This window comes from Homarus americanus, unplaced genomic scaffold, assembly GCF_018991925.1.
Source record: "Homarus americanus isolate GMGI-L3 unplaced genomic scaffold, GMGI_Hamer_2.0 scaffold52806, whole genome shotgun sequence".
NCBI lineage: Eukaryota > Metazoa > Arthropoda > Malacostraca > Decapoda > Nephropidae > Homarus > Homarus americanus.
Window position 1 is genome coordinate 10645336 of NW_024720773.1, and position 72089 is coordinate 10717424.

Below are 72089 nucleotides of genomic sequence, written 5' to 3' on the forward strand. Positions count from 1 at the left end.
ACACCCACCATATGACCGGCCACGTGTCGATCTTGTCTCCAGCATCTCCTCCTTCTCCACGGGATGACTCCACGTGGACCTAATGTTTACACAGCACTAGTCAGACCAGTTTTTCCTAGGTGGTCGTTCCCTCTCACCCCCCCAGAAAGTGAGATGAAGCACCCGGATATTCTCAATTACTGTTTTATTATTTTTTTCCTCCATAGATTTATAAATTAATGATTGTATTTGTTAAAGATACTATGATATTTAACTCTCGTCTTCCTATAAGTTATGTGAGTAAGGTTAATGTTCTCTTAATTTCACAAACTCGCTCCGAGATATTTAAGCGCTTTATTGAACTCTTCCTCCGTTACTGAAGATTTAGTTATTTGTGTGGAATTGGCTTTTTTTTTAATTTGATTCTGTGTGTGTGTGTGTGTGTGTGTGTGTGTGTGTGTGTCTCTCTCTCTCTCCCAAAACTTAACCAAAATCAAACACATCGTTAAAATCCTCGACTGTTTAGATACACTGCCGCTCTTGGGTGGGGGACATGACGTAAAGGTGTTGACATTAATGGAGCAGAACAATACCGTAAGCAAAGTCTCCATCAACTGGTGACTTCTGACGTTATCTGGAGACCAACCTTTAACACGATAGCGGATAATATTGTGATGACTGAGGAGACTGACTGACTGACGTACGGTACATTAAGATATGATAAAATCGATGAAAAAACAATATCACTATAAGCCGCATGATCCCCCCCCTTGTTAGGTTAGGTTAGGTAAGGACACTAAGATGTTCAGTGTAATACCATAACAGGGTGCAGAGTGAGGCTTAATGCTCAAACATACACACCAAACATACAGGCACCAAACATACACACACCAAACATAGACACCAAACATACATACAAACCAAACATACACACACCAAACATACAAACATACACACACCAAACATACACATACCAAACATACACACACCAAACATACACAAACCAAACATACACATACCAAACATACACAACATACACACACCAAACATACAGACACCAAACATACACAAACCAAACATACACATACCAAACATACACAACATACACACACCAAACATACACACCAAACATACACACAAACATACAAACATACACACCAAACACACACACACATACCACACACAAACATACAGACACAAACATACACACCAAAACACACAACCAAACATACACACACATACACAACATACACACACCAAACATACACACACCAAACATACACAAACCAAACATACACATACCAAACATACACAACATACACACACCAAACATACAGACACCAAACATACACACACCAAACATACACAAACCAAACATACACATACCAAACATACACAACATACACACACCAAACATACACACACCAAACATACACAAACCAAACATACACATACCAAACATACACAACATACACACACCAAACATACAGACACCAAACATACAGACACCAAACATACACACACCAAACATACACAAAATACACAAACCAAACATACACAACATACACACACTATACATACACAAACCAAACATACACAACATACACACACTATACATACACAAACCAAACATACACAAACCAAACATACAGACATTCATACAAGAACCCAAAATCATTTGTGTAGTACTGCTATTACTCTAGATATGATAACTTACAGGTATATACAGTACTAGAACTCAGGTACACAAGGTTGATTACACAGGTACTCAGCGCACGTCTCTACACAACAAGCAAATTGTCTTGGGAGATAATGTATTCAGTACGAGCGTGTAACGAGGGTTGCATGAAATCACATTAAGAAACGTGCTTGCCAAACAAATCTGGACTTACCTAACCTACTGGCATTTGTGGACACCTTTGGTTGATGGTTGTTTGGTACCAAGTTAAATGACCAAACTACAAACCAAGAGTTGATTGATTCATTGTTTGATTTGGTTGATTGATTGTGGTAGTAACATCACTGGCGACACAACAGCCAATAGTCGAAGAGAAAGTACCAGTCTTTATTTTTAGTACCAGAAAGGTTATGGCTGTACGAGGACAAGGAATTAGAATATAACTGATCCAACTATCTCAATATGGCGGCACTGTCGTTCACCTCGTGGCTGGGTGATGATAACCAATACTGTATATATATATATATATATATATATATATATATATATATATATATATATATATATATATATATATATATATATATTCAAGCAGTTATATAGGTCAACACCTGTAATTATACCTGCTGACATTTTACCTGTTTAATCAGATCCAGCTGCCATGGACTGTGTTATCTTGGAATTTTCTTTACGGTCATATTGTAACTAGTTTCTAAAGTATCATGACTCTTATCGATATAATAATTGTTCTATCGGATATAAACATTCTCTAAATAACACTATAATTTGCATTAAACATTCTAATAGATTATAATCAGTATCGAGAAATATTAAAAAAAAATCCAGATTATCAACAAAGGTGTGAAATTATTATGCAATCATAAGTATAAACCTTTGTGATAACCCATAATTTAAATCGCTTCTGGAAACAAAATACATTTATATATATATATATATATATATATATATATATATATATATATATATATATATATATATATATATATATATATATATATATATATATATATATATATATATATATGCTGATATAATTCACATCTTCAGGGTGAGTACAGACTGTACTCACCCCTGAAGATGTGAATTAACGAAAGCGCTTGGGAACTTCTGTGATTTTATTTCTTGTATACACACACCTGATCACGCACCTACAGTGATTTACTTGCATATATATATATATATATATATATATATATATATATTATATATATATATATATATATATATATATATATATATATATATATATATATATATATATATATATATATATATATATATACTTCATTTTTAGTCCAAATATATATCTATAATGTATTTTGTTTCCAGAAGCGATTTAAATTATGGGTTATCACAAAGGTTTATACTTATGATTGCATATATATCAGTTTAAGATCATTTCCACACCCCGATACATGTTCCCATTATGCTCAGGTACAGGTAATTTTCCGATATGGATTAAGGTCACAAACAAGGTGGATTACGGCTTATTGCTTAGGTATTGCTTAGGTTAGGTTAGGTTAGGTTCATGGAAGGTATTGGCTTACATCCTATTGTGGCTCACTCTAGCTGTTCCAGGGCGAAGTGAGCCACGTGCCCCTTCCCAGCCTCCTGCAACCTTGAAGCACTGCGCCATTGTCGTTACCTGCATTCTTTCGTGCATAATTATCAGGTGTGATTGGCTTACAGCAATATCTCTCTGAAATGGCTCGTACAGTAGCACAGGTGAGTGTGTGGCCAGGCACGAGAAGACACTGTTTTTGGTTAATGGTGAATACCTTAGTCATTCTTAGTGGCTCCTCCCTTCTCCCCCTATACAAAGCATATTAGACACACCCTGTGCACGCGTGGTAGTGGACTAATACCTGAAGAAGAGGCTCCTGAGGCACTGAGAATATACAGCAGGTCTCCAAGCCAATGTTTATACCTGTAGGATTTGCCATGACCTCACGGAAGGAGGATCTCCATGACAGATGCTGATAAACTCTAAAACCTTGGAATGAGACACTCACCAACCAAGGCGTATAGAGGCTACACCATCCCCGACAAGTGGAAGGCGCCCTTCTGAGACACATGTACGTGTGAGAATGTCAGACATGAACTGGCTCTACTAAACATGTAAATAAGGCCGACCAAACATGTAGAAGGTGTATTAATCGCCTCCAAGATCAATTAAACACGTAAACGGTTGGGCAGACACGTATAAGATCTACTTGACACAAACCACAACTACTAGACACGTGGCTTGCAAGAAAACCTGTTGAACATGTAACCCGAAGGCAGAAACGAATGACACTTCACCACAGTCATCTCTAAAATAACTTGTAGGTCATCGTACGCTCGTAATTCTCTCCTACAGCCAGCTCTTCTACGGCTCAGTCATGTCAGCACTAACTCTGGCAGATCAGGTAGCATGAGAACTGCTTACACATCCTGACGGTATTCCTGATCGCACTTGACATCCGGTTACGGTGAGGGAGTGTGGACAGTGATAAAGGCAATGATCCAGCGACTAGCCAGCCTCTCCCAGACATCCACACCACGACCCCAGACTCCATCACAACGGAGCCCCCAATCTGAATCTCATACCAATTCGTCACAGCTGATCATTTTCTAGAGGTACAAAGATCACAAAAGTCTGCCAGAATCAACCAGTATTCAGATCAGTACGCAGGACCTGGAACAAACATATCTTCCTGGGGGCTATAGTTATTTTTTACCCATTTACATAGGTCGCAGTTCACCAAAATGGTTAATATTATCTCTGGCAAGTTAATGTTTTCTTTGGCCAGTTATTCCATTCACTTTAACTACTTCACCCAAGACCAACACCTGACCAACACCAATAAGAATAGTTTGAATCCGTATTTTTATAACCATTTTTTACAAGGGTGAACAACAAGTGGGTGTGGCTGGCATGTTGCATTGTCTTGCCATTGTTGTCGTCTTTAATTAGCTGAAGAAAAAAAATATTCAAATGAAACGCTGAAGGAATTTCTAATTATCTAAAACAGGAAACTGACATAAAGGAAAATATATAATTGTCTTTCCATAGGCCTGTAGATTTCTTTCCATTAGCCTGTAGATTGCTTCCCATTAGCCTGTAGATTTTTACCCATTAGCCTGTAGATTTCTTCCCATTAGCCTGTAGATTTCTTCCCATTAGCCTGTAGATTTCTTCCCATTATTCTGTAGATTTCTTCCCAATATTTATGAAGACTTAATGAAAATGCCACACCACCTTCAGAGCGGCCTTCGGTGTGTAACTTACAAAAGCACTTCAACACCACAACACCTTATCAGCATCTTGAAGCGCTGAGTACCTTGACGAACTGTATCAAAATGTTCCACTCGATTGGAAACAAGGCAATAGAGTTCACAAGCCCAAAGCCTAACCATGGCCTACAGACCCTTCCCACCGTCTCAGATACAGTTACAACGGCTCATCTATACACCCAGTTCGTATAGCTATGTGTACTTAAGCGACACCCACCTCTTACATTACAGGTATTCAGCACGCACAACACCCAGAGAATGGTTAATATATATATATATATATATATATATATATATATATATATATATATATATATATATATATATATATATATATATATATATATATATATATATAATACACCCGCACTGCACCTGTGTTGTTCAGAATGAGGTTTAAGGGGAATCTCTTGGAGGAAGATTAGGTTGGGTTAGGTTATAATAGGTTGGGTTAGATTAGGTTAGGTTATCTTGGGTTAGGTTTGATTAGTTAGGTCAACAATAGGGTGTTTAATCATCAGGTTAAATAAACAGGGAGTGCTTTACCATGTGATCCGTTAAGACAAGGGTTATAGGGAACAGCATCTTCATTCATAAGACTTTAAAAGCGTTTGAGTATCCAACAGACCCAAGTGCATTTTATAAGACCAGAAAATTCCAATCAAATAAAAACATCAAATTCATTCCTAGTATTAAAAGTAAACTAACAAACAATTTAATCCAACATATACATTTAATATCCTCAAGCTATAAGTTATATATATATAGAAACAAACTATAATACCATGCAGAATACAGAAGTAATACAAATATAGCTTTGAGTATGAACAAACACCACAATATGCTCACATCAAGCATTAACAAATAAATAAATACATAAAGGTAATTTTAATCTTATTCTATGTAAATTACTTGAAGCAAACTCTACGATAATGCAATAAATGTCACAAATAATAACATCATAAATACTACAAGTCAATGAGCAGTCTTCACATAAAACCACAAGACATTATTTTCCTTGTTGTTGTTGTTAAATAATAATAGGTCAACAGAACCCAGAAGAGGTTTTCCGTGAACTCAAAACAATACAAAACTACATTAATAAAACTACACTATTACCGTGCATGTATTTTGTTCTGTATTGTTGTGTATTTCTGTAAAGCTTAGCCATGGGTTATCCTGTAAAGACCCGTTTAGAAGTCCTTTACTGTATTATTCCCTGAGAAGAAGAAAAATTATATCCTTTGTTTTTTTGCTCGGAATTTTGCTAGTCACCATTACATTATGAAGAGGATCTAAAGGTTGTAATCAAATTTGACATTTATAGTACAGCTGTTATAAATTGCAAAGTCAATTGTGTAATAGGATTTTGGAAGTGCATTCTTTATTAACTTGAACACATTCTTAACTAGTTACTTGTCCTCTTAACCTGAAATGACTGTGAAGAAACATGTAGTGCAACCAAATGATACATTATTTAAATAGTAGCTTTGTTATTAAAATAGTATCTCCAGTATAACTACATGTTCTGTATGATATGATATCTCGCTCCAGTTTATATTACAGCCGGAATATGTTAATGTAATTATCTATGTAAAGTTTGGATTTAATTGTGGTTAGTCTGCCTTTTATAACCACATTAAAGTTAATATTTTCACTGAATGTTACAATTATTATAAACAAATATATTCCACTCATATTTCCTTTTAAAATTTGATTTTGAATGATATTTGAAACCTTCCACAAGATGAATTTAATTACTTGAGTTTAACCTTCATTATATATAGCCTATACTGTATAAATATAAAATGTATATATGAACCGTCTTTAAGTGCCCAGCAAGTGTTCCGCTCTAAAACACCTGCCTTTACCACAGCACACAGTAGGAAAGTTGGAGACATGTTGACGTACTTATTTCAAAGCATCAAAAGCCACACGAAGCATAAAAGAAGAATCAAAAGGATACACACACACATGGTCCATCCACCCCTTCACCACCTGCTCTAAGCTGATTGAGTGAGCATGCATGAGCACCGACGCCGACTGGTTGTTGCTCGCTACCACCAGATGGGGGGGAAATAATGCTTCTGCGAACTCAAATGTTAAGAATCAGGCCATCTAGCCTCATCAACTCTGATATCTGAGATATTTTTTTTAAAGCTATAAGTGAAGAAATAAAATCAGGCGATGCCTTGGTTCCTGTGTGTGGACGTGTACTGTACGGTGCTGCTGCATATCTCGAGGTATAATAGTTCTAACACGGGTAAACAATACTAACACTTTTATAGAACAACATTTAAACTTCCAGTGAATAGTTTTTAGACTGAAATGCAACACCAACACTCTTAGAGAAATAATTTAAAGTAATAAGCAACATTTAAACACCTTTAGAAATAGTTTTAAATTGATAAGCAACACTTAAAACAGTCTTAGAGAAACACGAATGTTTAAATAAATGTATTTTTAATCGAAGTGCAAAATTTACGCTTCCCATCTGCCTATGCCGAGCAATTTTTCGTCCGGGTTAGTAATTTTTCGCCTTGAAAACTCGGTGGTCTGGCATGATTTAATCCTGTGCTCTAATCCCAGTTGTCTTGTCACTGTGATGTGTCTCTGTGTTTTATGGAAGTTTTTCTTTCGTATACAATCGACATAATTTGTTTTAGTGCAATCTCTTTTTTTTTTTTACATTGAGGTATATATCATATTGATAGCCTGTGATAAGGCTTTTTTTACATACAAAATCGTAAAAAAATTATGAATTAAATCTGGATTACATGGCTCGTTATCTGTTCGTAAGTCTGTTTGTGGCTGAGTGTAAACGGGATTAAAAAAACGAACTTAGGAATTAGCCGAGGTTCACTACCATGTCTGATCTGTGAGTATACAAGTAGAACCAGCAGACATCAAAGACTGACCGCAAGTCAGTCATCTACTACGCTACCCAGGGGGTAGAGTGCTGACAGAACCGCTAGCATACCTGACCACAACAGATAATGGCGAGCTTGATTTAGCTTTTGAACTCGAGATATTGTCTGCAGTTCAGTTATCAGCTGCCGGTCCCAGTAACAGAATTTTTTAATGAGACAACATTTGAGAGATAACGAGTATGATTACGGTGGCCACGACAGTGACAAGGACTTGCTTGCAGTAAGTAGCAGGTTTGTAGGAGCTAATGTGATGCGGGAGAGCTTGTATCCCGAGTTGGCAACACAAGTCTTTGTTTACATGTATATTGTAGGTGCATTTTGCATTGCGTTTGATATGAATAAATATTGTTTACCATCCCGAACCTGTTACTTAAAGTTCATTAGACCTTAGCTATCTTAAGTACCAATAAACTGGTTATATAAGGTAGCGGGTACGTGAGTAATGTACATAATTTTCAGGTAATGCGGTGTGCTTGCTGTTTTCGTTGGCAGATGTTGGGTTCACCATGTGACACACATGTAAATATTATACCGGCCTCACTCTTGTTTCTTGATGATACGACCTATATTTCCGACATTTAATAAGTACTAAATAACGAACGGTTGTTTTGAAATATAAGAAGTGTGAGACGAACGACTGTTTTGATTTTTTAATGAAAATTACATGCATCTTAAACATTAATGTCCCGTTGAGTTCTACTGATGGTGGTTTGGAAGATATCAACTACTACAGCATACAGTATATAATAATGTACTATACGTGCCTTGCGTTGTAAGAGATAAATAAGAAAAAAGTTAATATTTCAAGTAGTATTTGCCAATTTAATCTCACCTAACATAATTTACGTAAAGTTTAGTTATATTATGGAAGGTGTCGTAAGAACATCTATGAAATGAAACTGAATACTAAAATAAATGCACTAATTTCCACGGAGTTATAACAATAAACAGACAGGTATCCTTATTTTACAAGCATGCTGTATTTTATAGAATATTCGGACGAAAATCCTCAAGACACGACATGCACAACAAATATTCATCGGAAATGTCTGCCAAATTCCAGAATCTTTCATGGGGAAAACTCAAGGAATTTATTTCTACATCCAACAAATAAAATTTGCATAGTTTCGGAATCTTTAATGGAAAGTTGTAGGAACTGATCTTGCATAGCTGTCACTGAAATCCCACATGAGACAGACAAACGGGCTCAAGGTCGAACGAACAAGTCAAACAACAATACCACAGGCTTTATGGCGGGTACATAAAATGGTCTAAATTAGATGTTGCTCTGGCCTCGTTTCTCAAAGGTTCGTACCTATAATTTCCCCTAACTGTAGATTTGAAAATTTACCAAACTATCCCTTAAGGCCACGAGACCAAGATGGTGGCCAAGACGACATCGAAAGAACAATTAATTTAGCGCAACTACTGTAGACGTGTTCTCTTATCCCAAGTTACCGGGAGAAAATGATGAACGAATTTGAGAATCAGATTCATGACCTGAATGGAGAAGAAACATTCTCAAGGTCAAGGTGTGGGTTACAAAGTTCAAAGACGCAGAAAACTGGTTCTGGACAGTATCCTGGACTGACAGAAAGATTCTATGCAAGGTCAAATTGGCAGTTGATTAATATTTTTTACTCTTAACATACAAACTGAAAATAAAACATAATTCATATATACCGGTACCCCCCAAAAATATTTCAAATAAAATAAGGAAACATCTGTAGTATCTGAATAAAAAAATATGAATTCTTTGCTTGTTAGGCAGCTAGAAGTTGTCCAGCAGGTCTATAAAGTAAATATTACGAGATGGAACGGCGTCATAAAGTTGTCTTGCATGGCTATCACAGCTTCAACGTTGACCTTGGCATCAAGGTGACAGGAGACTCTCCTAAATATATATTCAAAAGAAGTTTCCCAGTACCATAACGAAACAAAGTTTTTTTTTTTGCTCTATCTCCATATATAAATATCAATATAACGTTCCTTGATAGACAATTTCCGAATCTTAATCAAGTAAATAACTGAAACAACGTAAAATATCCAAACAAAGCAACTGATTTCATTCTCCGCCAGGTGGTACGCGCTTAAATCAAATATTCAGAGAAAAGTTTATGCTCATAGCTAACCTAATAAGCTAAATAACCCAACAGAACTTGAAACTATGCATGGCCGAGATGGCCTGGGCCATAAAAAATGAACAGGGACGGTTACAAACTGCAGTCGGGGTACAAATGAACCTCTAACAGAATTCTCCATCAATCCATTTTCGTATAAGCTAATTCAAACGTTGGTGGTGATTATCCCGTTTATTTTAATAGGCACTGCCAGGTAAGGTCTTTACCGATTATTTTACCAAGAGCAATAGCCTAGTCATAATGCAACCTCGGCACAGCATGCAAGCAACCATTCCTCAGTAACACTCGCTTGCAAGGTGGCGTGTAATGCTGGCCACTGGATATTTTGTAATATTTTTTACTATTTTGACAGTTGATTATGAAAACGCCTAGGAATGCTGTATATTTTAAACGAATCTGTGTAAATGCCTGGCCTTTGGGATATAAATCCCTTGCCAGCCTAATCAGGATCTGATAAAAAGAACCGTCGCTGCGACGAGGCAGAAGCAACCTTCTCACCTCCGTCTAACCCTCAAGTGGGGCAGCGAACAAGCAAACGAAAGGCGGACAACCATCCCGCTAGTTTCAGCCCTTACAATCTGTAATGGCAGACTATCGCACAGTAATACACATTATTCCATGCATGGAATTTTTGACAAAAGCGCACGTTAACCTGCAACTAAGGGAAATATGGAAAATTAATGTTGTCTTACCTCAAAACACAAGATGAATTTCGTTCCCTCCGTTCGACTTATCAACTACTGCTACATTATAATTTATCAGACACAAAATTAGAGAGGTTAGGTGGTGAGGCAGGTTGGAAGCGTCTCGAATGTAAACACTGGATACGCCATCTTGCAAGCGGGTGTTTGAGATGGAAAAGATCCTATAACTATTAAGATAAATTTATTCTCTCATTTTCCAGGGGTTTTCATGAAGTAAAAAAACATTTACCCAATATTGAAAAATTCTTTCAAGTTACTGGTTTACGGATGCAACAGTTATCAAATGCTACGGTGCTAACTTAAAACTGAAGAATGCAAGTGATAAAAACAAAACAGACCCTAACATAACTACTGTATAAACGGCCGATCCGCAAGGTGGACTCCCATATTTAACAACACACACACACATTACACTATACATCAAACCGTTTAAAGTTATGTTAGGGTCTGTTTTGTTTTTATCACTTGCATTCTTCAGTTTTAAGTTAGCACCGTAGCATTTGATAACTGTTGCATCCGTAAACCAGTAACTTGAAAGAATTTTTCAATATTGGGTAAATGTTTTTTTACTTCATGAAAACCCCTGGAAAATGAGAGAATAAATTTATCTTAATAGTTATAGGATTTTTTCCATCTCAAACACCCGCTTGCAAGATGGCGTATCCAGTGTTTACATTCGAGACGGGGAAGAGTAACCTAGAGAGCAAGCTGCTGACATTTACTCTTCTCCCAATATAAACTGAAGCATTTTACTTACCTGCTTTGTAGTAAATACTGCAGATATCGATACCGTAACTATAAATTCAGCCAATTATCACCTGAATGCACTCACAGTTTATATTTCTGAACTGTTTGTTAAGAGTCACCGCTGTGTACACTCCGCTGAGGCTTTAATAACTAAATTTAGGCGGGAATTCGAGTTTGCAGTTTCACTCTATTTACTAAAAACATATTTAAAAAAAAATGAGTATTCTTAGAGTTTGTTAGAATATACAAGGAATGATTCACAAATATATTTGATGTAACATAAATTTCTTTCAGCTTTCAGTAGTTTTGAATTAAGAGTTTCTAACCTGTCGCGGACCATTAATTAAATGACTAAGTTTTTTGTTGTTATTATAATTATGAGAGATAAAATTTTGTGTTTACTCCAGGGAAAGCCCAATAACCTTGTCATTTATTTTGATATACAAAAGTAGATTTGCATTTATAAAGAAATATATCGGTACCAATATCAGTCATAAATAATGAAAATAAATAGAAACCTGAACATTCGAAATTTTCAGTGTAGGCTACGAGTCTAACTGGTATTATTATATTTTCAATTTACATATTGTCGAGAACTTATTTATAGAGGAAAGATGACGTTCTTGTTAACTTTCAAGGTATGTCGGTATGTAAAACAATATGAATATGTAATTATAGAGGAACGTTTTCTTAGGTTAGACTTAATCTGCCGTAATCTGATCCAAATTTAACCTAAATTTAATTTTCCTATCCTAGATTTGACCCAACTTAACCCTAACCTAACCTTAATTTAACTAACCGTATATAGCCGACAATGTAGTTATGTGGCATGAAACCATTAGCTGGAAACAACTACAAAATGTGGTAAACAAAACATAGAGAAGGGGCTATGTTGATGACGCTTCGTCCTATCAAAATATTACAACAATTACTATGACTAGTTAATTCACCCACTTTGTACAGAACAAGCCCACTTGATTTTTATACTATTCGTACATTGATTTTTTGGAAGAATGAAAGAGGATTTTTCTATATTTCAGTTTTTCATACATGCTCGAAAGCGATCATAGTACGTAGATTCCCCTACAGATGGCTGCAGCGGCCGATAAACAGCCGCCGGTGAAGCCAAAGATACTCTATTAAAGATAGGAAAGTTTCAGCTAAAATATATATGAAATGTGTGTACGGGATAGTTACCAGATACCTCAATAATAGCGCCATCTATTGGCTGCATTCAAAAGCTATTGGTGACGTCATAGACGTTGATGTGACGTCATGAGTGATGTTTTTTGCGTATTCCATTCATTTTAGACATATCAATCTTCATTTATGTATGCATGTATGTATGCATGCATGCATACTCCATTACTTCAAGATCTTAGATGAGTTTAGAAATTATAAGACAAAATCTTTTCTCTTGCACAATTATCATACAATTACTGCAAAGTGATGAGTCACCTGCCATGTTGTTACATAAATTTGGGGAATAAATGACCTTGTTTTCAGTAGAGTTCTTGGCCATGAAAATGCATTCTTTTTGTTTATATTTATTGAAATAAACAAGCACAATAATTTTACTGATTATAAAATGGCTATTCTTAGCTGTAGTCCAAGATTTTGAAATCATACAGACGACAAATTGACGTCACTTAAGTACGACTGCAGCGCCATCTTAACTCTGGACTACATAAAATGACGTCACTGTGCCTTGAGGTTCCAGCTAGTATTATTACTGACTATTTTACACTCATTCCTGTCTTGAGTATATAGTCTTTGTTGTCTAGACTTGGCTTTGCTACACCAGCTCGCCAAAATTTTTGGGGTAAACCCCCCTGTCTGTTGTGCGCTGAATAACATGTAATTCTGTTAATGTTATATCGTTATTGTGAAATATTGTACGTTTTATTGACTGTTTATATAAGAGAGACACCAGTGAAAGTGTTACTGTGAATTACCGGTGGATATTGGCGCTTCCTGGGACGGACAACAACAAACATGGCTGTGAACCTACGTCAGGGTGATGTTAACTCCACCAACAGAGAATTTGTTGCATCATTTTATTACTGGTAAGTGACGAGGAAGACAATTTTGTTTTCATTAAATGACACCCAGGGACAAGTGTTAGGGAGAGATAGAGAAGAGGTGCACTGTAGTATATCATAATTCTTGTTTGAGCAGTGACACAAATAGCGTTGAAATAAAGAAGACGCCCATCAGGGAACAACAATGTAACAAGTTAACAATATCCTTCGCTATACAGTAGGATTTTAATACGAATTATATCTAGGAAATCTTTTATTCTGATAGTTTGCAAGTAAGTGGGTCATATCGAGTTATTATTGAAGCCTTTTAAAAATAGACGCCTGTAATTTAGATTGTTGTTTTATTAAGGTATATACTAGTTTATTAACATATGGTATGAGATCAGTGAATTTGTCTTAAGATAAAAATATCTTTTGTAAGTGTTAAATGTAATATTAATTAAATAACGATGAATAATGAGAAACGCCAGAAAACTTTGTGTATTATCCGCCAAGTACTACACACACTGCTCGATCCAGCCAATATGATACCAAAGGAAAGTAGGCTTTAGGGAATAACACAGTCCTTTCCTAATGATGATAGGCTATGAGTTTACTCCAATAATGTCTGTAATTATAACCTTAAGGAAATATATAATGTAGGTTTATAATTTTCAAAAGTTAATGGTTGATGGCTAAATAATTGGCATTTCTCACCCTGAGCCGTGTTTTGCTTTTTTAGTTTACTTGAAAAAAGAAATGAGTTTGGGTGTATAGTGATTGTGTGTATCACTGAAAAGAAGTCAGTGTTAGGATCCGTCCAATATATAAATGACGTACAGAAGGGGTTAAGTCGTCGTATTGAGTGGGTTGTCATCGTACTGAATGAGTTAAGTCATCGTACTGAATGGGTTAGACATAATTATTATTGAAGGGGTAATAATAATAACCCCTTCACTTGCCGGCCCTAGGTGGCCCTCGGGCCGGCCATCCTCGTTACACGAGAGGCAACCAATATTATTTATTATAGGCCGTAGGGGAAAATATAGTTTGTATAGGCTGTAGGAGGAAAACACAGTTAGATCAGCAATAGTAAAGGAAAATACTGTTAGATTAGCAATAGTGAAGAAAATACAGGTGTGTTACAGTTTATATGTACCTGTGCTATATAAACTTTCCCTATCATTTTTTTTGCTTATATACAGTTTATGTAGATGATAAAAATGGTAGAAACATATTTATAAATTACTATTACAATAAATGCACAGCAATATAGATAAACCTGCGGCCAGTGTAGACTGTAAACTGTATCCTGGACAGAATTCATCTCATTTTTGTGTTAATTATCTTAAAAGGTCAATTTCGGTTTCCCAATTTTTAGTATTTTACTTCAGCAATCAACAAAACTCATTTAGGATTGTCGGTGTTGAAATGTGTACACTAAACCACAGTCATTAACTGTTGCCAGATTCATTCCTCGCCGTCACTGTTTGTCAAGGGCAGATCACTATAAGGTTTACTTGGTGCCCCTAACCTAACTTAACGCGTTATATGTATTTATCAGTTTAAATCTTCGTTAACCAAAATCATATATCGTACCATCAGTTAACAAGCATCGATATTATATTAAGTTGTCATAATTTGGTACAGTAACACATCTTCCAAAAAATAAAAAAAATAAACTAATCCTCCACCAGTTTCCCCAATTGTGACTCTCCGTAACTCACACTAATACTGCATCAGAAAGTAAGTAACTTTTAGAAACTTAAGGATTATCTAGACTCCAGATTCAGAAATAAAGCAGTGATGCCCTTCTTTACGTTGACTCCATTTACCACTTAAAAAAAAAAAACTAGCGTGGACGTCTGGACCAACCATAGAGTATGACAGAGCTTCTTGACGTGAATGCCTCCCTTTGCTAGAACATCAGCTTTTCCCCCCACTAAGAGAGCATCGGCGTCACTGTGCTCTCCCCCTTTAATAAAAATAAATTTACAGTAATGGATCACGGCAATAATCTATACGACTTGAAAGGATTTAAGTCAATTTATACATTAAAACAAACCAGACCTGAATAATAGTGATTTTCGTGCTCTTTGTCTCTCTTCACAAACACGCCTAGTAACCGTGTATTCTTACTGTACACCCACCAGCCCAGATTCATGTAAGGTATTAAGTAATCTGTAATCTTATATAGTTTTGTCTTTATTTTTGTGATTGGGTTGTGTTGAGTGGGGAACTGTCTGCTGGGATATTAATCAAGGAGTGGGAGGCACAGTGGTGTGTGTGTGTGGTGAAGCAGAATTTATCAGTGTTCAGGTGTGCTCGGCCCACCAGGTGTCCTCTTGACGTTGGTATGATATCAAGAGTTAAACCCGTAACTTACAGCCCAATACATTATGTTGGGACGACAAATAGCAGACAGATGAACTGAAGCTATTTACAGGTACAAACGCTCATTAGGAGTGAATACCTGAAGACGTTTTAGAAACACTGATAAAAGGTGTAACTTAACATCAGTATAACCAGCGGGCAGGTTATGTATGAACGTCAAGTACAACAAACGCCAAACTGGTTCACATTATGCAACCTTTGGTAAATAAATAAAAGATCATCACAAGCGAGATATATTCCGAGGGCCACAACTTGTCACTTTAGACCAGCTCTTTGTGACTCCTCCTATCTTTACAGTGTATAAGGATTTGCTGTACAATTCAGAAGACTAATTTTTATTATATATTATTTTGCCTTTTAATTCAGTAACTTTGACTTAACCAAAACATTGTAAAATCAGTAGCACTTCCCCATTCTCCTTAAGTAGCTACTTGTGAGGGACAACTCAAGGTATCAGACTAAAGCACAGGGATATTAGTGACCTTGCCAACACTGCACACTTTGTTGTTATTTTTTTCACCTTTGACCTTGCAAGTGTTGGCTGCTAATTTGGATGCACCTGACCTCCAACTAACTAATCTTGAAGTTAGATTTTTTGCAAGAGACGAATTATAAACATAACTGGAAAACTGGTTACTGAAGAGTTTTTTTTAGGACAAATGACTGGGTCTTTTAACTGTGTTAATTAATGAGATGGTGCTTCACAGGTGGGGGCTGGGGGGGGGGGGGTCCGCCTCCTTGTGAGATATGCCCCTTTTGGTCAGCAGAGACAGTCAATCGGTCAGGGTTACATTGCCATATACAGCCAGGGACTCAGACTCCATTTTAGACCTTATTCCTAATGTGTCATGTAGTTCACATTTGTTTGAACTGGTGTGTTTTGTTATACCCTTATTGTTTGTTTGCTTGTGCTTTAAATACGACGACATCGAATTGTTATTTTTTTTGTACTCCGTGGTGCTACATTTGGCTCAGGCTGTAAGAGGTGTAACACAGCAACCCACACACACACACACGACTGCCATATTATCTTCTAACGCAATGTACTGAAATCGACAAAGCATTTTGTATAAGTAAGATGAAATGACATATCGTGTTTATTGCCAATTTTATTCACTCAGGTGTTCGATAATTATATATCTGTGACGAATAAATAAAAGCTTACACATTATCAGCTGACTCGTGAAAACAAAACCAGAAAATATAGGGTTTCCTCTTTTGCTGTGATCATTATTCACGTCAGATCTAGGCTTTGATGTCCTCCAGCCCTGTCAGTCTCTCGGCGCTGCCATCCGACCCGTCAGTTCACCAATCATGATTTGGTTTTTTATTATGCTGTGTGTCAGTTGGTTTATATCTTCTTGCCAACTCCTTTATCCTAGTTTCTCTGGTGCACTGGTTTTATTGTCCTCATTCTCCACGCACATACACCCTTTCCTCTCTCCCTCCTTCCCCATTTCCCTCCCTCCCTCCCTCCCTCATGCACCACAAAGGGCATATCCCACACCTCTCCCTCCCCTCACACCTGCGAATCAGTCAACAACAATCTCTTTATAGAATTAACAAAGCGATATTAGCGACTTAGTGGATGTATACGTGTGGGTTTAATATAGTTATCCTGCTGATGTTTACATTGAGCCGTAGATTATTACAGTGGATTAGGTGTATGAGAGAAAAGGTCAAAGGAGAAGGAGATAATAGGGAAGGGTTAGGAAAGGGATGGAAAAGGGCTAACACACACACACACACACACACACACACACACACACACACACACACACACACACACTCATACATTTTCACTTTCTCACTCTGGCATTTATTTCGTGATTGGATGACGTTAAGATAGTTTAATGGGATCCTATACTCATTCTCTCTCGGTAACCCTGGCACTTGACATCCTTAAGGACTTGTAGGGAGAATCCTGAATCCTCCTCCTCCTCCTTGTGTAAGTGTATCCTTCCTTCATTATCTAACTTGCTAACAATGCCAATGACCCGTCAGGCACTTGGCGTCGCTTAATTATATAAGTCAAGGAAGGCGTACATGACCCCCCCCTCCCCTTCCCCCCTATTGGATGGTGTGAGGAATACTGCTTTATGTTCGCGTCGTCGTCTCTGTTTAGCTTGTTTAAGATGTAAAGGTGGATGTAGTTAATCGGGTAATATAAATCTGAAGTGATTGTCTGTCTCAACCTTTAGAGAACTAATTCAAGGGTAGATGTTTGTTTGTGTGTAGAAGAGAACAGTACAGGGAACGTTAATAATTAATATAAATAATAATAAAAGAATAAACCATTTAGCCTCTCTCTCTCTGACCCCCAGCCTTCAGTTAAGTAATATCCGTGAGGTGTATTCGTGTTATCTTGTGAAGCTAAGCTGTGGTAGTTAGTCAAGGCAGCAATATAACACCCGCAACTGTTGGCAATATTAACTTGTTGGACCGCGTTGTCTATCAAGGGCGACGGAACGAGGAGGGAGGGAATAGAGTGGGGAGAGGGAGGGAGGAAGGGGTGGGGAGAGGGAGGAGGAAGGAGTTGGGGAGAGGGGAGGGAGGAAGGAGGTGGGGAGAGGGAGGGAGGGAAGGGGTGGGGAGAGGGAAGGAGGGAAGGAGTTGGGGAGAGGGGGAGGAGGGAAGGAGGTGGGGAGAGGGAGGGGGGAGTTGGGGAGAGGAGGGAGGAAGGGGATGGAGGAGAGGGAGTGGGGGAGAGGGGGGGAGGGTAAATGTTTCCCTGAGTTTAAACAAGGGAGTGGTGGGTCTTGAGGGAGTGTGGGTGGGTCTTGAGGGAGTGGTGGGTCTTGTTGGAGTGGTGGGTCTTGTTGGAGTGGTGGGTCTTGCACTCTCGCCTCCTTGATTCAGAAGGACCGCGGACTGCCTCTTAAGGATATTCAAGGATTATTCACCATATCCTGCCGTGTGGTGTCCCCCCCGACTCAGATGGTCCCTTGGTTTAAGCCGACTCTTAACACAAGTGTACGTCAAGGCTTTGTCGTACTGTACGTATTACCCGTGTACGTACAGAAGGTAACTCGTGTAGCTGAGGTATTTTTTTGTCGTACAGTATTTTGTTTTATTTTTCATAGTATGACCTGAGACATATTGGTCTTTGTACGAATATATTGTTTTTATTATTTTGGTTTATTGTTGTTGTAGCTGTTATTTTTGTTCTTTTTCTCTTATTATTGTTTCATTGTTATTATTACATGAAGGCTGTGTATACATAAAACTGTGCTCAAAATCATGTTCATCATCAAGTTCATATGTACCTTAAATCGTGTACACCTGGAATCATGTACAGTCACCAAAAAAGTCCTGTCGCGAACCATGAACCCCGAGATTCAGACTCTTGATTCAGAAGCATTTATGGAAAGAATAATGTATCGGTGTCTACTGCTTCGGGTTCACGAGTCTGAATCTCGGGGTTCGCGACAGGACTTTTTTGGGTGACTGTACACTATATATCGTAGGGGCCGTTGACATGAGCATCACATATGTATACAATAAGTGCAGACGTGTACAAATGGAGGGATCGCGTGCACCGACCCGTCACTAAATTGAGGAGAGCAATAAAACGCGTTGTACAATACATATGTTTATTCTCTCTAGCTCTAACACGAGAAATGGCGTACAGCAAACTGGACTGCTAATAATAATGACGCCAAGTCCTCTACTACACCAGGTTGGGTTTCAGTCTCTGGCAGCATGAGAACTTAACTAATACAAAGTAAATAACTGTTAAAAGTGTATTAAGGACATGGTAGAAACTATCAAATATCACATGTATGTAAATCTACTGGAGTAACTAGAACACAGTGGCGATGAGGCATGAAATTTATCCTTTCAACTCTCTCATATGCTACTGAGACTTAGCATGTATTGTATGTTGGGAAATTTATGGCATAATAAAACTGCATGATCAAGTGAGGCTTCATAATGCTGTCACATGGATACAGGCAGCCTGAATCTCCTATTGTATATTTGGACAATATTTTTCAACAACACAGATGCGACACAAGTAACAAGCAACAACTTTCAGTCCGCCAACCACTTGATGACGTCGTTCGTGTGCTTGTTAAGGGATGATGGACCAGACAACCGTATAGTCTGTGTCATTTATCTCAGGACAAGCAGAGGATCATAAGACACAAGAGTCTCAAAGGCTCTTAAGATGAATAGTTCTCATAGCTAAAGGTTTAAGATCGTTCCTTGCTAATTGACTTCAGTTAAAAATACAAATTAACTCATTGAATCCTTCCGAATATTCTGTACAATAATTTGGTATCCCGTTTGTTGCAGAATGAACCTAGTGTCTTAGTATAATTTTTGTGCTATTTTTTTTATTTTTTTAGCGTTTGAAGCTTTGGTCAATGAGTCTGTTTACATTCTTGAATACGTTTAGTCATGAGAAATATTCATAGTACGATTTTCTTTTCCCTTGAGAATCTCGATGATCCAGGAACTTGGTAAATGGTTCGCGAGCACAATACTATAGCTTTGAAAAATGTCAATTGAATGTAAATGTGGTACTAAATAATAATAATAAAAAAAAGAAAACTCTGAATTATGGTGAGACAGTGCAGGAAAGCGGCCGTCCCTCACACCTTCATGTTCAGGGATTGACGCCGCCGAAAACTAAACAAAAAATAAAAGAAATATTGGCTCCATTTCACAATATATCTCTTAATACAGTTATTGATACACACAGCCTGTAAAGACGAGTAGTACGGGAGTGACACACATACACACACGTACACACACACACACACTCACACACACACTCTGTACTACTTGTCTTTGTTCATCGTAGATTATCATTCTGCATAGACAATCTCGCGTCCATATTTGGCAGGAGATTACTTAAATATGAATGCATATTGGGGGATGACAACAGTGTGGCTGGACCTGGTGGTGATGACGTGCGCTGGAAGTAGCCACACCCTGTAGAGGACACAGGAAGAGGTTTATATATATATATCTATACCTATCTATCTATCTATCTTGGACGTAGCAAAGTGGCCCCCAACTTCTCATGAGATACAGAAAAGTGGTTCAGTGTTCACTTAGGGACACCACAATGAAGAGGGAAGAATTCACAGAGGACCATAACAGACAGAGGGAGATAGGGGTAAAGTGGTTGTCACTTGGGGTAAGATATAACGGTCCATCCTACACTTGGGACACAGTAAGTTGGTCCACACACATCACTTGAGGTGTGATGGAGTGACCTTACTTTCGTTTGGGACAACAACACAATTATGACCTTATCTGACACACACCTGACACAGTGGTGTACATCTGACACACACCTGACACAGTGGTGTACATCTGACACACCTGACACAGTGGTGTACATCTGACACACCTGACAGTGATTTACATCTGACACACCTGACACGGTGGTTTACATCTGACACGCCTGACACTAGTTTAAATCTCTACAGTGTGGTTAAGGGTGAATGGTCGAACTCCACTTTGAACACATAGGGAAACTAATAATAAAAGATGATGATGATGATGAGAGGTTCCTAACTTACTAAGAAAACACATACAGTAGCTACCAACAAGCACTGCAGCATAGGCTAAACACGACCATGGTTGGACCTCAAGAATTACTACCAACCTAACCTAACCAACACCGCATTTAACTTAAAGATCTCAAAAAGGGGCATTTTGGACAAGGTTTGGCTGGGTTGGTTCGAGTCCCCCCCCCCCCCCTCCCCCAGTCACTAATACGTGAATGAGCCGAAACAATACATCACTGCTAAAAAAAGGTGGAAATTCTGTATTAATTTACACTGCATATATAAACATTAAGGCTTATATTAGACTGCACCAAGGTATCACAGAACTCGCCTCACACTTGCTAGTTAAAGCCAACTCTTTCTTACTTTTATTTTTAAGATATAAATTTTTACCGGGATCAGGGAATATTTTTTTGCGGATCAGATTCATAGAGTTCCAAAGCGTTGAATTTTTGCCCTTTACTGCTTATGTGAGAACGCGTGTGTGTGTGTGTCTTTATTTTTTTTGGGGGGGGGGGTCATTTTGGACGTTATGTGCTTCAGTTTGTGCATCCAGATAGAAACGTTCTTACATCTCCAGTGACCGAGGAAATTTAACGTAGGAACCTATGAGAATCCGACCCTTATGGTGTGTGTTTGATAGTAACATATAAGTGTATGCTAGTCCTAAGTTACGCAGATGCTTATAATAGAAGGCATTGAAGTTCACTAGATACAGTTTATAACAGAGGCAGATCACACTGCGTCTATTGAAACACCAATGACAAACGGAGATGCAACAAGATAGCGTTTTGCTGCAGCCACGGAGAGTAGCTTCGGCTAAAGTAACTTACGGGGTTTCCTTGTAGTAAGATAGGAATAGCTGCAGCATTGTTAGCTTTGATGATGAGATATTACAGTGCTAACACTTCAGTAAATAAGAGTTTAGCTGTAATCATATAGGAGTTTGGTCACGTTGCTCTTAAGCCCAATTTAGAGTTGCCTAATGAACCGAACTAAAGATTCCAGAGCAGTCAAAAAACGCATTATAATTCATTCCTCGATAGTGTTTACATTATCTTCCCACTCGTCTGCTTTAAGATTTAGACCTAGACACACGTAAACCATCCAACAAGTTGTCGTCGTAACATAGTGCTCTCACGTGAAGTCTTTTTTTTTCCTTTCCAAACTTAAGTTGACTTTGAGTTAGACCAAGGTAGACCTAGGGTTGGGGAGTAAATGTGTTATTTCCCGAGACAGAGGCGAGGTGAGGAAGGGGGTGGAACAGGAGAGGGAAGGGAGGGAGGAAGGGAAGGGGAGTGGGAAGGAGCCGCGAGATAGAGTGAGACGTTTACCCATTCCAGGTCTTTTTACTGTTCTGGATCCTCTGTCCTAAACCGCTGTACTTGGGGACTGTTTCTCTATACCGGTCATGTGTGTGTCGTAATGATTTGTGTAAGAAAACGTTCATGTATACCCGCCCTCTATTGCCTATATTTACATACATACATACATACACACATACATACATACATACATACATACATACATACATACATACATACACACATACATACACACACACACTTATTTAATAAATGTGTGTGTGTGTGTGTGTGTGTGTGTGTGTGTGTGTGTACAGTACATCCAGACACACAAACCTACAATATTTGAATAAAGGAAACGAGTGTCTTTCAATCTGTATTTTTCCAAAGCATATATATAGTGTCATTTCCCTCTTATATTATTGAGAATGTCCCAGTGTATCGGTGGCTTCAGACCTCGGCTTTATTGTGTCGGGTTTTCTGTGCATATTGTCTGTGTTTGATGATAGTTCTTTACAACCAGAGTATATTGGGTGAGAAAGATTTATTAGTACACGATATCGAATGTTAGTTAGTTAGGGAGGGTGTAACACGGTCTCTTTTAGGTGGGGAAAGTAGTTTTTTTTCCCCATTGAGGATGACATGAAAAAAAAAGAGTTTGAAGGTGTCAGTTTATACATCATAGTCCTGACTCGCCAAAGTTTATCTCTGTAAGTTGGTTGATACTGTTTCCTAACGAGTACTAAATGAAAATGCCCACTTAACCTCTTGAGTACGATGTCTTAAGATGTATTTAAAGGGTTAAAGCATCTTGCTCAAGGGGTTAAGTCATCGCAGTGAAAGGGGTTATGACATCTTACTCAAAGGGTTAAGTCATCGTACTGAAGAGGTAAAATCATCTCACTCAAAGTGGTCAAGGTACAGTAGAGTCTCCAGGTAACTAACTAACCAATCACTCTTCCTCCTCATCTCATATCAACAAAAATCCTTTCACTATAACCTCCTGTTCAAAACTTCTTATACATGATATTTAAAGTAACTCATAATCTTTGGCTGATAATCACTCCCACTGTTGAGCTAATCGGTGTAAATAACTCCCTATACATTATATATCTCACGGTGAAGATAATAGAATGGTTGGTGTTACTGGCACTGTGTTTACGTAAAGCTCATCATTCCTTTAGTGTTATAAAAAAAACACACATAGTTAGCCATCTGTTCAAAGTCCACCACGTTATGTAATTTGCCTCAGTATAGTAGTTGGAGGGTCGTGTGTGTGTGTGTGTGTGTGTGTGTGTGTGTGTGTGTGTGTCACACCCATACCTTGTACTCGGAGGTGGGTTGACAATTGATGTAGAGTATATAAGGGTTCAGTTCAGGGGTTCAGAGTTAGTATATAAGGGTTCAGTTCAGGGGTTCAGAGTAAGTATAACACGTCCTCTGCACACACACACACACACAAGCAAGCAAGCACATACACACAGTAAATGATATCGTGCTAACTTTGAACCCCTGATAACAAGCACTTAAACTGACCCAGATAGCCAACCTACTTAAGATAACACTGGTTGACTCACTGACCAACATGTGGTACAGTTATTAAGTTAACAGTCTATAATAATAACCTTACAGCGTCAAATGATTATCTGTACTAACTAAATAAATTTCCCTTTCTTTTACATCTTCCCCTAAAACTTTCCCTACTTCCCCTAAAACTTTCCCTACTTCCCCTAAAACTTTCCCTACTTCCCCTAAAACTTTCCCTACTTCCCCTAAAACTTTCCCTACTTCCCCTAAAACTTTCCCTACTTCCCCTAAAACTTTCCCTACTTCCTCCAATATGGTACCCTATTTCCCCCAGTCCCTCCACTAATCTCCTCTACAGCTTCCTTTACTTCCCTTAACTTTCCCCACCCAATCGTCTTCCCTTCCTCCTCCCAATTGTCCCTCTGTGTCTTACCCCGCCCTCTGTGTCCCTAACCAACAATACTCCCCTCTCCCTTTCCATCTCTTTTCCACACCATTCCCTGTTTTATTCCCTTCCACTGCCCGAGGACTCTCTAGCCCCTTCCTTTGTTGTTTGTTTACATGCATCGCAACCTCCGTGAAGGCTCTCCTACTAGCCAATACTAAAACAAGTTGGATAAGTTAACAAACCATGTCTGTGTTGCGAGTTTTACAGCACCACTCGCGGCCGTCATTTACGATAGCAGGTCAGTCAGGTCAGTTTACGAAGACTCTTAACTGGTATCCCTACGTGCCTGGTGTGTGTGTGTCTGTGTGTGTGTGTGACTGGTATATGTATTGGTGAGAGACAAAAGCACGTAAGGATAGCTAGAGTTTTTTTGTTTTGTTTTATCATTACGGGAGTTTGATACAGCGTATATACGAGTTACTTAATGCAGAGCTCACCACACAGAGATGGTCTGACAGTCAAGACAAAAAGCAACAAGTGAAAGACTAGTTAGAAGCTTAAGAGTAAACACAACAACACGTATAGTACCCAACCACGTTTGTACCAGCACACAGCCACATGCACGTCGTTAAGTACACACACTTGTTCACTGTCAGCTAACAATAAATAGAGGAGATAAATGTAAAGATTAATTCTAATTGTATAAATTTGCACGATTAAAAATTTGGCCACATAAGAGGCACTCACTTCGACACAGCTACAGACGACGGCAGTCAAGACACATTGGGAAATGAGACCAAACGAGACCTTGCTTAGGGTAAATGTCTGGGAAAGCCAAGATAATGGTCAGGAATTATCGAGTAGTGCCAGAAGTTGCCAAATAAAAAGTTTAAGACCTAAATATCTGCCGAAACTTGCCTAAGAAACAACCTCAATATTGGATAGTTTTCTGGGTTTGTAATTAAGAACTCGTCACTGAACAATAGGAAAGCTCTACTTTACTACACAAGACAATATCAAAATAAAAATGATCACAATATGCTAAATAAATAGACAACTCAGAAGCTGCGAATAAAGATCCAGAATGTACTAGCTTATTAAGGGTTAAAATTTAGTGTTGAAAATAATAGAAGAGTTGATTGGTGACCGAGGCGCTGTGGTCAGGGAGCGACTTATGGTAACGTATCACGAGGCTTCATCACAGTCTCCAGCAGGTACTGATTACTTCATCACTATCACACACTCCCCCTTGGAGCTCACACACTTGATTCTTGGAATAACTTGATCATCTCAAGCCGATTGGGTATTAGAAATGGCTGGTTTGTGGGCGTTTTACACTTGAAAACAATTCGCTTCGGTGCATTTCTTCCAAGTAAAAACGAGTCAATTTCTGTATTCTACACTTGTAAATAATTCGGTTCGCTTATTTTTACACTTAAATATAATTCGGTTCACTTATTCTCCAAGTAAAAATAAATAGTTCACGTATTTCTAACTGGCTTTAAGTCTTTTGACACAAAATGACGATCACTTGCATGTTACACACTCCACCTCAGTTCACAGGTCGGCCACTAGGTGGGGAAGGTGTCAGTGTTGAGCTTTGGGCCGCACCACCTTGTCGATCATCGCAAAAAAGTCCTCGTTGATGATGTTGGAGGTCTCTCTCACCAGCTCTGCTAGGCGGGGGAAGTCGGTGGGCGCACCTGTCTGTCTCGGCGCTTGTGTCGTCTCCATGGGAACTCCGCTGGGTATGTTGCAGGGTGCCTCGCTCGCTCCTCCACCAACAACACCACCACCACTACCACCACCACTACCACCAACGATGCCGCAGCCTCCAAGGGTGCCGCCTCGCTGGGCCGTCTGTTGCTGTTCTCGCGTTAATTTCTGCTGTTCCGCCATGTAGAATTGGCGCTTCTTAGTAATTGTGCATTTTTCACAGGTGTGGTTTTCGCGGTACGGGCAGTACCACTTGTGGCCCTTCACCTGCACATAAGCGCCGTGGTTAGCACACAGACGACACCTGAAAGGAAAGTAAATGATATAGAGTTTTAAATACTAAACACAAACAGGTATTGGTTTACTATGGCATCACAGAGCATAAAGTAGGCCATGAATATTTACTACTAGCGTAAGTTGAACAACACCTGATGGTCAGTTTGTATTTCAATAAATTATTATAACAGAGAGAGACAGATGATATTACTGTTGTTTTCGCTTTTTCTTCCTGGAATCATTATCGGCGGGAGAAGAGGGTCCAGCTGTACCATCGACTCCGCTCGACCCTCCGAAGTCTGACGGGCTATTGGGGGGGTAGCCGCCGGAGGAGGTGTACCCCTCTTGCCCGATGTCGTATGCCGTGGGGCTCTGACTACGAGAGGTGGTGGGGTGGTGGAAGTCGCTGTGGTACTGCTGTCCAGTGGGGCTGCTGGGGTGGGGGTAGTCGCTGTGGTACTGGTGTACACTGGGGCTGTTGGGGGGCATGTAACCCCCTGGAGAGCTGGGGGGGTAGCGGCCACAGTCCCCGCCGTAGCCATAAGATTCAGGCACTACCTCGGGTCTTGCCAGCTGGCGGCGAGGATCCTGCTCACAGAAGGGCTCGTTCCGGTCAACTCCCCGACCACCGTTGAAAAAGTCAATCTTCTTCTTAGGAGCCATAGCCATGATGCACCAGTTCTGTAATGATACCACCAACCTTGTTAATACTGTACCTTAGGTGGTCACACACACACACACACACAAAGATTACAGCAGCATCTCCGTGTTGTGGTGAGGTGCAGCCCCATCCGCCTTACACCAGCTGGGCCAACACCTTGACCTTGACGTTGAGGCACTGAACCCTGCTGATGGATGCAACCGCTTCCACTCCCTCTACACAAAAACAAAACACCTACACACACACACCTACACACACACACACCTACACACACACACACCTACACACACACAAAGCTTACCGACACATTATATCATCCAAACAAAGGCCACCTCACACGTCGATAAATCACTGGTACCATAAGATTCTACACACGAGTCATCAGTCATCACCATCCGGATTATCAACCTTAATTCGCCCATTAGAGAAGTAAACAGTGAATGAATGAATGAATGAATGAAGCGAGTGTCAGTGATCATTCTTGGCGCCAGCTGCCCTCTCCAGTCGATCGGTAAAGGAGATTGGATGAATGAAATACAAAACTAAGACTTGAACACGAGCCAACGCCTCTGTCAGTGTGTCCATGGCGAGGTTTAATTTCCCCCCTGGTGGACGGGAATTGGGATCACCTGAAGATTAGGCACCCCCCACCTTCTGCCGTGTGATTAAACACCTTAACGCCAACCTGACCTGACCTAATCAAATCTAATCAAACCTGACCTAACCTAACCAAACCTAACCCAACCCAACCTAATCTAACCTGACCTAACCAAACCTAACCTAACCTGAACTAACCAAACCTAACAATCAAACCTAATCTAACCTCACCTAATCTGGCCTGACGAGTAAAAATTGAGTGCAAGAGGTCAAGTACGAGTAAATATTGAGTGTAAGAGGTCAAGGACGAGTAAATATTGAGTGCAAGAGGTCAAGGACGAGTAAATATGGAGTGCAGGAGGTCAAGGACGAGTAAATATTGAGTGCAAGAGGTCAAGGACGAGTAAATATGGAGTGCAAGAGGTCAAGGACGAGTAAATATTGAGTGCAAGAGGTCAAGGACGAGTAAATATTGAGTGCAAGAGGTCAAGGACGAGTAAATATGGAGTGCAAGAGGTCAAGGACGAGTAAATATGGAGTGCAAGAAGTCAAGGACGAGTAAATATTGAGTGCAAGAAGTCAAGGACGAGTAAATATTGAGTGCAAGAGGTCAAGGACGAGTAAATATGGAGTGCAAGAGGTCAAGGACGAGTAAACATGGAGTGCAAGAGGTCAAGGACGAGTAAATATTGAGTGCAAGAGGTCAAGGACGAGCGGGAAGGTGCGGGGACAACACAAATCATAGACCTAAAAATCAATAACGCCAGGTCGCCGTTCACGATAACAAGGTCAAGCTGGAGGGGGGGGAGGAGACCTTAATTGAGAATGAGGAAGACTTGAGTCGAGTACGAGGTCTTTTGATGTGTGTAGGTCGAATTATAGGAGTCTTTGACGTGTACAGGTCGAATTATAGGAGTCTTTGACGTGTACAGGTCGAATTATAGGAGTCTTTGACGTGTACAGGTCGAATTATAGGAGTCTTTGACGTGTACAGGTCGAATTATAGGAGTCTTTGACGTGTACAGGTCGAATTATAGGAGTCTTTGACGTGTACAGGTCGAATCATACGGTAATTCGGAAAAAAAAAGTCGAAATTGAGTAAAATTCGTCACACACAAGTCGAGACGAGGTGAAACTCGACCTGAACCTCTTAGTGATACTGGTATTCGACAACCACAAGCATAATCCAACCCTCAGTTTTATACAAATGCATTTCGACACTCTGAAGACAATGATAAGTGGCATTAGACGCAGCGAAACCCAAATCCAAGTGATATTCGACATACGGAAGTCGACGACCTACAAAAGTTTGAGTTAAAGAGGTCGAAGCTGCCACGTTTGGTTCTTGCCTCTATCTTACGCGTCTGAGGTCGAAATTTATTTGTCTGGCTGTCTGGTATCTGAGCAGATGGGTGTAATGGCCTCGGTGTGGGTGTGGTGGTGTTAGTGGGGGTGTGGTGAGGGTGTGGTGAGGGTGTAAGGGTGTCTGAGAGGTTCCTAATCATCATGAGGTCCTGTTAATGAAGGTAAATATGGTTAATGGCGACTCAGAATCCGTCGACTTTTAGAACTATGTCAGGTGTTGAAAGGTGAGCGCCCTCTTTCTTTACTTCTGACTATTCCTTTCTTCCTTCCTTCTCTCCTTACTCTCCTTCCCTCTGCCCGTTCACTCTTCTCTCTTTCCTTATCTTCCTCTCTCCTCCATCTCTTTTTTTTTCTCTTTCCTGCCTCCTCCAACCTTTCCTCCCTTCTCCAACACTTTCCCATCCCTCCTCCCTCTCCACTCCATCTCTTTTCCTCTTTCCTCCCTTCTAAACCCTCTTTCTCTCCTCCTCCTCCACACGTGCCTGTCGTTATTCTTACCTCTCTCTCTCACTTCTTCCTTTATCTCCCTCTCCTCCCCTGCTCCCCCCACCCCCCTGCTCCCCACCCTCCCCGCCACCCTCCCCCTCTCCCCTGTACACCCACCCCTCCACGACTCTTCACTTCACATATGCCCCTCACACACCGCTTCTTCTCATGTTATTGTTTTAAAAGCATTCAGGACTCTTGAAGCACCAGTGTTCAGTATCTCTCTTATTTACTACACACACTTTAGACAACAAATTTTAAAAACGTTAGGTGAGGTATCTCTCTCTCTCTCTCTCTCTCTCTCTCTCTCTCTCTCTCTCTCTTCTTCTTCTTCTTCTTCCACGTTCTCTGTCTTTCATTCTTCCTCATTTCCTCACTCTTTTCTCCTACCTTGTCTCTCACCCCTTTCTTCTACCATTACCCTCCCTAAGTCTCTCACACTCCCTCACCCTTCCTCTTACCCCTACCAAACCCAAACCCATGAACACAAACCCATGATCCCATAAACCTAAACCCAAACCCAAACCCATGAACCCAAACCCTTGAACCCAAACCCATAAACCCAAACCCATAAACACAAACCCATGAACCCATAAACCTAAACCCATGAACCCAAACCCAAACACTCGACACGTTACGGGAATATTAAACCCAAACATCGTCAGTGAGGAGCAAGGCGTGAAATAGGTAATACGATGCGGCCCAATTAATACCTCCAACCATTCACAAGCTTCGGGAGAGAGAGAGAGAGAGAGAGAGAGAGAGAGAGAGAAAAACTTGATAATATTTACAAGCGAGGGAGGGAGGGAGGGAGCCGGTGTACGGGTGTCTTTATGCCCAAGTCTCTGTTTATCATCTTAACGACCGTCTGTGGTTAATCAACTCGACCGACCTCTTCACCTCACTTAACCTAACCTACACATCATAGGTGAAGGCGACGTGTACAGCTCTTAACCGCGTGAGTAATTAATCTTTATACGTTGAGTTTAATTCTTGCCTTTAAATACCAAATGTTAACTTAGGCTAACTTAAGATACCTGAGACTAACTTAACCCTTATGTTTCAGACCACAAATTAAATTACCTTCCAAGGCTAACTTTTTTACACACACACGCGCGCACACACACACACACACACACACACACACACACACACACACTAGATAACCATCGCTAGTGGGTGTTGTCCCCTATACACCTGAACAGTACAATAAGTGATAATATTTCTGGATCAATATCATCACTGTACTTTTAGAACTTGTTAAAAGCACTGACGTTTTAAAGTCTTGATTCTCAAAAGTTCTGTATAGCGTTGAATTTCGCTCATGGTTGGAGGGTTGGGGAAGGAGGATATGGGGAGGGAGTGGAAGGGGGCGGGGAGAAGGAGGAGAGAGTGGGGCTGGGAGTGATGGGGAGGGGGCGTTGAAGGAGACGGAGGGGGGGGAGGGGGGAGGTACTCGAACACATCCAATTGGCTCGGTTAATCTCAAAGGAACATCAATATTGCATTAAAACGATACCTTGATTATATACGTCGGGTTTAGCATCAGATGCAGCTAAGTGGTAATATTAACGTGTACAGTATAATCTTTTCCAACCCGGATCCAGAGAGAGCGAGAGAGAGAGAACTTGTGAGGTTCCTGGACTTGCTTGAGCCTTGCCCGGGAGACTCCAAGGGAAGGTTTAGGATTATACAAAGACGTGAACATTCTTCTGTGTGTGTGTGAACTTTTTATGAGGACCTGTTAGACATTAAGTGGTTTTTAACCCCTTTACTATACGGGGGACACCACTGTTGTTTTTAATGCTTTATTTCCCTATTACCAGACGATTTTATTCAGCTCAGAGGTGGGGCACTGTACTGTAAGAAGTAAAATAATAATAGTAATAATAATATTAATATTGATAATTTTATGTGTGTACAGTATTATGTAGATGTGATGTTTCATACGAGCACAGATGTGTAACTACAGTAATCTGGTGGTAGTGGTGTTAAAATAAGTCGAGTGTAAATTGGGTTTGGTTGGTGTGGTAAACCTCCTCGCAAAAAACAACTAAGGACAAGACAAGCACACGTCATCAAGCTTTGGATTATACAGTATTAGGCAAAAGTTTAGTGTTTGTTTCTTTCATTTTCGTTCGAGTTTGGCGAGATTTTCAAGTCACTATTGTCAAGCCTGAAGCAACGTCGAATACTCCCCCCTCACTCCCCTGTCTGTCCGACCGCCCCCCCGTTTAGTTATACATTATCGAACATAGTTGTTACTTATATTTAAATTGTGACCAGCGTGTAATTTCGACGGACATGAATTCGCTTTCTGTGATCAAATCTATGAAATTGTTGAACAAATAGGATAAAAGGTATACAAAAAATGTAAAGCGACTCAATAACTAACCTATGATTTGGACATGGACATTGCACGAACGCTTACTCACTCACTCGCTTATTCACTCGTTCACTCACAAACATTCAGAGAAACACACACACATTCGTAGGTGCGTCAGTCAGCTCTCTGAATGCCAAGGCTGATTAACTGACTGCCATGATGAAGATAACTTTTGAACGAATCCTTAATGTCGCGGCTTATTATTCTTTTTTTTATATAATCGTAATTTTTCAGTCGTAAATTCCACATTTATCATTTTTTAATCATATTTTTATCGTTATTTCCTCATTTGTTTCTCTTGTGTTTTCTAGGTCCAGGATTCTAAATAAATGTTCGTAAGTTGAAAGTTTCTCGTAAAATGGAATAACGAGGGACATTAACTCTCTATACTGACTTAGGGTAAATTATTAAAAAAAATACATGGCAGCCAACCTCAACCTTAAGAAGATACGTAAACACTTTAATAATAATAATAATAATAATATTAATAATAATGATAATAATAATAATAATAATAATAATGATAATGATAATAATAATAATAATAATAATAATGATAATAATAATAATAATAATAATAATAATAATGATAATAATAATAATAATAATAATAATAATAATAATAATAATAATAAACAAACTCAGTATCTCAAGATGGTTTATACAACTTGCCGTGTGAAATGATTCTTGGCCGATCTAAAGGTTACTCAAGTGGCCGGACCCTGAACTATTCCCTGATTTTTACAAGTTATTATCAAGTGTGATAATCCTGGGCCAGAAATATCATCAATATAATTATTAACCTGCAGTATTGTTTCACCTGTGGAAGCCGTGAACTAGCGCGATTGTTACAACTTATCACGTACAATGATGACTGTTTGGTTATAAAAATTGGTTATAAAAAGAAGTAGTTAACATTGTCTGATGAAACGGGACAGTTGGAAATAATTCAGAGGCGCCAGTAAAGGGGGGTGGGGGGTTATGTGACCACACTGTCTGAGTCTGCTGGCTGTTACATCATGCTGTTTGTCGAGGGTCTACACAGTGGTGGTGGCTGTGTAATAATAATAAAAAAAAAAATAAAAAAAAATAGATTAATAATAATAATAATAATAATAATAATAATAATAATAATAATAGAGTAATAATAATAAATAAATAAATTAATAATAATAATAAAAAACAGATTAATAATAATAATAATTTACGGGTTATCGAGATAAAATAGCAGGTAAGGGTTGACAGTGTCGACAGACTGTACATTACACATGGTGAAGATGGGGAAAGAGTCAATTACCAGAAGCTTACAGTACAATGAGAGAGGAGGAAACACGGGGGGAAACATACAAGTTACAGTGTGTGTGTGTGTGTGTGTGTGTGTGTGTGTGTGTGTGTGGTAGTATTACACAGTGAAGAAACCACTTTGTGTATGTGTGTGTTAGGTATTATAAGTGTTACATAGGGGTGGAGGATGCGTGCGCGGGCATGTGTGTGTGTGTGTGTAGAATGCACCACCATGATGGAGGCTGTGTGTGTGTGTGTGTGTGTGTGTGTGTGTGTGTGTGTGTGTGTGTGTGTGTGTGTGTGTGTGTGTGTGTTTCCCAGGCTACACGTGTCAGCCAGGCCACTAGTGTCCTTGACAAGAATGCGGAGGCCGGCGCCCCTCCCCCCCCACCCCCCCCTCCGACATCCCTCACCCCCACTGGAAGACAAAATCCCACTTAACTGAACCGAAACTTCAAAGCGTGATGAAACTTAGATAAACAATATCAGGTGGGATTTTGTCCACTTACAGAAATTTGGTGGTGATTGTGTCCACATAGTTTTAGGGTAAAGGTATTTTGTCCACATAGTTTTAGGGTAAAGGTATTTTGTCCACATAGTTTTAGGGTAAAGGTATTTTGTCCACATAGTTTGGGGGTTTTAGGGGTATTTTGTCCACAAACCGTATATTTATTTTTGCGATTTTATTCATTAATTATAAATTAGGATTTTGTTCACGGTGATAAGCATTTTTCTCAATAATTTATTTGGTGGTATTTCGTCACTTATAAATGTTGGGATTTTCTCCATTACAATTTTGGTTACTGGATAGAGTCGACTTTTGTACTATTCTCTTGGGATTTTATTAAGTCTATATTTGGTTTTGTGGGATTTTTTGTCCATTGAATTTTATGATTTGTTTTGTCCTTTTGTCATTTTTGTGGGATTTTTCTCTCACAAAATTTACTGGGATTTTGTTTGCTTGTTATGAGGCCCCCGTAATCCCCTTAACACCTGTACCTGCTCCGTAATTCCTTCAACACCTGTAACTGTCCCGGAAGCCTCTTTAACACCTGTAACTGTCCCGTAGCCCCCTTTAACACCTGTAACGGCCCCGTAATCCCCTTAACACCTGTAACTTCCCCATAATCCCTTAACACCTGTACCTGCCCCGCAATTCCTTCAACACCTGTAACTGCCCCGGAAGCCTCTTTAACACCTATAACTGTCCCGTAGCCCCCTTTAACACCTGTAACGGCCCCGTAATCCCCTTAACACCTGTAACTGCCCCGTAATCCCCTTAACACCTGTAACTTCCCCATAATCCCTTAACACCTGTAACTGCCCAGTAACCCTTTATTACCTGTAACTGCCCCATAGCCCCCCTTTAACTGCCCCGTAACCCCCTTTAACACCTGTAGCTGCCCCGTAACCCCTCAACACCTGTAACTTCCCCGTAGCTCCCCTTTAACACCAGTAACTGCCCCGTAACCCCTCAACACCTGTAACTGTCCAGTAATCCCCTCAACACCTGTAACTGCCCCGTAGCCCCCTTTAGCACCTGTAACTGCCCCGTAGCCCCTTTAGCACCTGTAACTGCCCCGTAGACACCTATAACACTCGTAACTGCCCAGTAACCCTTTCAACACCTTACCTGGGGCCTGGCCACCGCCGGCACCCACCCACCAAGAGGTCCTCCCTTCGTCAGTAGTAGCGGCAGAGGAGGGGAGGAAGGGGCGTGGCACAGGCCTCCTCTTCTACCTTACAGACACCAACACATCGTCAGGAAGGGCTCAAGACACACAAGGTGGCGACAGACTGACTGACAGACAGACACACTCACACGCAGACAGATTTTAACATGCGAAGGACTCCTGTTGACGATGTCCTCACGCCAGAACTCAAGAGTTTTCAAGTTCAGGATGTTTCTTTATATGTTGACGGTATCCTCTCACACCCAACACTCCTCCGTGGGACGCTTTTAACCGACGTAGGGTATCACATAGTTATTACATCATGTCAGAACTTACAAACGTCTTACTACTTACACATCTTTTAAAGGTTAATAAACATTGCCAAGACACAGGTTTCTACAATGGCGTCTTGGAAGGTTTGAAACTGGTGACAGAGTATTGGTGATATTGGCTGTCAGTCGCGGAGTGATCGCGTGCGAGTGATCGTGGGATATGAGGCACTATAACGGTTCGTCCGCTCTCGATGCTACACATAGCAACAGTGATACATTTCAACAGGAGAGCAACAAGGCCAAACTTTGCCAGAAGAAATTGTTGTACAGTCTGTCTCGTCCAATCTCTCTTGATCGACTTTTTTAATTATATTAAAGTATAATATAATGATACTTGGGATTTAATAATGTTATCTGCATGTCAATGATGACATTTTAAAAAACACAGAAATGTTTGTAGGTGAATTAGCTTTTGCGTCTGGCAGCGGAGATGAGCAAGACGGCTGCTCGAATTATGCTCAGTGCGGGGCCCTCGGCTCTGGTCAATGACGAAATGTCTGGCTGAATTTTTAGGCAATTAGATATATATGTATATACCTCTCTGTTTTGCTAATCAGCTCGAATGCATATTTACAACGCATTTTCATTTACCCCTCATTCATGGCTCACCGTGATGAGTTTCACTTTGGCCACACCAACTGACATTTACTAAGGTGTACCAATGTAAACACCTTATAAGACATGATGGACGTGAGGAGTGTGACGCCGGCAGCATGACAGGTATAAGTGTGTGTGTCCCCTGAAATGAGTGACCACCTGGGCTGTGTGTAATTAAACTTGTGTTCTAGTGATGTTTTCTCCACCTTCCCTGAATTACACGTGAGTGTATGTTATGTAAGTGTGTATGCTAACCCCCACCCCCCCCAACTGTGTTATAAAATGAAAACAAAACAAAATCAGAATCAAAACAAGTTCTATTATGCAACATATAAGAAATCACTTCAGGATGATGGTCCCGTCTTCCTCTGTCCACCCCTCCCTCCCTCCCACAACCCTCTTACCCCCACTCAACTGTTCATTTCCCCGCCAAATCCCCCCTTTCCTCCTCCTCCTCCTCCTCCTCCCACCATCACCTCCCACGGTTCCCTCCCTCATGACCGTCTCCCCTTCCCTCCCTCCTCACCCCCCCCTCACCCACCTCTCCCCTCACCCACCCTTTGGCAGACAGTCAACGCGTGTGCTGGGGTGAGAGAGGCGGGGAAGGGAGAGGGTCTAGCGAGTGGGAGGGGAGAGAGAGGGAGAGAATTATACAATGACCTTCTCACTGTCGTATTAGTAAGCTAGTTAATTGCGTCTTTGTGCAATCTTTCATCATTATCATTGTATCACATGATGTGCATTATATACTGTTGAAGAGACAGTGTTGGTTGTTACAATATACTGTTGAGTTTTAGTTACATTGTAGAATTGACTTTGAGTTACATTATGCAGTAGACTTTACATTATACAGGTGGTCGTATTAAAAGGTGACATTAGGGCAGGGAGGAGAGCAACCAATAAAGTGTCGTGTTAATGCTGTTCAGTGTAATACATATGGCTGAACTTGGCGCTGGGGGAAGTATAGATATGTTATTATTATTATTATTATTATTATTATTATTATTATTATTATTATTAGTAGTAGTAGTAGTAGTAGTAGTAGTAGTAGTAGTAGTAGTAGTTGTTGGTGGTGTCATTTTTATTGTTATTATTTTATTATTATTATTATCATTATTATTATTATTATTATTATTATTATTGTCATAAAATTGTGTTGATTTTATATCTTTAAGAAAGTACAATTACAAGTTTACGGTCGAGTTAAAAGGAGAAGGCTAATTACCTTTGCGGTGATCAATATATGAACAAAGTCCTCAGGTGTGTACTAGCATCCAGGTGTGTGCGAGTCTTCAGGTGTGTGCGAATCTTCAGGTGTGTGCGAATCTTCAGGTGTGTACCAGTCTTCAGGTGTGTACGAGTCTTCAGGTGTGTACGAATCTAAACAGGTTGCGGTGATCCCTGTAAACTGGCCTCCATCCTCATCCTTCCTCTCTCCTCCCTCTTCTTCCACCATTTTATCCACTCCCCTCCCCTATCTCCATTCTTTATCTCTCTCCTCCCTACCCCCTACCTCCCTTTCCCCCCCTATTCCCCCTTCCTCTTTCACCCTACTCCCCCTCCTACTCCCGCCCCCTCAGTGTTATCCCTGACCTTTTGTGGACAGAGAGCTAATTGGTGAAAATATACATAATTGATTCACACTGTTTACCGCCCTCTCCCCTCTCTCCCTCCCTCTGGTGTCTGTTTGATGAGGTCGTGAGGGCGTGTTAATCTCTCTCTCTCTCTCTCTCTCTCTCTCTCTCTCTCTCTCTCTCTCTCTCTCTGAATATTGCTCTCTCTCTCTCTTTCTTCATTTGTCTTCATCTGTCTGTCTGCTTCTATCTCTGTGCCTTATCCTCTGTGTGTGTGTGTGTGTGTGTGTCACCTTCCGTACCTACCTGGCTGACTGTCTACCTGTCGTCGGCATGTGAGCGGACCTGCTCCCATAACTCTACGGGTTTTGCTCGCCAGGACTGACTACTTAACCCAGAGAACGTGAATAACTCTACGGATTTGACCCTCCAGAGTTGAATGACCATCGGAGCCTCACTGGTTAGGCCCGTTAGGGGGTAGGAGGTTAGAGGGAGGGAGGGAGGGGTAGGGGGTAGGGGAGGGGTGAGGGGAGGGGAGGGGTGAGGGTTGTTCTCAATTTTGGAGATACAATAGTGTGTTGGAGGAGAAAATCCCGAGGAATGAAGGTGGACACACACACACACACACACACACACTCTCTCTCTCTCTCTCTCTCTCTCTCTCTCTCTCTGAAGGTTGTCGGGGGGCGCGACTTGATGTTTTAACCAGTATTATTATTATTATTATTATTATTATTATTATTATTATTATTATTATTATTATTATTATTATTATTATCTTTATTATTATTATTATTATTATTATTATTACTATTATTATTATCATTATTATTAATATTATTATCTTTATTATTACTATAATTATTATCATTATTATTATTATTACCATCATCATTGTAATTATGTATTACTTTACTATCATTATCACCGAGGACTCTGGCTACATCACCTGGGAAGTTTCACACAATGATTACACTGTTTAATACTTCCTATCTCAAAAAAAAAATAATTACGATAACTAACTTTTTTTTTATAATCTTTTTCTTGCAACAAATTTAAACACAACGTCCAGAAATAAGACCAGCATTACAGTTGAGAGTCTGCCTTAACGAGATACTTTCAGACAGCACCAGGGAGAATTAAACTAGGTGGTGGTGGTGGTAAGTGAAGGTTGAGTCTCTCATTGTTGTAATTTTCTGAGGGGGAATAGTTTCGGACTTTTTTTCTTTTTTTTTACTGTAATTTTGGACTTTTTTCTTCTTTTTTACTGTAATTTTGGACTTTTTTCTTTTTTTACTGTAATTTTGGACTTTTTTTTTACTGTAATTCTGGTGATAATTTTGTATTTTTTTGTATTAACTTAAGACAAATATATTCGTGAATTTCTGTATCTTTACCTACAAGGACTTGTCACCTGTCAGACCTCTGTGAATTACGGTGTCAGATTGGAGTAGTTAATTATAAATGTACCTGTAGGAACACTTGTCAGGTGTATAGCATCTCCGGGAAGCACATTGAAACACCTTACACCCTACTACACCTTATACTTTACACCTTACACTTCACACCCTACACCCTACTACACCTTACACCTTACACCACGACAGTTTACATTGGAAGTACAGAATAATTTAATTAGTCGCAGTGTGTCCGGGTTGTTCTCGACTCACTCTGTTGAATGTGTGATGAAACTTACGGCAAGGAATTGGTGTTTGGTTCTTAAACTTTGTTATTTGTCACTGGCCGGGGATCGAACACGGGACGATTGGCTTGAGAGGTAACTAATAATAATAATAATAAGAATAATAATAATAATAATAATAATGGGTCAAACTTGTCCAATATACATCCTGAAGGAATTTTGTTTTTACGGTGTTAGTGGTGGTGGGGATGGAGAGTGGTTGATGGAGAGTGGTTGGTGGAGAGTGGTTGATGGAGAGTGGTTGGTGGAGAGTGGTTGGTGGAGAGTGGTTGGTGGAGAGGTTGATGGAGAGTGGTTGATGGTGGTAGTGGCGTCAGCAGGGTAGGTGTGATAAGTTATAATTGTTTTGAGGTGTGGCCACTACAACACACCCTGGAGCCGTGCACAAGAAATATGGCGCGTCTGCATAACAACACCTTGGCGAGAGAGAGAGAGAGAGTTCGAAAATAGAGAAAAAAATAGAAAAAACAGAGAGAGCGCAACTTCCTCTCCTCACCACCACCTGCCATGTGTGTGTGTGTGTGTGTGCGCGCCGTTCCCTGGTTACACATCGTCAGTGACCGACATGACCTACATACTCCCGCTGTGTTGTGCTTCACCTCCTCTGGTCCACATTATTATTAAGGCACTTGGGGCTCATGTCTCAGGCCCAGGTGCTTGAAGGGACCACCAAACACTGCGTCTCCCTCCCCCAAACACTGCGTCTCCCTCCCCCAAACACTGCGTCTCCCTCCCCAAACACACAAACACTGCGTCTCCCTCCCCCCAAACACTGCGTCTCCCTCCCCAAACACTGCGTCTCTCCCTCCCCCAAACACTGCGTCTCCCTCCCCCAAACACTGCGTCTCCCTCCCCCTAACACTGCGTCTCCCTGAAGGCGATGTCACCAGGTCAGGGCTGAGGAAGGGTGCTGTGGTGACCCTTGACCAGAGAAGGTTCCTACACCTGTAACTGTCATTAGTCGTAATTACTTATATACCTTGTTGTTCGTCTCACCTTGTAAATGACAGGATATTTACCGGTTTACACACGCACATTATTCACTACAAATGTTAATATTAGGAAAGCGTTTGTTGGATCTTGTCGTTTTTGTCGCGGTTACCTGAAGAAATCTGTATACACCTGTAATATTTTCTCCTCATATACGTTTACCTGTTATAAAAGTCTCAGGTAGCGTAAATTAGTGTTAATCTTCTCCACGTGGTGTGTTTGTCCGGAAGGGGGAAGTGTTATTGGTCGAGATTATCGCACGTGGGCTGTGATTGGCTGTGTGTGACTTGCCCGTGAGGACGTTGGCATTGGTTGAGAAAGAGAGAAATAAAAACACACCCCCACCTACATCCTTGGATTTGATTGGCTGATATTTGTCTCCTCTTTGTTGATACTACGTTTAAAGAAAAATCCCAATAGGTGAACTTTATTCCCGAAAAAAAAAATATAAATAAGAACATATTAGCTTGTCTGTTCAATGAAAATTTGTCACTGAAATAGACTCACTGAAGACTGAACAGTGTGTGTGTGTGTGTGTGTGTGTGTGTGTGTGAAATCAAGGCGTAGGTGGGCAAGACGTCACCCCAGATGTTAGGAGAATCTCTCTCTCTCTCTCTCTCTCTCTCTCTCTCTCTCTCTCTCTCATGAAGGTCAGGTTCGGGTCTCCCCTCCTTCGTGGTGTGAGATGGATGGATAGATGACACACTGATAGATAGATAGATGTTTTAATAAATATAATACCCATGGCCGCCTGCTGTACGGTGCTGCGGGGTGAGGAGGTAGAGGAAGAGAGAGGAAGAGAAGGAGGAAGAGAGGGGGGGGGGAGGAGGTAGCCACAGCGGGTTTATATTCAAATACAAGAATAAATCACATCACTTTTATTAAACACCTGATGTAATACTGGGTACTACCAGGTAAGTTGTTTATGTTACGTAAGATTTACACCTGGAGGCCTTAATCACCGTTTACCTGTGTTTAGATAATCTTGCAGTGGACTCCTTCAAGGTTATGTACGACTGCGTGTGTAAATGTGAATAACAGTTGACGATTTAAAGTTCTCTGTCCCGTATTTCATCCAAGTGTCCGTCAAGTGCCTAAAATGTCCATCAAATGTCAACTAAATGTCTGTCAAATATCCGTCAAATGTCTGTCTGATGTCCGTCAAATGTCTGTCAAATGTCTATCAAGTATCCGTCATATGTCCGTCAGATGTCCGTCAAATGTCTGTCAAGTATCCGTCAAATGTTCGTCAGATATCCGTCAAATGTCTGTCAAGCGTCCGTGAAGTATCCGTCAAGCATCCGTCCAGTGTCCGTCAACGCGTGATTTGGTCAACTCGTGGTGGGATACTCGATGATATCTCGACTATAGGAGATGTTTCAGCAGTACCAATACCACGACAAAGGTCATATGGGGACAAAATAAAGCAGTAATTTGACCTCTTTCTTGTGACCTTGACATTGAACTTTGACACAAGAATGGTGACTCGCCAACAGACCCACACACACACACACACACACACACACACACACACACACACACACACACGAAATCAGATAACAAATTCAACGAAGCTGTTTTATTCTTGTGTATAGTAAAACAAACACGAGAGTCTTATTATTATATACCACGAGCCTCCGAGACTAATACAGTGTTGCCTTGAGTTGGGACGAGTTTGTTATTGAGAAACACCAAGAGCCAGAGCCAGGGTGAGTGAGTCCTTTGCCTGACTTTCGCAGTCTATTGTCCCGGTCTGTGTACGTGTTGGTGCATCCAGGTACTGTCCATTACTGAGGCTGTGGGGGGTGGGGGGGACACAGTAATGTATTCTTGGCGACATGACATGTGTTGACCAAGAGTGCTTTCGACCGGATATAGCAATCGGGGTGTTTGTTTGTCTGTATTTTAGCCTCAGTGTGAAGTTGTGAAACAGTTTGGTACATGTGTGGCGTATGGGTGGGTGAGGGGCACGGACGTTATGGTGGCCGCCTGGATTCTCAAAAAGTGTTACGTTAACTCCTACGTTAAATTTCCCCAGACTGTGAGTGGGAGCTCGACTGTATCTTGCTCTTGTGAGACCACACCTGGATTACGCAGTTCAGTTCTGGTCATCGTATTACAGAATGGATATAGAATCCTTGGAAAGAATTCAGAGGAGAATGACAAGACTAATCCCGGGCATTAGGAACCTTGAGTATAGAGACAGGTTAAAGCATCTTAATTTGCACTCCCTTGAGAGACGTAGAGCGAGGGGCGACCTGATAGAGGTGTATAAGTGGAAGGCAGGGCTAAACAAAGGGGACATTACAAAGGTACTCAAACTATCCAACCAGGAGCGAACTCGTAACAATGGTTTTAAATTAGACAAATTTAGATTTAGGCGTGAAATAGGTAAACACTGGTTTGGAAACAGAGTAGTGGATGAGTGGAACAAGTTACCAAATATCATCATTAACTCGAATACGCTGAATTGCTTCAAACATAGGTTGGATGCTCATATGAGCAATAGGGGTTGGGTGTTAACGGGACTGCCCAGTATGGGCCAATAGGCCCGCTGCAGTTTCCTCCATTCTTATGTTCTTATGTGAGCTACAACACAGATGGTTCCAAAGTGTTTTCTGAATCCCAGTAAAGTGGAAAAGTATTAAACGAAACTTTTAGAATCTAAACTTTCTGTTGCAACAAAGCCGCGTGCATGGCCTGCAACTTGGTGAGTGGGGGAGGTAGGAGGTGGACAGTGTGATATGGATGTATTACCTTAGTCAGTGATGGAAGGCGTAGCAGTAGCCCAGTGTACTGTAGGTGCGTTTCACGGAAGAGATCTCGTTGGGAGACACTTGACACTATCACCAGAGTGAACTTTGGCTTCTTACTGAGTGTTTTGTTGAGGACAAGCTATACCAATACCTCCTGTGCACTGATCTCACGGCCAACTGCTGACTCAACTGCCCTGCCAAGAATACACAGGTAGTTGAACGCTGCTGGTGCTCTACATTGGGGTGACGCACATGTTAACATTTATTCTCGTATTTTATTGTGAGTATTTTTCTTGTTCCTTGATAATACAAAAAGCACCGTAGAGGATATTATATACAAGAAAGGTCTCAGAAAGAGTTCCCAGGGTTCTAGCTATTGCTGCGTCCTGAATACATAAATAACTACTTATAAAATGATTAACAGTAAAAATGTCCATATATTAACGTTACCAACAACATGTTTATTTATATCTAGGGCGTGAACTTGACCTCTGTCACCATACATGTGACCTTAATGTAATACTTCAACCATATAGAAATATTTCCATTACCGTTTGAGATTTTCTTAAGGCTTTCTATCTCCCCGACTGGAAGGTGCGGGGGATAAAACCATGATGCACGTCGATCTGTCTATCTGTAACAAATCTGCTTTCAACTCGATAACTTCTATTCCTGATAGACTGTAGTTTTGGTGTGGCAGATTATCCTGACAGGTGAAGTAGGGACGCGCTGTTACCTGTTGCTATAGAATCTTATAGTCGTGGAGAGATAGTATACTAACCCCCTTATGTACGGGGCCCTTATGTACGGGGCCCTCTCTTAAGCTGACTAAAATCGTCTTGTGCTAGTCCTAAGTGGCGTTCCTGTACTGAAGAGGTAACGGGGTATAGTGATCGCAGTGTCGTTAAGATGTTTATAGTCACGATAAGTTTAATGCTACAACAGTGACGCTGATTCAGGAGGATATTTTATCACACAGAGCTCCCTAGTACACCTACCAACACCTTCATTCATGATATAGTGTCGGGTTAACTCATGGATACTGTTCAGAGACCTTATCAATACTCTCGTTATACAAAAACTCCTGTACTTGCCCCTATCTTGAGCACTCTGCACTCTGAGATACCATACTAAGAAAACTGTCTAGGCCCTGTATCAACACCCTGACAACACAGATTCTCATGTCAACATCTGAGTGAATGTGTACGTCTGTCTGTTTATCTGTCTTTGTGTACATCTAGAGCCCCCTTGATATCTGGGGTTCCTCAGGGTCAAGGATTGGTTTTCACTCAGTTTGAAACAATTGAAATCACGAACACCGCTCCAATTAAGGTACCTCAGGTGTCTTATACATACACGTGGCCCTATACGTACACAGACAGACTTACATACACGTCCCCACGCACACACACACATGAACAATATACGGCTACTTACATGAACACGTCCCTCCAAAAAAAATCAACTATTCAGACAAAATTACAACATATAGAGTTTTTCTCCCTCTGGATTGAAAAAAAAAAATATTCATAGTTCACGGTAATATAGGATAGACCCATATAGTGATATAATTAACGCTGTCGTATAACAAACGTATATTTTTCCTCGATAAAAGGAAAGCGGGACTTGATTGAATCCTCCTATATGTGACTTAGTTGCTGCCCCATCCTCACTGTCCGCACCTCGTAACAACAAAGAAACTTTTTGTCAATATATAAACCGTATAGATTTTACTAACGTGATATAAACCAATAACAAAAGCCGAGTTTTATCCCGTGTGTGTGGTAATACTATATTGTTCCGTAGGCAGACAACAAAAGCTACTTGTCAATATATAGATTTTTTTATTACGTGGTATCGGTTAGAAAAGAACACGGGTTGTTGAATGTGTAGTTCTCTCACGTTGTTGTAGATATCTCGGTGTTGGTAGCTGTGTTCCCCGGCCACACCACCACACGGCTCACCACCACACGGCTCACCACTCGAACACTCTCTGACAGCCACAAATGTATAACATTAAAATTACAAACAGTTTCAGAGAGGAAAACCAATGTCACTCACTGCTATTGGCCACAGACTCTAGGCTCCAGTGTATCCTGCCAGGGGGCCCACCACACATACACACACACACACACACACTCACTCGCGTATTACCACTGATCTCCGTGTGTGTGTGAGTGTATGTCCTCGTGTTTTCTTCTGCATGGAGTTTTATCACGTTCAAATTATCCTCGCTGAGTGGCTGCCAAGCTCAAAAGAGAGACTATGCACCTTCAAGGGCCCCGCCTCATTAAGTTACGGTACCATGTGTTGGGGGCGGGCTGCGGGGTCACGACCATTACGCCAAAAATCACGACCCACAGACAGCCTGCCGCCGCCTGCCTCTAGTCTCCTTCACCTAGCGACAGCACATCAGGGGGGGAGGGAGGAGGTGGGATAGGGGTGAGAGACTGGGAGGGATTGGGGTGAGTGAAGGGGAGGAAGAGGAGGGGGGATAGGGGTGAGAGAGGGGGGGATTGGGGTGAGAGGAGGGGGGGGAGTAGGTTGAGAGAGGGGGGGATTGGGGTGAGTGAAGATGGAGGAGGAGGAGGAGGAGAGGGCAGAGCTGGTTGGGAGAACGAGGAGGAAGAGGAGGTTGGGAGAGGTACTTACCTGACTGGAAAAGACAGGTAGTCGTTGATGCGAGGAGGGAGGGAGAGGGCGAGGGAGAGGGGGGAGAGGGCGAGGAGGGAGAGGGGTAGGTGGTGGTGGTAGTGCTGACGGTGAAGCATGAAGGAAGAAGAGAGGAGAGAATAACTGAAATAATAACGAAAGACAGTGATAGAGAAAGGTATTAAAGATGGAGAAGAAGATAAAGGAATGGGGAGGGAAAAATGAACCGCGAAAAATGTAGAATATGAAAATGGTTTTATCGAGAATTACAAGAATAAATGAAGCATATGAAGAAAAATGAATAATGACAGGAATTGGAAGACAAAAAAAAGGTGGAAAGAATAGGAGAAAGATGAAGAGGAATTAGGGGAACTAGGAGAAAACAAAGAAGAAGGAAAAGGATTAGAAGAACGTGAAGGGGGAGGGGAAGAAGAAGAAGAAGAAGAAGAATTTCAATTTCAATTTCAATTTCAATTTCTTATACCATGTCTGGGCCAACACAACCGCTATCACCGTTATGCATAAGCTGTTGCAAACCTAATTCTCGTAGTTCCAGATTCTCAGCGGTTCCTACGATGAAGTATTTGTCGTAAGTGAGGTTTAATAATACACTTATCTGTCTAACTTAAGGTAAAATAATACACATGGACAGACTGAGACTCTTTGTACACTTTTATTTATTCTTTGTGAATCTTGTCTGTCTTTGTCTGTCTATTTGTCGATCTCTGTCTTATTTGTTGGTCTGTCTGTCTGTCTGTATGTGTGGTTATAGGTGACGGTATACCTTGACCTTGTGAGAGAGAGGCGCCCTGCAGAGAGACGGGAAAGAGGAAGAGAAGGAAGGAGGGAGTGAAGGAAGGGTGAAGGGAGGGAGGAAGAGGGCTGAAAGGAAGGAGAGAGAGAGAGAGGAATAAGTGTCTCTCTCTCTCACTGGACACTGGCTGGGGCTCCTCAAGGGTGTGACCAGCAAGTGTGATCGGAATCGCTTCAAAACCTAACATAAACCTAACCTAACATAAACCTAACCTAACATAAACCTAACCTAACATAAACCTAACCTAACATAAACCTAACCTAACATTAACCTAACCTAACATAAACCTAACCTAACATAAACCTAACCTAACATAAACCTAACCTAACATAAACCTAACCCATAAACCTAACCTAACATAAACCTAACCTAACACCTAAAACCTAACCTAACATAAACCTAACCTAACATAAACCTAACCTAACATAAACCTAACCTAACATAAACCTAACCTAACATAAACCTAACCTAACATTAACCTAACCTAACATAAACCTAACCTAACATAAACCTAACCTAACATAAACCTAACCTAACATAAACCTAACCTAACATAAACCTAACCTAACATAAACTAACTAACCTAACATTAACCTAACCTAACATAAACCTAAACCTAACATAAACCTAACCTAACATAAACCTAACCTAACATAAACCTAACCTAACATAAACCTAACCTAACCTAACATAAAACCTAACTAGCTAACATAAACTAACATAAACCTAACCTAACATAAACCAAGCCTAACATAAACCTAACCTAACATAAACCTAACCTAACATAAACCTAACCTAACATAAACCTAACCTAACATAAACCTAACCTAACATAAACCTAACCTAACATAAACCTAACCTAACATAAACCTAACCTAACATAGCCAGCATCCAGTCAGATAAAAAAAAATGCAAAAAGGAGATTATGACAAGATTCACGTTGGACCAGAAGCGTGTGTCGTATACCTCTTAGAAGAATCAGTTGGTGGTTGGTGATTTGGTCATATGTGTGTGTGTGTGTGTGTGTGTGTGTGTGTGTGTGTGTGTGTGTGTGTGTGTGTGTGTGTGTGTGTGTGTGTGTGTGTGTGTGTGTGTGTGTGTGTGTGTGTGTGTGTGAAAGCTCCCAGACCTTTCTCTCGCCATCATTTAACGAAGTCATGCGGAAAATTAGACCTAGTGAAAACCTGACAGTGGGTGATGAGGCGTAGGAGTGCTTCGTCATGTTCCTCCGTCAGTACAGCTAGTGAGTGTTAGCAGCGTCGAGAGAACCCTTTGACCATCACCCACCCACACGTCTCACCCCCAACGTTAAACAATTTAGTATTACTTCACTGTGAGTCTACTGAAGTACAGGTAGTATCTTACCTGTGTAGTTCACTTGTAATGAAACCAGGACAACGGCTACTGTCACTAGGAGGGAGGTGGGGGAGGTGGCCAGGGAGGGAGTGGAGGGGGTGTGGGGAGGGAGGGAGGGAGGTGGCCAAGGGAGGAGGGAGTGGAGGTGGCCAAGGAGGGAGTGGAGGGAGAGGTTATCAAGTACTGAACAACAACAACAACAGAGTGACGATACAGAGGTCCTGCCTGACATTGCCCCTCACGCCTCTGTCTGTGTGCGTGTGTTATTCTTCTACCTGTCCTGAATACCTTCCTTATACGTGTTCAGGGTGGGGGATGGGATCTCTTCTATGACCCCTTGAGACCCTTACCTTGAGACCCTTCACCCTTACCTTGAGACCCTTACCTCGAGACCCTTACCTTCAGACCCTTACCTTGTGGCGAAGAAATTAAATATTAAATTAAATGAAAATTGACTCGCTATTAGAAGCGATAATAATTACAGGAGACAAATAAAGTAAAACAAGGAGAGAGAGTTGAGTAATATATGTCATTAGTGTGAGATTGTTCGCTACTAAATGTCTGAAAGTTTGTTAGTAAATTGCCTCGTGGATGTGTACAGTAGTTTAACTATTTTACAGGAGAGGGAGAAACTGCCTCACTTGAGTATAATCCCGACAGCTGTTGAAATTATGCCGTCACATTAGGTGCTTGGGATGATACATTTTTGTGGATGATGGATTAACAGTTAGAGGATGGTGGTTTAACTCTGTGTGGATGGTGGTTTAATTCTCCGTGGATGATGGTTTAACATTTGGATGGTGGTTTAATTCTCCGTGGATGATGGTTTAACATTTACAGGATGGTGGTTTAACTCTGTGTGGATGGTGGTTTAATTCTCCGTGGATGATGGTTTAACATTTACAGGATGGTGGTTAATCTCTGTGTGGATGGTGGTTTAATTCTCCGTGGATGATGGTTTAACATTTACAGGATGGTGGTTTATCTCTGTGTGGATGGTGGTTTAATTCTCCGTGGATGATGGTTTAACATTTACAGGATGGTGGTTAATCTCTGTGTGGATGGTGGTTTAATTCTCCGTGGATGATGGTTTAACATTTACAGGATGGTGGTTTATCTCTGTGTGGATGGTGGTTTAATTCTCCGTGGATGATGGTTTAACATTTACAGGATGGTGGTTTAACTCTGTGTGGATGGTGGTTTAATTCTCCGTGGATGATGGTTTAACATTTACAGGATGGTGGTTAATCTCTGTGTGGATGGTGGTTTAATTCTCCGTGGATGATGGTTTAACATTTACAGGATGGTGGTTTATCTCTGTGTGGATGGTGGTTTAATTCTCCGTGGATGATGGTTTAACATTTACAGGATGGTGGTTAATCTCTGTGTGGATGGTGGTTTAATTCTCCGTGGATGATGGTTTAACATTTACAGGATGGTGGTTTATCTCTGTGTGGATGGTGGTTTAATTCTCCGTGGATGATGGTTTAACATTTAGACATTAGAGGATTGTGGTTTATCTCTGTGTGGATGGTGGTTTAACCCTTTGAGAATATTTTAGTCCTTTGATGATGTTTCTGTAACCCATTGAAGTTGATGTTTTAACTCTCAGAATAATGGTTTAACCCTTAAGAAGAATAATTTTAACCAACTATTTGTCGATTGATTTTTTGGTCTTTTTATAAGTGGTAATTATTTTTTCTTGGGAGTAATTTAGACATTTGAATCACTATCATTATTTAACTCCCTTCACGTCTTTTTTTTTGTATTAAAACATTATAATCTCTCGCAACAAATGTGAACAAATTCTAGTTTAATTTTGCTCCAGTGACTTGGGTTTGTTGCTCAGTGTTCGTGTACTTATTTCGTCATCTTTACCCCCCGGTTGAATCTGAGGTCAGCTGTTGTGAAGGGCGTTTATATATTGTTTTGGTGAACGATCTTTAACCTCTTGGAAACACTACTGGGGTCCTGAAACCAAGAAATGAGCAAAGAATTCTGGGAATCACACACACACACACACACACACACACACACACACACACACACACACACACACACACACACACACACACACACACACACACACACACACACACCCGTCATGACGAGAGTGAAGGGCAAAAACAACACAGCCGGCAGCACCAGAATTCGAATCCACACCTCTCAGATGGCAGCAGGCCAGACCCACAACCCCTTGAACCACGAAAGCGTAAAAGTCACTATTTTTCCACCAGAGTCGCCGCCACATCTCACAAAACGCGCCAGTCACTGTACCAGGTGTAATTGTAGCCGACTGTACTGTTCATATGTGGTAACTTTAGTTGATATAAACGACATGATAGATATTCACAGTAAATAATGTGTGAGGGTGTGTGAGTAATGCCGTGTATTGTGAGTCTTATATGAGTGTGTGAGTCCTGCCGTGTTGCGAGTCTTATGAGAGGCTGTGAGTCCTAAAGAGTCTCACACAAGTCTGTAGTCATAAAACCAGTATTTATCATTTACATTTATATCAGGATGAGTAAAAATATTTGCTTTTACTGTGACGCTTTACCATTATCTTAACCTCTCTTGCGAGACGTGACTATCCTGTGAGACATGATAGGGTGGGTGTAATAATATCATGTTCGTTCAGAGGCTGGGTGGTTTTGCGAGGGAGAGTCTTGCTTGAAGTATGTGTAGCCTTGTGTGTGTGTAATAATAATAATAATAATAATAATAATAATAATAATAATAATAATAATAATAATAATTATAATAATTAACGGTTTATTGAAAGAGCATAGCAGCCAGAAGGCTGAAAAATATACAGTTACATATTTGGGGAATGGGTTTCGATTTACAAATAATATACAAATAACATAAGTGATACAAATAAGATATATAATAACTAGATGGGGAAAAGCTCAAACTACAGTTCATTTCAACATAGTGACAGTGTAAGGAGCAGTGTTTGCTGGGAGTGAATACACTGGTTTATTACTAGTTATTGATAATTTTTACAATGGTTGGGACTGGGCTGTTCTTATAGCGATCAGTTCGTGCACGTATGGGCTGGATGCGGTTGTGGTGTCGAACAGCAATTCTCGGACAAGGGATCTCAGGTGGTAGTAGGAGCCGGTGTGTGTGTAATAATAATAATTAACGGTTTATTGAAAGAGCTTGGCAGCCAGAAGGCTGAAAATATACAGTTACATATTTGGGGAATGGGTTACGAATTACAAATAATATACAAGTAACATAAGTGACACAAATGAGACATATAATAACTAGATGGGGAAAAGCTCAAACTACAGTTCATTTCAACATAGTGACAGTGTAAGGAGCAGTGTTTACTGTGTGTATGTGTTTGTGTGATGATTAATACTGATCAGCGTTGAAGGTGATGCCAGGGAAGGACACGAGACACTTTGGTTTAGGGTCGATAGTTTCATAGCCTTAGGAACGAGAAGTGGTGATCCAAAGTTACCATGACAAATAAAACACACACACACACACACACACACACACACACACACACACACACACACACACCTTCCTATGTTCAACTTGTACATAAGACCAACGTGAGTCTTAAAAAATCCAACAATAAAAATCAATCGTGAGGTAAATATTAACTCTAAATTGTTATTAACTTTGATAACGTTGTATAATTTGTATTCCCCCCAACCCAGCCACACCACCCAGCCACACCACCCACCCGCCACCACCCACCCCACCTTCCTGTCCATCACACCCCACCATCCCCGTCCATCACCCACACCCCACCACCCTTCCGACCATCACCCACACCCCACCCACCCTTCCGTCCATCACCCACACCCCACCACTCTTCCGTCCATCACCCACACCCCACCACTCCTTCCGTCCATCACCCACACCCCACCACTCCTTCCGTCCATCACCCACACCCCACCACTCCTTCCGTCCATCACCCACACCCCACCACTCCTTCCGTCCATCACCCACACCCCACCACTCCTTCCGTCCATCACCCACACCCCACCACTCCTTCCGTCCATCACCCACACCCCACCACTCCTCTCCCCCAATGTTGTTTTACACCTGTGGTTGTATACACGATCTACCTGCCTTCACACCTGTTGCCTCATCCACCGCACATAAGAAAGAGAGAGTAACACTTATGATAATGTATCTTTTGTTCAGTTTTACATGTGTTTCTGAACTGATCACTTGTAGCGGGTAGATGGCTGTGTGTGTGTGTGTGTGTGTGTGTGTGTGTGTGTGTGTGTGTGTGTGTGTGTGTGTGTGTGTGTGTGTGTGTGTGTGTGTGTGTGTGTGTGTGTGTGTGTGTGTGTGTGTGTGTGTGTGTGTGTGTGTGTGTGTTACATCTCTCCGTCATTCGTGTGGAAATGTTAGTCCAATCTCACTTTACACAAGACGAAAACTAAACCCTACTTACATGACTTGCCAACGACATACACATACATTCATAAGAACACACACACACATACACACTACACATACATTCATAGAAACACACACACACATGGAACACACACACACACACACACACACACACACACACACACACACACACACACACACACAGTGGAACAGCTTGCCTGATGTCGGAAGAAGGGGAGGTCTCGGCTTATCGTGTACAACCCTTCCATCCCCACACACCGCTCACGCCATCAACCCCCATCTCCTGCCTCCCTCAACCCTCAACTCTCTGATCAACTCTATGGTAACCGGGAGTAGAGGATAGGGTGTGACAGCTCGGTGGGTCGCCTTGGTAACAACTTGAACATATACCTGGAATGGAGGGGAGGGGAGTAAAGGAGGGTAGGGGGAGGAAGGGAGGGGAGGGGGAGTGAAGGGAGGTAGGGGGGAGTAAAGGGGAGGAGGGGGAGTGAAGGAGGGGGGTAGTGTTTATTGCATAGATGTAGCCGTTCTGTAGTTTTCCTTAAAAAAAAAAATAAATACATTAAAAAAAACAATATAATTTATTTTGAGGGTCACATGAAGTTTAGACTCCTGACCAAAGCTTATATTATTATTATTATTGTTATTATTATTATTATATTATTATTATTATTATTATTATTATTATTATTATTATTATTATTATATTATTATTATTATTATTATTATTATTGTTATTATTATATTATTATTATTATTATTATTATTATTATTATTATTATTATTATTATTATTATTATTATTATTATTATTATTATTATTATTATTATTACGACGTATGACATAACCTTACAGCATTTAGCAAACGTATTGTTATTGTTATTTTTTTTTAAGTTGAACAAATCGACTTCCTAAAACACGACCCGATATACAGTTAGCAAGTAATAAGCTCTCGGTGTCGGGTGAGAGGAGAAGGTTCGTCGGATTGGGTCGGTGATGGTCGGGATGGCGGCGTCGGGACACGGTCGGGTGGGGTGGTGGAGCGGAGAGAAGCTACAGCCACGACATGTAAGTGCCATTGGTGTGCACGCTCATGCCCTGGGTGCTGGGCTGGACATGTATGCTCACTTGTACACACATAAACACACATATTTATAAACACACACACATGAAGGTATCATGGCCGTCAGTTGTTAGTGAGAATACATGTCCTCGTTTCCTTCCATAACCTAACCTACCCTACCCTAACACCACCTAACCTACCCTACCCTAACTACCCTACCCCTACCCTACCCCTAACCTAACCCCTAACCTACCCTACCCTACCTACCCTAACCTAACCTAACCCTAACCCAACCTACCCTACCTAACTAACCTAACCTACCCTACCCTACCTACCTAACCCACCTACCTAACCTACCTAACCCCACAACCTAACCCTACCCCTACCCTACCCTACCTAACACCACCAACCTAACCTAACCTACCCTACCCTACCCTAACCTAACGTAACCTAACCTAATCTAACCAAACTTCATTGCGTGTTCATTAAATTCCCTCATTAAATTCTCGATCGGTAATCACTCCTCTCGGCTACTATATCAGAAAGACATTACAACACGTAAAATATTTCGTACCTGTGACCCGTCGACCCATTTTTCGTATTTCCGGGATACAAAAAATTACAATGGCTCTCACACCTCACACCTCACGCATACACACCTGCACACATCTCTTGTAAACACACCTGAGAAACAACAAAAGGATTATATAGGCAGATGTGTGCAGGTGTGTGTGTCTGTGTGGTGAAACATCCTTGAAACTTACACGGATTAGGGATGATGATGATGATGATGATGATGATGATGATGATGATGATGAAACTGTAAGGATAATATTCATTTATTCCATTCATGTTTGTTATTGTGTGAGAACCACCCTCACCAAACTCCCCCCCTACCACCACCACCTGGATCGACAATAATATTCTGGACGTTATCAGTACACGTGTCAGACACACACACACACACACACACACACACACACACACACACACACACACACACACACACACACACACACCTCTCAGCCAGACATCTATCCCCCTGCAAAATTGTCTGTTTCTCATCCTGTCCCGCCTCTATATGTCTGGTCTCAACCCCTCCGCCACTATCACCACCACCGTCACCTATTATCACCACCACTATCACCACCCGTCACTATTATCCACACACTATCACCACCACCGTCACTATTATCACCACTACTCACCTACCGTCTATTATCCACACCACTATCACCATCATCATTATCATTATCACCACCCTCACTATTATCACCACACCACTATCACCACCACCGTCACTATAACCACCACCGTCACCATCACCACTATTATCACCACCACTATAATTGTTATAGAATGGGTGAACTATATACATACATACATACATACATACATACATACATACATACATACATACATACATACATACATACATTCATACATCTGAAACAAAAACCTTTCATCATAATTAGTTGATTGATTATATATCCGGGTTAGGCGTTGCCTTGTGAGTGAGGGGAAGGTTAGACCGTAGAAAGAAAGAAAGGAAGGAAGGGAGAGGGAGGGAGAGAGGGGGGATTAGACTGTGGGGAGAAGTGAAGAGAGAGAGAGAGAGAGGGGTGAAGGAGAGAGAGAGAGAGAGAGAGAGAGAGAGGGGGGCGCCCCCGAACACTGAATTAACTTTTTCCTTTGTTTTTAACATTATAAATCGGTTTAATTGCTTTCCCTTAAGTAATCATATCAGGGTGATTAAATTAGTAATTATGTCCAAATCACCTTAATTCCTGCCGATGGTTTTAACCCACAACCTTGATGGTGTAGCTTTAGTTCTCTCTCTCTCTCTCTCTCTCCTAAGTGACCTGAAGTAGAAGCTCGTCATTACCGTAGCCTCAGTATTTGCCATTAAACCCCAAAGGTAAGATATAATTGTCAAGCCTTTGGTGATGTGCTGCAATAAATAAGGGGCTTGTCGTTCACCTTTCAATCAAGGAGAAGTGTTGTGTATCAGTCAGGTATTCTCCCTTGATGTATGTATGAATGTAGTGAGGTATTCATGCAGACGTGGGAGGATATAGGTACTTGACTACTCTTACCTGTGATGCTGAGACAGACGTACACACCTGTTCTCATTAATTAGGTTTTATATCACAGGTGAATAATTTAATGAGCCTTTGAGGACGAGTGTGTAAAATGTCATCCTCAGGTGGTTGTGTATCGTTGACCTCGAGTCATTAGTCCATCGTGTTAATGTTGTTAAACCATTACCCTGTTAAACCGTCGTGTTAATGTTGTTAAACCATTACCCTGTTAAACCATCGTGTTAATGTTGTTAAACCATTACCCTGTTAAACCATCGTGTTAATGTTGTTAAACCATTACCCTGTTAAACCGTCGTGTTAATGTTGTTAAACCATTACCCTGTTAAACCATCGTGTTAATGTTGTTAAACCATTACCCTGTTAAACCGTCGTGTTAATGTTGTTAAACCATTACCCTGTTAAACCGTCGTGTTAATGTTGTTAAACCATTACCCTGTTAAACCGTCGTTAATGTTGTAAACCATTCTGTTAAACCGTCGTGATGTTGTTAAACCATTACCCTGTTAAACCATCATGTTAAAGGTGATAAATTACGACTGTATCTTGCTAAATCATTCATCCTCAGAGGGTTTGTTGAAATGTGTGTGTGTGTGTGTGTGTGTGTGTGTGTGTGTGTGTTTCCATTGTTTTAGACAGGAAATATAAGAAGTATAATCTCTCACAGGGGAAATGGAAATAATTCTTGACTATAGTTGAGAGACGTCCAGCTGTAGTGAGCATATCTTAAACACACACACAACACACACACACACACACACACACACCAGCTCTATGTGGGTGGGGGCCAGTGTGTTTCAAGTTCACAGGATTTTAAAATGCGTGTTTGTAATGAAGCAGAGTTGTGTACGTGACGGCTGTAACCTCCGAGACGGTGTGTGTGTGTGTGTGTGTGTGTGTGTGTGTGTGTGTGTGTGTGTGTGGTGTGTGTGTGTGTGTGTGTGTGTGTGTGTGTGTGTGTGTGTGTGTGTGTGTGTGTGTGTGTGTGTGTGTGTGTGTGTGTGTGTGTGTGTGTGTGTGTGTGTGTGTGTGTGTGTGTGTGTGTGTGTGTGTGTGTGTGTGTGTGTGTGTGTGTGTGTGTGTGTGTGTGTGTGTGTGTGTGTGTGTGTGTGTGTGTGTGTGTGTGTGTGTGTGTGTGTGTGTGTGTGTGTGTGTGTGTGTGTGTGTGTGTGTGTGTGTGTGTGTGTGTGTGTGTGTGTGTGTGTGTGTGTGTATTTGTGTTTGTTTGTGTGTGTGTGTGTGTGTGTGGGTGGGTGTGTGGTCCAGTGTAGACAGAGGAAGTATAATAAATATAATTATCTCACAGGAGAAATAAGTTTTGGCTGAAAGAACGTACATGGAAGAACAACACACACACACACACACACACACACACACACACACACACACACACATACGCCTCATCATCAACGTTGCACCACCTGGCAACAGCTGCCTGCCAGATGCTCGACGATTGCTGCCTCCCCCACATTTTCCCATCCCCAACAACCCCACCAATACCCTCCCACCAATACCCTCCCACCAATACCCCTCCTCCATCGCAGCTCTTTCCAAAAACTCGTCACTTTGGATTGAGTTTCATCATCTCTCTCTCTCTCTCTGTCTCTCTGTAGGACACCTTCACACACACACACACAACTACTACTACTACTACTACTACTACTCCTACTACTACACCAAGTAATAGTATTTATTTTAATTTCCCTTAAGTGTTTCCATCATGTTAAGTATTCATGTCATTGATGATTTATTGGAGCTACCATGATAGAGAGAGAGAGAGAGAGAGAGAGAGAGAGCCAATTACAGTCCTGCATACACTGAGTTAAGTACAGCAGCTATATGTCATGCTCTGCTGCCTCGCTTCCTCTAGTTTTTTTATATATGTATTCCTTTACCTTTCCTGCTGTCAAGGATGCCCGGAAATTAGGATAATCATATACACCTGTTGTCAAGGATGCTAAAGTTGGCATTCGTCCACACAGGTAACACACATTAGTACATTTAACCTAATATAACCTGACCTGACCTGACCTGACCAGCGACAAACAGAGACTGCGATCAAGACGTCAACTACAGTATATACGCAATGACTTCAACCCTAACTTGATACATGGTGTTAATCTCTTCCCCTGGTTGTGATGTTTCCTTTCCTGTCAGCACCCGTCACACTGGCCCCTGTCAACACCCGTCACACTGGCCCCTGTCTACACCCGTCACACTGGCCCCTGTCTACACCCGTCACACTGGCCCCTGTCTACACCCGTCACACTGGCCCCTGTCACACTGGCTGCTGTCAGCACCCGTCACACTGGCCCCTGTCAACACCCGTCACACTGGCCCCTGTCTACACCCGTCACACTGGCCCCTGTCTACACCCGTCACACTGGCCCCTGTCTACACCCGTCACACTGGCCCCTGTCAACACCCGTCACACTGGACTATGTGTAAACGACGACCTAGACAGAGTTGATGCTTAGAATGACGTTGTAATGGTACTACTGAGACCATTGTATACCCTGAGTTGGGCACTTGTATTCAAAGGGTTTATTATCATTGTATTCAAGGGGTTGATGTCGTCGTACTCAAGGGTTAATGACATTGTACTGGAAGGGTTAATGACATTGTACTGGAAGGGTTAATTTCATTGTACTCAAGGGGTTAATGTCATCGTACTTGAGGGTTAATGCCATCGTACTCAAGGGGGTTGAAGGGAACGGAGGTATCTTAGAAACACCGGGATGTGTGTGGTGCTGTGAGGGGCCGTCACTGTACCTGGGAAAGATTAATTAATATGATGCACCTACCTGTCCAGACTATCCCTCGTACCTGAAGAGATATATATATATATATATATATATATATATATATATATATATATATATATATATATATATATATGTGTGTGTGGCCGAGTACTCAGTCGTTCCAAGCAATTATGTTCGTGTGTGTGTATCAGGGTTAGTATATGGAGGGTCTCTCTCTCTCTCTATGATCATCTTATCATACTTAACGAGAAAACTTCGCCTTTCCCAAACATACTCGCCCCCGTCTTCTCCTCCTCCTCCTCTTCTTTTCTTATATTTGCTTCTTCTTTTTGGTTCTTCCTTTGTTTCTTCTTCTTGTGCTCTCTCTCTCTCTCTCATCCTTGTTTTCACGTCCAATATCTTCGTAATCTTGATCTTTCTCAAACCTGCTTTCCTCTTATTCTGTTCTGGCTTACTTTCTTTCTTTCTTTCTTTCTTTCTTTCTTTCTTTCTTTCATTGTATTTATTATTTTATATTTCGTCTTAGTTTCTCCTCTCCTCCTTCGCTTTTTATTTATTTATTTTTAGTTCCGTTTCATTGGTTAGTTGTTTCTGTCTGTGTCTGTCTGTCTGTCTGTCTGTCTGTCTGTCTGTCTGTTTTTTGCCTGTCTCTTCCTCCTGTCTTTTTCTCCACCCGCTCTTCCTTCTTCCCACCTCCAGCCCTCCTCCTCTACACACGTCGTGGTCTGGTCACCGTCGCCTCGTTAAGCCAGCGCCAGTCACTTCATCTGCTACATGTAAAAAACTTGCTAAGCGGTCCACTCCTTGAAACGACCGCCCGTGTGTGTGTGTGTGTGTGTGTGTGTGTGTGTGTGTGTGTGTGTGTATTAGGATTAGTGTATGGAAGAACTCTCTCTCTCTCTCTCTCTCTCTCTCTCTCTCTGGTCATCGTCACCTTGTAAGAAAACACACAATATCTTTATATATATATTAAGTAATATTTTAGTTCCCAAGTCTCAAAGGTTCTGCTTATGATAGCTTAAGTATTTTAAGTACAGTACAAATAGTCTCTTACACGAAAGAAGAAGAAAAAATCATCATTAGAATTACACCTGAGTCTTTATCTTAATTAGTTACGTTCACCTGTCACCAATTAGGGGGGTTAAAGGTAAAAGAAAAATTCATATTCTTTTTTTTATCTTCGTTTATTATATCTTGTGTTTTAAGTGAATATATTAAATTAAAATAGGTCAAGAAATTACCACGTTATTCCTGTGTGTTATTTCTGTGATTTATCTTGACGTTATTGTATCAGTTATGAGAAAATAATCATGGGGCCGACGTGAGGACTACGCTTGGGTGATGGCGGTGGTGGTCCCAGGTATATACGTAAATACTACCCCCTCCTTCCCCACCCCCTCCTCCCCTACCCCCTCTCCTTCCCCAACCCCTCTCCCCACCCCCCTCCTTCCCAACCCCTCTCCCCACCCCTCCTCCCTCCCTTACTCCCTCTCCTCCCTACCCCCTCCTCCCTACTCTCCTCCTCCCTAACCCCTCTTCCCCCACCCCCTCCTTCCCCAACCCCCCTTCTTCCCCACCCCTCTTCCCCACCCCCCTCTTCCTCACCCCTCCTCCTCCCTACCCCCCTCTCCTCCCCCACACCCCCCTCCTTCCCCCACCCCCTCCTTCAACCTTTCATCATTGAGTCCAAATACGCGAGAACAATTACTGAAGGCAAACTAGAAATACAGACAGACATTTAAAGTAATGAGAGTTTTTGTATTCCAGGTGCATGATGAGGCCACAACCAGCGTTACCATGCGTGACTGACACAGTTTCATAAGATTTAACTCCTCTTTCAAACACATGCGGGGAGTTCTTTGTTCTTTTATGCCATGTTCCTGTGTGTGTGTGTGAGAGAGAGAGCGAGAGAGAGAGCGAGAGAGAGAGAGAGAGAGAGAGAGAGTGAGAGAGAGAGAGAGAGATATTTAGAGACGGATAAGAAAAAGGAAATATTTACAGAGAGAGAGAGAGAGCGAGAGCGAGAGCGAGAGAGAGCGAGAGAGAGAGAGAGAGAGAGAGACAGAGAGACAGATATTTAGAGACGGATAAAAAGGAAATATTTACAGAGAGAGAGAGAGCGAGAGTGAGCGAGCGAGAGAGAGAGAGAGAGAGAGAGAGAGAGAGAGAGAGAGAGAGAGAGACGAATAAAGAAAGGAAATATTTACAGAGAGAGAGAGAGAGAGAGAGAAAGAGGTGAGAGAGAGAGAGGCGGATATTTAGAGACGGATAAAAAAAGGAAATATTTACAGAGACAGAGAGAGAGAGACAGACAGACAGACAGACAGACAGACAGAGATAACACAAAAAGGGGGGATATTTATTCACATTTCATCATATTCAACTCGAGATCAACACTGGTAAAGAGGGGGTGTTAACGGAAGTCGTCATGTTACACACATCTGGACGCTCAGATTCAATTTCGTCACTAACTCATTTTTCTAGTTTTCTTGAGACGCTCGCCCTGGGGTACCGCTGTCGGGTGTGTGATGTCATGCGGGTAACATCTGAATAATTTACCAACAAAAAGTATATAATGATGATGATGATGATAATGAAAATAGTAATAATAATGGAAATAATGATGATAATTTTAATAAGAATAATGAAACTGCTCCTACCTATGCTGTAATAATAATAATAATAATAATAATACCAGCATTAATAACATAATTACTCGTATAAACAATAACACTACTAATAATAACACTGTACATTTATATTAGCAACAATTACCACGTCGTTACAACAATAAACAAAAGGATTTTTATTTTTCGTTTGTTGTACCCCCACGCCCTCCTCCCCTTTCCCTCACCCCTCACCCTCTTCCTCACCCTCGCATGTTAACAGTCTGGGGACAGCACCGTGGGAATACTCAATGACGGAGTCTGAAAAACACATGACAGAAATGTAACATGATGTGAACGCGTGTACGACTGACTGACTGATTTGTGTTGTAAGTTGGTTGACAGCATTGGGGGAGTGTTGTAAGTTGACAGCATTGGGGGAGTGTTGTAAGTTGACAGCATTGGGGGAGTGTTGTAAGTTGACAGCATTGGGGGAGTGTTGTAAGTTTTTAACATCCGAGAGAGAGGTTCAGAATTCAAGTGAGACGATTCAGCTGACGATAAGTTAAAATTCTACACCGCGTCCCTGGAGCTTGATGCAGGGTGAACCGTGTGTGTGTGTGTGTGTGTCTATACATACAGACACACTCAGATTGATCCTGAAGGAAGAAGAGGTATATGACAATTATTTCTACTCATTTCCTCAACATTTAACTAATTCAACAACAACTCATTACCACAAACACTAAACATTTGAGTTGTGTTTACGGTCTTAACATTTACATAATTTTTAATAAACTGTTAAAAAAATGGATTAAACTTTTACCTAATGAGCCACTGTGACTTTGTAAATATATATCTATAGTCATTTTATTGCTGTGTAGTTTAAGAATAGAGTTTACTGACGCGCTAGAATACCTCAATTGACAAGGGAAATTACCTGATAAAAATAATACGCTATAACACTAATATTACTTTAAATTTACAAAAGTGCGTATAAACAAAATACAAGAAAAAAGATAGCAATTTATATCCTGGGGTTTGTTCAGCCTACAGAAACACACACACACACACACACACACACACACACACACACACACACACACACACACATAATATACTCAATATGTAACAGAAGAAATGGCACGTATTTTATGCTCTAATACACAGAGACGTAAAGAACACGACGAAAAGAAAGTCAGTATTTAGGGAAGGATATAACGAAGTTTTTGACAGGATATAACGAACAACTTAAAACGAAAGAAAGTAAATTTTTAGACAGGATAAAGCGAATGACTTAAAACGAAAGAAAGTAAATTTTTTGGCAGGATATAACGAATTTTTAGACAGGATATAATGAATAACTTAAAACGAAAGAAAGTAAATTTTTAGGCAGGATATAACGAATTTTTAGACAGGATATAACGAATAACTTAAAACGAAAGAAAGTAAATTTTTAGGCAGGATATAACGAATTTTTAGACAGGATATAACGAACAATTTAAAACGAAAAGAGTGAATAGAATGTCAGTTTTTAGGGCAGGAATTCCACGGCCGAGACAAAACAGAGAGGCAGCGTTTTGTACTATGCTGAGCGATGGACAATTTGGTCACTGTGTTGGAGTCATCTACTTGTCATGCTGTGTAAAGGTGAGGTCCGGCCTGACACGATACTGCTGGAGTTTTGGTGTTGACATACTGATACTAGCTGTGTGTGTGTGTGTGTGTGTGGTTTGCTTATTTATGTATGTTTCTCCTCCTCCTCCTTCCCCTTTCCCTATCCCCTCCTCAGCTTATTTCTCCTCAGCTTACTTCACCTCAGTTTACTTCACCCCAGTTTACTTCACCCCAGTTTATTTCACCTCAGTTCATAATTGGTTTTTACACATGTGGCAACATATGTGTTTCATTAATTAATACAAGTTTTTTTTTTCATTTTCGTCTTTTTTTACGTATAACTACGACTAAAAGTTTCTTGTAAAGTATGAAACACGTGAATGAACCTTTGATAGTAGATTGATTTGATTGTATGTGTAATATCTCTGTCTCTCTCTCTCTCTCTCTCTCTCTCTCTCTCTCTATTCATGAGTCGGTTTTCTTTCTTTTCGAATCCTTTCTTTAAGGAGTATTTCTAACTCATTTCCCTCCCTTTATCTCTCTATTATCTCCCTTTATCTCCCCTTTTCTTCCCCTTTATCTCTATCTTTTCTCTCCCTTTATCTCTCTGTTATCTCCCTTTACCTCCCCTTTTCTTCCTCTTTTTCTCTCCTTTTCTCTCTCCTTTCTCTCCCTTTAGCTCTCTCTCTCTTGTCATCATTTCTCAGTCTCCTTTCTCCAATAATTATCACTTTTATCTCTCCCTCTCAGTTCCTATCTTTACTTTTTTTATCCCACCTCTTCCTTTTTTCTTTATCCTCTGTCAATTAACCTTTATAATGTGGATATCGAAGCACCATGAGAGTTACACTGAAGAGTCCTCAATGTTCACTCTGGATATTTACGCTGGATATTCACTCTGGATATTCACCTGACCTAACTTGATGCTCTCTTATTGATCCTCTGCTAAAGAGTTAATTTACCCTGACTAAACACACGCACACACACACACACACACACACACACACACACACACACACACACACACACACACACACAGCTGGACCTGTTTAATTGTATAGACCATTTAAACACCCGAATGTTGCTTTAAACCGAGTATGCAATTACCCGGGATTTACATACAAATAGCGTGAGAGTGACTTAGGTAACTCGAATATGTTGTTTTTTTTTAAAGGTGAAATTTGACGACTACATATAACTACTACAGAGGTAATTAGTGTGGTGTAGTTTGATGTTATGAATTGTGTTGAGTTATTGTGTTGTTTGAGTTTGTTTTGTTTGGTTTGTATGTTGGTGTTTGTCGTTTGTTCATTCGTGTGTTGTAAGAGGAAGTGGGATTAGATGTTTTATGTGTATGTGAAGGGTGAACACATACACACATACACACACACACATAACCTAGCCCCGTGTACACCGCCATGGACGAATCAACACACCTGACCTTTTGCATGGTAACACAGTCTAAAACGTTCCTTCTGCCCCCCCCCCCCTCCCCTCCCTTCTTCTTCCCTCCCCCCCTTTCCTCCTCCTCCCTTCCCCTTGTCATGCAGTCCCACCCTTCCTCCTCCCTCCCTCTCCTCAATTTTGCCTGGTAACACTGAATCTCTTCTGATCACCTGCTCTTGTGTTATGCAAATTATCCAACCATAGTAGTATTCCTCCCAGTTTCCATGGCAACAAGGGAAAGGGGGGAGAGGCAAAGGGTTTAAAGGGGATTTAGATGGTGTGGAGGAGGGGGAAGAAGGGGATTTTAAAGGGGAAGAGGGGTTTTAATTGGTAAGGGGTGATTTTAGTAAGGGGGAGGAGGTGGTGGATGGTTTAAGAGGAGTATAGATTAAGGGATTTAAGGGGATTAAGAGAGAGAGAGGATGGGGTGAAGGACGGCTGGGGGAGGGGGGTTGGTGAGGAAGACAAAGGGGTGAAAGTTCTCCAGGTCTGATGAGAGAACCTACTGAAGACAAAAGTTTCGGTACTTCATCACAGCTGGGCCGACTGAGGTGACCCGTAGGATAAGAGATGTGTACTACTGCCACACCCTTGAGTAGAGACGATTTAAGGAGGGAGCAGGAGAGGGGGGGAGAGGAGAAGGATTGTAGAGGGTAGAGAAGGGTGGATGATGGTGTTTAAAAGAGTGAGAGAGAGGTATTGATGGCAGGAGGAGGAGGAGAGGAGAGGAACGAGAGGAGAGAAAGGAGGAGGAGAGGAAGGAGAGGAGGGTGCATGAACGTAAACCAGTAACCACCTCATACTCCACCATAACAGTACAACCTTCTTGTTCCCCTGGCAACAAGAGCAGCAGCAGTGTGGAGGACTTAGCAGGAGGAGGAGGTGGAAGGGAGAGAGGGGGAGGGAGGGGAGGGTTAGGTGGTATTAAGAGGAAGGAAGGGAGGAATGCAAGGGGTGGGAGAGGGGGTGGTGAGGTGAGACTGGGGGAAGGGCGGCAGATAGAAGGACCTCATGAGCCATCTAGACGGTCGTTCACGGACCCTAAAAGTTGTTGGGCGGCGAGGAATGATTACGAGTCGGCTCCAGGCTCTACGTTATGGGTTTGGGAAGTGAGGGATGCTCGTTGGTAGTGGCCTTGGTGTAGGGGTCAGTCGAAATGTGGAGGAGGGGGTGTGGAGAGGGGTGTGGAAGAGGGGTGTGAGGGGAGGAGTGTATGAAGGCAGTGTGTGTTTGTGTGTTTGGTTATAGGAGGGTTGTTTTTTTTTTGCTGTGTGTGTGTGTGTGTGTGTGTGTGTGTGTGAGGGCATGTCATTGCCTGCCCTTAGAGCTGAGGTCAGAGAGAAAGTGATGAGGAAAATTTTGTACCCTGAAAATTGGGTGATGGTAGTCTAGGGGTGGGTAGGGTGGTGGGTGGGTGGGTGGGCGGGCGGCAGCAGAGTAATGTTTGGGTGGCAGGAGAGAGAGACGAATGATAATAGCGAAGGGCGGGTGGCAGGAGAGAATAGGTTGGGTGGCAATAGCCTCGGGTGGGTAACAGAATAATACTTGGGCGGCAGGAGAGACAGACAAGTGCTAGTTGCGAAGGGTATAGGGGTGGGTGGCAGTAGAGAGGTGGGTGGGGTAGCTGGACCTGCGCCGACCACCCAACACAGCCACCCCCACTTGCCGCCCGACACACCTTAATGAGTCGTAAGTGTCACACGGGGAGAATTTAAAGGCCAATTTCCCAGGTGTGAGAATTGTGGAAAAATGTGTGACGTGTACCTGACCACACGAAGAGAGAGAGAGAGAGAGAGAGAGAGAGAGAGAGAGAGAGAGAGAGATGTTAATTGTTTACCTGGACAAGGACAGGTACCACAGAAACACCTTATTGTGTTATTTTGACGACACCGTATCTCACTCCTGTTTCTGTGTTGCCTCTAAGAGGTCACCCTGGCTCATGACGTCCCACCGAGTGTACCTGACGTCCCACCGGGTGTACCTGACGTCCCACCTGGTGTACCTGACGTCCCACCGGGTGTACCTGACGTCCCATCGGGTGTACCTGACGTCCCACCTGGTGTACCTGACGTCCCACCTGGTGTACCTGACGTCCCACCGGGTGTACCTGACGTCCCACCGGGTGTACCTGACGTCCCACCGGGTGTACCTGACGTCCCACCGGGTGTACCTGACGTCCCACCGGGTGTACCTGACGTCCCATCGGGTGTACCTGACGTCAACCTACCCTGGGACTTCCAACATCCTGATCCCACTCTGATTATTTTACATTTGCTTTCGTCACACTGCATGGCTGATGTGTGTGTGTGTGTGTGTGTGTGTGTGTGTGTGCTCATGAACATGTGTATTTTGTCTGTATATATGTGTACGTGCATCTATAATTTTAGTACACACACACACACACACACACAATGTAGCAAACCAGTATAAACTAGCATATCGATTTTACTGAGTATCTATCTATCTATCTGTCTATCTATGTATGTATCTATCTATCTATCTATCTATCTATCTATCTATCTGTCTGTCTGTGTCTGTCTGTCTGTCTGTCTGTCTGTCTGTCTGTCTGTCTGTCTGTCTGTCTGTCTGTCTGTCTGTCTGTCTGTCTGTCTACCAAACACACGTACATTATATACATATGAATAAAGAAAGGAACTACATCTCTTAGCAGCAGAAATGTTAAATGATTGAGCGCGTTTCAACACGACACTCAGTCCTTGACAACTGGAACGAAATTGTCAGGCAATCAGGAGGCATCGACACGTTCTAAATCATTAAAACAAGTGTACAGTGTGTGTGTGTGTGTGTGTGTGTGTGTGTGTGTGTGTGTGTGTGTGTGTGTGTGTGTGTGTGTGTGTTACCCATAACTCTCTCTCTCCACACACACACACACACACATACGCGCGCGCGCGCGCGCCACGCACATCGTCACCTGTCAATGCTAAACTGTTGCTAATGTACAGCACTTAACCTTTTATGTACACATGTTCGATCAGGTACACACACACACACACACACAGTACAGGTAGGCGGTCATGTTGTGGTCACGGGGTTATGTTGTTTTATCGTGCACATGCATACGTTCATCAGTGTCTTATGTATACGTTTATGAGTATTTTATGTATACATGGACTCCTCCGGCACATGGTCTACACATATACCTGTTTGTATTCATACTTGACACCACACACGCGAGCGAACACACAAATGTATGAACGTATATATAAAGGCACAGACAGACATACAGACAGACAGACATACAGACAGACATACAGACAGACATACAGACAGACAGACATACATACATACATACATACATACATACATACATACACACACACACACACACACACACACACACACACACACACACACGTACGTAGATACAGACAGACATACACTGATAAACACACACACACACACACACACGTACGTACATACAGACAGACACACACACACACACACACACACACACACAGTAAATCAACCCCAAATGACCATAAATAACTTACCAGTATTGTAATGTATTGTCAGTTGCTAGGCCCTGTCACTAACTCACATACATTTATACTCGTGAAATACACCATCTTACCCCCACCCTCCCCCACACCTCCCCACACCCCTCCCCACCCTCCCCACCCCCACACCCCTCCCCCCACACACCCTCCCCACACACCTCCCCCACTTCCCCACACACCCTCCCCCACCCTCCCCCCCACACCCCCACACACCCCCACACACACCCTCCCCCACCCTCCCCACCCTCCCCACCACATTCCCTAACCTACTACCACCCGGCACATCACCATCATTCACCACCATACCTTCCTACACACCCCCTACCACACATACCACACATCCCTGCAGGCCCATACACCATCACCACACCACGCTCCCACTCATACACATCCACCACACCATCACACATGTCTCATCATCACCACACCATCATCACCACACCATCACCACACCATCATCACCACACCATCATCACCACACCATCACCACCACACCATCACCACACCATCACCATCATCACCACACCATCACCATCATCACCACGTGTACCTATATATATACCACTCAAAAGTCTTCAGTAAATACCTACCAAAAGATATCCACAAAATGACTCGTCAAATTGTCACCAGCAAGAAGTTGAAAGTTGACTAATACAACGAGGAATTGACAGAAGTTAATAGAGAGTTAAACATATGAAGTGGTGAAGCCTTCCTAAGTAATTGATTGGACAGGATTATTATATTTATTTATTTTAATTTGGTTATTATTATTAATTTTTTTTACTTTAAAATTTTGTCAAACTTAACATCCCAATATTTTCTTCCAATTAACATTATGAGATATATATTAACATGTTTATTATATAGTTATTATATATATATATAAATAAATCATTGGAATATATTACAAAACTCATATAACTCATCGTAAAATCTAACAGCTTATAATATCTATACAAACGACATAGTTATAATATTTGACGATACTTGAATTATTATAAAAATCATATATTGTTTTTTTTAAGTTATAGGAGGGATATTTTATTGCTATATTATATTGGCTATCGTTCATATAGGAATATATATAAACTGTACTGTAGTTGGGTTATATAACTATATATTAGGCTAATGAAGTTTTTAAGAGGAAGTAATATAGGCGGTCGGGTCGTATTGTCTGAGGGGGGTCTTATTGCATGGGGTCGGGTCGTACTGTATGAGGGGGTCTTATTGCATGGGGTCGGGTCGTACTGTATGAGGGGGTCTTATTGCATGGGGTCGGGTCGTACTGGTCTTATTGCATGGGGTCGGGTCGTACTGTATGAGGGTCTTATTGCATGGGGTCGGGTCGTACTGTATGAGGGGTCTTATTGCATGGGGACGGGTCGTGATATATGAGGTCTTGGCTTACATGGGGCCGGGGTCGTACTGTATGAGAGATGTATTGCATGGGACGGATCTTGCTGTCTGGGGGTCGGGTCGTACTATGAGGGGTCTTATTATGGGGACGGGTCATTGCTATATAAGGGGTCTTGTACATGGGGGTCAGGTCTTTACTATCTGAGGGGTCGGGTCATTACTGTATGAAGGGGGTCTTGCATAGGACGGGTCGTATTGTCTGAGGGTCTTATTGCATGGGGACAGGTCTTACACTGTGGTCTTATTTCTTAGGGACAGGTCGTATTGTCTGAGGGTCTTATTGCATCGAGGACGGGTCATTACTGTATGAGGGTCTTATTGCGGTCGGGTCGTACTGTATGAGGGGTCTTATTGCATGGGGACAGGTCGTACTGTATGAGGGTCTTATTGCATAGGGTCGGTCGTATTATTAGAGGGGTCTTGACGTTGCATGGGGTCGGGGTCGTACTGTATAGGGGGTCTTAATGCATGGGGTCGGGTCATGTAGCCTTGAGGAAAGGTCCGTATTATTGGGATAGGTGGGGGGGTGGTAGTAGTGGACACCAGAGGTGGTACTGTAAGGAGATGGAGTAGGGTCGTGCGTTATGTTAAGGAATCGTACTGTCTGGGAATGATCAAGTACTGTCCGGGTGGGGGGGCAATGCAAGGTAACCTACCACCACTAATATCACTTACCATTTAAGTCATTAAATGAAAAACAGTCTTGTGTTCCCGTCTTTTATATCATAGTCTGTTGCCTCACTATGACTATGGAATCATGCCAGATGATAACAGAGAGAGAGATGATCTTTTGACAAGTTAGATTAAGTGTGTGTGTGTGTGTGTGTGTGTGTGAATAAACCAGTAAACTAACGTACACCTTTTTCCTTTGCAGGTATGTGGTCATTTATGTGTCAGGTGTACTGCAGGTGTGTGTCACTTGCTCTGCCGGACAGGTATGTAAACATTAATTTCGATTTCGTTTTTGTGAACCAATTGAACATATTTTTTTCCTGACCGACCGACCGACCGACCGACCGACCGACCGACTGACTGACTGACTGACCGATATTGTTTTTTTTTCTCAGTGTGAGGGAGTTTTTGGATTTACATTGTTGGAGATACCACCACCCTCCACCCCCCTCCAGCATTACGATATATGAGCAATTTTTGCCACCGTACGATAACGAAAACGGATACCCATGACAATATATTTTTTATCGAATATAAGCATTTTGACCGGAATAATTCGTAGCTTTTTTTTTATGGATGAATCAGCTTCTATTTTCGGATGGTTTTAAAATTTACATAAACTTCACCTTTCCTCTGCCTCTAAGGTAAATGGGTTCTGTAAGGTAAATGGGTTCTCTTAGGTAAGTGGGTTCTCTTAAATGGGTTCTGTAAAGTTAAATGATAATTAATAAACTGTTTAGTGAAAGAACAAGACATTCAAAGGGCTGAAAATAATCAGTCAACAGAAATGATAAAAGATACGTAATTGGATGAGTGTCTGTCTGTCTGTCTGTCTGTCTGTCTGTCTGTCTGTCTGTCTGTCTCTCTCTCTCTCTCTCTCTCTCTCTCTCTCTCTCTCTCTCTCTCTCTCTCTCTCTCTCTCTCTCTCTCTCTCTCTCTGTCTCTCTCTGTCTCTCTCTCTCTCTGTCTCTCTCTCTGTCTCTCTGTCTCTCTCTCTCTCTCTCTCTCTCCTCTCTCTCTCTCTCTGTCTCTCTCTCTGTCTGTCTCTCTCATCTGCTCTCTCTCTCTCTCTCTCTCTCTCTCTCTCTCTCTCTCTCTCTCTCTCTCTCTCTCTCTCTCTCTCTCTCTCTCTCTCTCTCTCTCTCTCTCTCTCTCTCTCTCTCTCTCTCTCACCAGTAGATAATATGTAATATAATCTTCATCTTGTAATAAGGAAAAAAAAAGTAGTCCTGGTGCTGATCTTAAGTGTCGAAGAATCCCGAGAGGTATTGTCCAAGTCCGGGTCAGGTTGAGTTTTTGTGAGCTGTACACCGGCCTTCATCATCTGCCTGACCCAACGCTCGTATCCGCTATAACCGTGTGTGTGTGTGTGTGTGTGTGTGTGTGTGTGTGTGTGTGTGTGTGTGTGTGTGTGTGTGTGTGTGTGTGTGTGTGTGTGTGTGTGTGTGTGTGGAGGTGCTGTTTATACATGTTCTTTATATTGTTATTAGAGAGAATTAAATTATTGGTTTAGTTATGTGTGTTTTTGTCTAATAGGGAACTTGAAGTCTCTGTGTTAGTCCATGTGGAGGAGGAGATAAAAGTGGAGGACTTAGGATGAGAGAAACGCTTCATGAGATATAAGAAACATAAAGAGACTGACGGTTCTCCCTCCGACATACACACACCTACACACCATTCACCTGTTGTCGTGAAGGAGAGTCATTAGGAGTACGAAGGAGACAGGTGAGACACGTGTATCGCTCCCAGGATCGTCAAGGACATGTACTCATCACGGGGCGCCGCAGGAGTATCATCCTCAGGGTTGTAGACAGGTCCTGTACGCCCTCTAGACTATCAGCAGACACGCAACCCTCTCCTTTAGCGTGTCGAGGTTAACTGAAGAACAACAACAACAACAAGAACAAGAAGAAAAAGAAGAACATTAAAATATGAACGAGTCTTTTTCATAACTTTCATATGAGTGACTCACTACGTGGGGATTCTTTAACAGAAATGAGTAAAACATTATTGAATTCATCGAACTGTGATCCTCCCCCCCTCTAACTGTAAGGACGAGCAGTGATCTGGTGAATTGGTCAGGCAGCAGTACACAGATGACGGGGCACGAGTCAGGGAGTGTGGTGAAGACGCCGCTGAGTCGCTCCTCCCAAAGTCTTAGAAGAGGGAAGGGAAACTCAACAAGATCGAGACGCTTTGTATATTGTTGGGGTCGGCTGCTCGGATTTTGCCTTTCGGTTCCTGTTCTCTCTCTCTCTTTTTTTTTCTCTCTCTCTCTCTCCCTCTCTTTTTCTCTCTCTCTCTCTCTCCCTGCTGAAGGAAGGACTTTGGAAGACCATCATACAGGAATATCAAGACAAGACCTACTGAAGGGGAGGACTACTGAAGGAGAAGAAGTGACAGTAGGAGGTGGGTCAAGAGAAGTGACAGTAGGAGGTGGGTCAAGAGAAGTGACAGGAGGTGGGTCAATATAAAGATGGCGAAGAGAAGATAAAGAAGACGTCCAACACAGAGTTTCTGAAGGAAGACAAGGGAGACGTAAGAGATGCGAGGCGGAGACCAGACAGTCCAGGAGAGCGTAAGACTGACCACAGTGTAAGGTTGGGGGAGTGATGACCACCGTCAAGAAAGAGTTACTCCGGTAGG

At 41.5% G+C, this 72089-nt stretch overlaps 1 protein-coding gene across 1 annotated transcript; it reads right to left on the reverse strand.

The window, feature by feature from the left end:
• Positions 1–25608: 25608 nt before the first annotated feature.
• LOC121861072 (doublesex- and mab-3-related transcription factor A1-like) lies at positions 25609–35610 on the reverse strand. The gene is made up of 3 exons (XM_042358615.1): positions 35431–35610; positions 26836–27305; positions 25609–26652 (listed from the first exon to the last, which is right to left on the reverse strand). The coding sequence occupies exons 2-3, from the start codon at positions 27291–27293 to the stop codon at positions 26220–26222; spliced, it is 891 nt and encodes a 296-aa protein (XP_042214549.1). The 5' UTR covers positions 27294–27305; positions 35431–35610; the 3' UTR covers positions 25609–26219.
• Positions 35611–72089: the final 36479 nt, after the last annotated feature.

What these genes read in the sequence shown, in the direction of transcription:
- LOC121861072 (XM_042358615.1), bottom strand. Translation starts at nt 27,293, where the DNA reads ATGGCTATGGCTCCTAAGAAGAAGATTGACTTTTTCAACGGTGGTCGG. An exon ending in AAGAAAAAGCGAAAACAACA is followed by an intron (nt 26,653 to 26,835) that starts GTAATATCATCT and finishes CTTTCCTTTCAG; the next exon opens with GTGTCGTCTGTGTGCTAACC.